Source organism: Carassius carassius, chromosome 19 (assembly GCF_963082965.1).
Source record: "Carassius carassius chromosome 19, fCarCar2.1, whole genome shotgun sequence".
NCBI lineage: Eukaryota > Metazoa > Chordata > Actinopteri > Cypriniformes > Cyprinidae > Carassius > Carassius carassius.
This window is the reverse complement of record NC_081773.1, coordinates 30,522,105-30,594,193: the sequence shown is the minus strand read 5'-3', so window position 1 is coordinate 30,594,193 and position 72,089 is coordinate 30,522,105. Positions and strand designations below refer to the sequence as shown.

Genomic DNA, 72,089 nt, shown 5'->3' with positions numbered 1-72,089 from the left:
GCGGTTTTGAACGAAAGAAGCTTCATACCGACAGACTGAAGCGGTTCAAAAGGGGGGCCCTTTAAGGCCTCTAGGACCGTAGACAGGTCCCAGGAAGGGATTGAAGGGGGTCGGGGAGGGTTCATCCGACGAGCTCCCTTAAGGAAACGAATGACCAGTTCGTTTTTTCCCAGTGATAGGCCGGCCACCGGAGCATGAGAAGCTGCAATGGCTGCCACATACACTTTGAGCGTAGACGGGGATCTGCCCGCATCTAAACGCTCCTGTAGGAAGGAGAGTATCTCCGACACGTCACATAAGTGAGGGTCTAGGTTCCGTGTCACGCACCAGGTGGAGAACACTGACCATTTCTGCGCGTATAGGCGCCTGGTTGAGGGCGCTCTGGCTTCCGTAATGGTCTTTAACACTCCCTCAGGGAGGTTCCCGGGTACCCGTTGAGGGGCCATACATGAAGGGCCCAAAGTTCGGGGTGGGGATGCCAGAGCGCGCCCTTCAGCTGCGTGAGGAGATCTTTCCGCAGCGGTATTGGCCATGGGGCTGTACTGGACAGCTGCATCAGCTCGGAGAACCAAGGTTGGGTCGTCCAGAGTGGGGCTACTAGCAACATAGCACATCTGCTCTTCCTGACCCGATCGATGACCTGCGGTAGCATCGCGACCGGTGGGAAGGCATAAAGCGGGCGTCTGGGCCAATCGAGGGCCAGCGCGTCCCTGCTCTTTGAAAAATATATTGGGCAATGAGCGTTGTCTTCTGAGGCGAAGAGGTCGACCTCTGCCCTGCCGAAGATGCTCCACATCAACTGAACCGTCTGTGGGTGAAGAGACCAATCCCCAGGGGGAACATTCGCCCTGGAAAGCATGTCCGGGCCCCGGTTCAGGATGCCAGGTACATGCGCTGCCTTTAGCGAGCGCAGATTGTAATGTGCCATGTCAGAAGACGCTCGGTCAGGGTGTGCAAGGTTTCTGACCTGACACCACCCTGGCGATTTATGTAGGCCACCACTGACATGCTGTCTGATCTGACCAGAACGTGGTGGCCCTTTAAAAATGGGAGGAAAGCTTTCAGGGATAGTTCGACCGCTATCATCTCCAGACAGTTTATGTGTAACAGTCGCTCCGGGCTCGACCAGAGGCCGGAGGCAGACCTGCCCTCGTACAGGGTGCCCCAACCGAGGTTGGATGCATCTGTCGAGACTACTTTCCATTTCGAGACAGCGCCCGTGCTTACGCCTAACTGATACCAGTTGGCTATTTTCCAAGGGGCCAGAGCTCCGATGCAGCCGTGGGTCACCCTGATGCGCGCGCGGCCGGAAATCCAGGCGCGCGCAGGAACACGGTCTCTCAGCCAGCGCTGTAGTGGGCGCATGCGCAGCAGGCCCAGTTTGAGAACCGCAGAGGCTGATGCCATCAGACCTAGCATTTCCTGAAATCGTTTGAGCGGGTAAAGAGACCCGGTAAACGTACGGGGCACTACGGAGAGGCCGAATGGAAGAACCATGTACTGATAAGTCTGCCCCTCGAAGGCGAATCTCAAGAATGGCCTGTGATGGGGTGCTATTTGAATGTGAAAGTAAGCGTCTTTCAGATCCACTGAGAAAAACCAATCCCTTGGGCGAATTTGCGCGAGTATTTGTTTGGTAGTTAACATTTTGAACGATCGCGTCATAAGCGCTTTGTTCAAACATCTGAGATCTAGGATGGGTCTGAGACCGCCATCCTTTTTTGGTACGAGGAAGTAGCGGCTGTAAAAGCCTGACTCGCGCTGCGCAGGGGGGACAGTTTCTATCGCCCTTTTGCAAGAAGGTTTATCAGTTCGGCGCGAAGGACGTGTGTCATTTCGCTTTTCACTTTCGTTTCGACCACGGCGCGAAAGCGCGGCGGTCTGCGAGCTAACTGGAGCGAGTAACCTCGTTTTATTATATTCAAAACCCAATCTGATATGCCGGGGATGGCCTGCCATGCAGCGGCTCGTGCGGCTATGGGTTGAATGTGTTTCGGGCACTGGCCGCCTGTTATGAGGGGACCAGTAGCTCGAGTATGCTGTGCTTGTGACACTGTGGTGACAGCGCTTATTTGTAGGGTTGCGCACTGAGAAGTGGGCACGCGCGCTACATTTAGAGCACCTCCGGCGCCAGCGGGAAGGTGGGCATGAAAGGAGACCCGAGTGAGTCTTTGTGACACTTGGGGGAGTGTGTATACATGTAGGGGTGCGTACTGTGTAGTGGGCACACTGCCTACATAGAAAAAGCTCTTTTTGTGCTTTATTGAGGTCGCCGTGGAAACGGCGTTTGTGTGCAGGCGTGCGTGCATTGTAACAGGCTCGTTTACTGCAGTATAGACATCTCCAACCGCCTTTAGTGAGGGGATTGGAGGAAGCATGTGAGGTTTCTTGTGTGGTGGTCCGGCCGCAGTGGGACTTAACCACGGTCTTTTCAGCCCGAAGGTCAGGAGGGCTTCGGAGGCTCGGGGTTCAGCACAATCCTGGGCCGAGGTCCCCGTCTCTCTGGCGGTTTGCGGCTCGTAGAGCGAGAGCGGTGCTGGGTTTTGGTCGCTGGGCGAGACTGTAAGTCTGGCTGCAATGGCTTCGAGGTCTGAGGGGGCGGCGCGTTTCTACGGCGTCCCGCAGCAGAGCTAGAGCGTTTCGGCAGGAAGTGTCTCATTGCCTGCGACGTTTTCTGAGCCTCAGTGAAGCGTTCAGCGAAACCCTTAACCGACTGGCCAAAGAGGCCGGAAGGCGAGATAGGAGAGTCGAGAAAGGCGGATTTGTCGGCGTCTTTCATCTCCGTGAGCGTGAGCCAGAGGTGTCGCTCTAAAACAGCGAGGCTTGCCATGCTTCGGCTGATCGCTTGTGCTGTGGTCTTTGTCGCACGCAGGGCTAGATCAGTAGCGCTGCGGAGATCTTTAAAGTCATAGGTATCTGGGGCAGACTTGTCCAGGTTATGGAGAAGTCTGGCCTGAAAAACCTGCAGCACGGCCATGGTGTGTAGAGCCGAAGCGGCTTGACCAGTGGAGGTGTAAGCTCGGCCAGCGAGAGCTGAGGTGGTGCGGCACGGCTTGGATGGATGCACAGGCTTCGACCGCCATCCAGCGGCTGAGGGCGGGCAGAGGTGTGCAGCAATAGCCTCCTCGAGAGGGGGAAGGCTCTCGTAACCGTGGTCTCGGGCGCCGTCGACAGAGGAGAGCGCTGACGAGACAGAAGTCTTCAAGCGTGCGGAGAATGGGGCTTTCCACGACTTCGTGAGTTCATTGTGAACTTCCGGGAAGAAGGGGGCGTTTCTTTGCGGAGGGGCCGAAGGGCGCCCCTGCAGGAACCATTCATCCAGCCTGCTTTTAGCGGGCTCGTCTGGAGGAGACCAGTCGAGCTGAAGGTCGCTGACAGCCCTTGTAAGCACGCGAGTAAGCTCCGCGTCGATATCGGCGCGTTGTCCGGTGCAGCTGGGTGCTGTAGAGGGGGGGGGGTCCGCAATGGAGCCCGACCATTCCTCACTACTGGACGCGGCGAGAGAAAGGCTGTCGTGTCTGTCCTCTTCCGCCTCAGGCGCTCCGAAGGAAAAGGGGGCGCTGGTGAGCAGGGACTGGCGCTGCTCGTCCACGAAGAGGACAGGCGAAGGAGCGAGAGCGGGCGAGGCACGCTCCGGGGAGTGTTCCGGCGTGAGCTCGCGTGTAACAGTATGCTCAGGCATTCTCTGATCGCGGCGTTTCTTACGCGGCACTTGAGAGAGAAGAGGCGGAGCGGGTGGAGCATCGTGGCTGGTTTGAGCTAATCGAGCCCGCAGGGTCGATATAGCCATGTCGTCGCACTCAGGGCAGCCGCCCTTGAAGAGTGCGCTCTCAGCATGCTCGCGGCCCAGGCAGGAGACACAGATGATGTGGCGGTCCTCGCTGGGCAGAGGGCCTCGGCAGGAAGCGCAGGCCCGAGGCATTTGAAACAACGCCTCGAATTCTGGAGGAAAAAAGTGTGATGCAGCGGCAAACACACTAGCTTTGAAAAGGATATAGTCACGCCGGATGGCGCAGCAGGAAGCGAGTGCTGAAGGCGGCGTCGAGATGAAGCACGAGCCGGCGTCCTCAGATCTGCGTTGCAGTGCTATCCCGCTGAGAGGCTTTTCGACGGCGTGTAGAGGCTTCTCCGGAGAAGACAGCGAAGTGCAGGTGAGATCGCTGAAGGAGATGAAATCTGATCCCTATGGTGAAGCGGTGGCTTATATAGTTCCAGCCACGCCTATTTTGGCGCGCTCTGACGTCCAATGGGCGCGAAGCGCCCCCATTGGTTCGTTACTCTCCGCCGCCTCACCATAGGTTGCTGCAGTTGCCGCAGCACAGCCAATAAGCGCGCGAGCCGCTTCGCTTGGGTCTGCTGTGCTGCAGCACTGCGTTTTACATTATTTAAAAATTAAGGATAATTTTTGGCTTCATATTCTCGAGAAAAGGGGACCTTTTCCCATAGCGTAAGCTAGCTTACGTAGTACAAGAGTACTCTCGAAAGGGAACCTGCTGCCCTTCTGAGGCACATCCAACCAAAAGGAGATGAATCTAGATGTTGTTGTTTATGTGAATATCTCTGTTCAGACTCTCAGCTGTCAGCCGTGGATGCACTGATTGACTCCATGATGCTGGTGGAAAAGGATGAGGATGGAGAGAGCGTGGACCTCTTTAAAGTCAACCGCATTCCCAACCCACAGTTCCAGAGACTCTTCCAGGCATGACAATATTTGATACGCTCATAATAGTCTAATGCTTTTGCATTTATGCATTAAACAGATGCTTGCATCCAAACTGACTTGCAAAAGAGAGCCATGCATAGATTAAAAAAAATCAAGGTTTTGCATTAAATAAATTCTGATTATAATATTTAAGCATTTTCATTCATGTGCATAAATTTAGCTGTACATAGTCCAAAATAAAAATATTTACCTATATCATTTGTTTTAACAATTTTAGAATGAGTATATCATTCAATAGCTAATATAAACCAAAAATTAAGAATACTTTTATATAATCTAAATAAATTTAAACAAATGCTATTAGTCTTAAAATGCTTAAACACTTACTAATAAGCAAATAATAAAAAGTTGTATAAATTGATAAACCATAGTTTACGTATTAACTTTAACCTAGAATAATAAATGCTGTTCATTGTAAAATCAAAAGTTTTGGGTCAGTACAAGTTTTTTAATGTCTGCTCTCCAAAGGCTGCATTTATTTGATCGAAAATACAGTAAAATTTGTGAAATATTATTACAATTTCAAATAACCGTTGTCTGTCGTGATGTATTGTGAAATGCAATTTATTTCTGTGATGCGCAGCTGAATTTTCAGCATTATTCCTCCAGTCTTCAGTGTCACATGATTTTCAGAAATCATTCTAATATACTGTTTGCTGCTCGAGAAACATTTCTGATTATTAACAGTGTTGAAAACAGTCGTGCTGCACAATACTTTTGTGGGAACTTGATTTTTGAATAGAAAGAGTTTTCAGTAGGAATCTTTTGTGATTAAATTAATGCATCCTTGTTGACCCCAAACTTTGCATGCACTGATCCCTAGTGTTTATTCCCGCTCACACTCCTCTCTTCATCCTGCAGTAGTACAGTGATTGAGGTGTGTGACACTGGGTCGGTGTCTCTGCAGTGGCTCTCATTGATCTTTCTTTGTCTTGTGTCCTCAGTGCTTGCATCACCGCGGTGTGAACCCAGATGATCCCCTGCCGCCTGTAGAGCCGTGGCTGAAGAGGGTCCTAGAGCGACCCCAGGCTGTGTCCGCCCGCTGCCAGGCCCCTCTGCAGGACGTCAAGACCAAGTTCCCACTGAAAGTGGTGGTGAAGAAGAAAGAGCAGAAGACGAGCGCAGATGTGTTCGGCAGCAGGTGAGAATGGATCAAATCAACACTGAAGCTGTGGTTGAAATCGATGAGACGTGCTTCAAGACTTCCAGCATGTACGTGCCAGCTGGTACAGACTGTGCTAGACAGGGTTTTTCTGATTTTCATTAAGGTTTCCGCAGGTGTTAAAAAGGTCCTGATTTGCTCTTCCACTAATTAAGGCCTTAAAAAGGTCAGAACAGAAAGACTTAAAAATGATAAAGTCATGCAATTAAATGGTGCATGAATTGCAAAAAAAAATAGTATCTAAGCTCTGTATTTTTGTTGTTTTGCAGTAAAAATATCTAAAATCCTTAAAACAAAATACACTTAATAGAAATGCAAGATGAATATGAATTCTTGTTTTCTGAGAAATCTAGCAAAATTAAGTGAATTTGTGCTTAGAATGGACAAAATTCTGCAGCTTTTTTAATTTAAATTATTATTATTTTTAAGTGTATTTGTGCTTAAAATTGTCAAAATTCAGCATTTTTTTTACATTAAAATTTGTTTTTTTTGTGTGTGTATTTGTGCTTGAAATGGACAAAATTCTGCAGCTTTTTTCCACTTAAATTAGTTTATTTGAGTGTATTTGCTTAGATTGGACAAATTTCTGCGGGGTGTTTTTCATTTAAATTTTTTTTACGGATATTTGTGCTTAAAATTGACAATTCTGCATTTTTTTGCATTAAAATTATTTTTATTTTTTTTGAGCCTATTGGCAAAAACTTGTTTTAAAAATAAACTCACTTAATGTTTTTATTGCTTTGGTCTTTCTTTTTAGTTTTAAAAAAAAAAGGTCTTAAAGGCCCAGTTTCACAGACAGCGCTTAGACTAAGCCTTGATTAGGCCATGGTTCAATGAGGACATTTAAGTGATTTTTTAACATGCCTTAGAAAAAACATTAGATTTGTGCACCTTGAGACGAAACAAAAGCACTGATATATTTCAAGATCAGTTTCTTTCAGTTAAAACAGCTCAGATTTACACTTTAGTCTGGGACTAGACTAAAGCCTTGTCTGTAATGCAAACCCATGTGGGAGGGGTTTATTTTGTGATTGACCAATCCAAATCAAGTATTCCAGAGAGGGAGTGTAATAAAATATGTAAGCTCCGCCCACATTGTGTGTGTGTGTGTGTGTGTGTGTGTGTGTGTGTGTGTGTGTGTGTGTGTGTGTGTGTGTGTTCAGTGTCATGGATGTCGTTAATCTGAAAGTAGTTAGTAGTAATTGAGGTTGTCGATCTGTTTGTCGTCTTCAGTGCTGATGAACCAGATGTGAAGAAAGTCAAAGTGGATGAAGAGACTGAGTTTAACCTGGCCGAGATTGCAGAAGGAAACATCACATCGGTGAGACTCTCATGTGTGAAATCTGTTCAGTAATCAGATTAAAATGAATAAATATTAGAGGTTTATATTTATATACACTGTTGTTCAAAGGTTTGGGGTCATTTTGAATGAAATTAATACAATTATTCAGCAAGACTACATTAAATTGATCAAAAGTGACAGTAAAAATTTTGATTATTAGAAATGATTTCTATTTCAAATTAATGCTGTTCTTTTGAACTTTATATTCATCAAAGGATCCTTAAGAAAATGAAATGAATCTCGGTTTCCCCAAAAATATGAAGCGGCACGACTGTTTTCAACATTGATAATAATCAGAAATGTTTCTTGAGCAGTTAATCAGTGTATCAGAATGATTTCTGAAGATCATGTGACACTGAAGTAATGTTTATGAAAATACAGCTTTGATCACAGGAACAAATTACAGTTTAACACATATTCACATTGAAAACTGTTTATTTGAATTGTAATAATATTTCACTATTTTTACTGTATTTTTAATCAAATAAATGCAGTAGTGGAAAGCATAAAATATTTGTAAACTTTTGAATGGTAGTGCACTATATGCATTTATTATACTAAAATAATGTATTTAAATAATTTTTATAATTATTAGATTTTTTCATGCTTTCCCTTCAAATGTACAGAACAATCAAGTCTTAAAGTCGATGTAAAATGCCTTTCAGCGTGAAAAGTATATACCAAATGGAAAAAGATGTAGGGCAGAGCTTGCTTTTTCCATCAAGCATTAGCAGAAAAAGTTGTTATTTACAGTGGCATGAGCACAATGAGATGAGGAACATGCATTCACGCTGATTTACAATACAGACGCTCTCTGTTTCAGGTAGGCAGCGTCAATCCAGTCCGAGATTTCTGCACGCTGGTTCGACAGAAGACCGTTTCTTTCGATCAGGGTGAGATTTGATTGTTCAGTCTGATAGTCTCGCTCTTCAGCCTTCACAAAAGTGTCAGCTATTAAACATGCTATACTCTAAATGTGCTATTACTGCTCCTGGCTTGTCTGCAAAGCCTTGCTGTGGATTGAAAGCAGTCTCTGAGACACTGAGGAGCCGCTCGTGTTGTTTCTGAATGCGAGCTGCAGGTTTTGTTGGTAGCGCAGTGGCTTTGATGATCATTGTTTTCTAACCATGACAGCGTGCCAGCAGCTGACCCACAGGATCGAGCAGTTACTCAGCAACAGAAGCCCTGAGTACTACATGAAGAGCATCGCCTGTATCCAGGCCTTCAGGGATCAGTCCATATTGGTGAGCTCTCAATTAAACCTCCGCGTCCAATCAGGCATCACTTAAGGATCAGTCGTTTTCTGCGGGTCGCTAGGAATAAACACACTGCTGGAGGATGTTGGGACTCAGACGATGTGAGCTCAGCTGGAGTCTGAGGCTCTGGTCCAAAGCACAGTGAGCTGCCTGTCTAGACAGGATTTTAGTGCTCTCCTGATTCTGGACCAGTTTTTAAGGATCAATCATACTTGCAAAGGCAAATAATAGAACTACGTTTGTGTTCAAGTCAGAAGAAATGCTGAGAATATGTATTTTAAATTCTTATTAAACTGTCATTAGCATAGCAACGTGTCGACATTAGACTCTTTTCAAATCAGTTGTGTTGAAAGGAACATCCAAGTGTTCTGTGATGGTGCTCCCTCAGAAGACAGCTACCTATGCAGGCAACTCCCTAGGTTTTGGACAGAGTCCTTCATCAATCAAAAGTCTGGATTTAACAATGTGTTTCTGATTTGTATATTTTAATTAAAACATTTGTTTTGTTATTATTATATCAACGTAGAAATTTTTATTTTATATTTATATATTAATATTAATACTTCAGATTATTTTAGTTTAGCATTAAGTTTTAAATTAACGTTATTATATATTATATAATGATATATTAAATATAAATATTATATTCTATTATTTATTAAATATAAATATTAAATTGGTTTAAATATTAATGTATATAATATACATATACATTATTTATTTTAAAATTATATATTTATTTAAATTTTAGGACTTCATTTTTAGTTTAACATTTTTTATTTTCATTACTTTTTTTAAGTTTTACATTTACATTATAAATTATAGAAAGGTTCATTTTATTCATCGACTTCAGTGGTTACTAATGATCATGAAAATATTTCACTATTCTGTTTCTGCTTAAATGCTTGAAATCTGTATTATAGTAAAATATAGTGCATGTATGACATTTTTGGACCGCATTTACACCTTACTTCTTATAATCTGATCACCTTAGACCGGTGTAAATGGGTCCAGCATGTGACACCATTTTTGCAACATATGTTGCATGTTTACTGCGTGATATCAGTTTTTTTTAGTGTTGATTTTTAATGACTGTGAATATGAGCTCAGAGAATTGATCGCACTGCACCTGCCCACAATTTACTCCATCAGAGCATAAACGCAGAGCTGTTCAACAGCTACATGCAGTCCCTGAAGAGGAGCGTTCCTGACAGGAATCTTCAGGAGTTCTGGGATCTGCTTGTCCAAGGTAAAGAACAGGCCTTCTGCTCATGTTGAGCTGAAGACTTCGTGCCTTCAACATGCACTTTTGTTTTCAGATGCTCTGACGCTCATTAGCAAAGATGAAGTGGACGGAAGCACCATTTCCAAACAAGATGCAAACCAGGTACTTACAGCCTACTATAGTCTACAGCTTCAAGGTTTTCACAAGTCCATTTGAAATATTTTTTATTTTAACTAAACTAATTAAAGGAATAGATCACTGAAAAATTTAAATTAGCTGAGAATGTCCTCACCCTCAGGCCATCCCAGATGTAGATGAGTTTGTTTCTTCATCAGATTTGTAGAAATGTATCATTGCATCAGTGTCTCATCAATGGATGCTCTGCAGTGAATGGGTGCCGTCAGAATGAGAGTCTGATAAAAACATCACAATAATCCACACCACTCCAGTCCATCAGTTAACATCTGGAGAAGACAAAAGCTGTGTGTTTGTAAGAAACAAATCCATCAAGCCATTTGTAACGTCAATCTTCTGAACAAAATGAGAGTCCATAATCTATAAATGAGAAAGTTGTCTAGTCTGATTTAGGAGAGAAATATGCACAGTTCATAACAGCTCTAAACAAATATGTGGCTTGATTTGATGTGAGAGAACAACAGGAGAAGGACTTTTTCACTGGAGGAAGCATTATTATGGATTATGGACTTTCTTACAAACACAGCTTTTGTCTTCTCCAGACATTAACTGGATTAAATGGATTACTTGTGGATTATTGTGATGTTTTTATCAGACTCTCATTCTGACGGCACCCATTCGCTGCAGAGCATCCATTGATGAGACACTGATGCAATGCTACATTTCTACAAATCTGATGAAGAAACAAACTCCTAATCTTGGATGACGTGAGAGTCAGGACATTGCCAGTCTCAGTTGATATATTTTAGTGTTTGCTTTGACCTCTGTTGTATATGTTGAGGTTGTTGGTGAAGTCTGTGTGTTATTATGGACGTTTAACCCTGTGTTTGCTGGTTTAGTTCTTGGCGTTTGTTCAGAAAGAGGAAGTGCAGGCGGCTGCAGTGCAGGAGGACGCTGGAGATGTGGATGATCTGGTGAGCGTTTCATGCTAGTTTGGTTGTTTTAATAACAAGCACATAATTTATATTTGTGAGTGTAATTATGATCTGTAAGTAAATTAATTTCTTTATATTTTTGAAGAGATTTCAGACCTGTACTTTTGGCTGCATGTTAAGTTGTTGTCTGTTGTTTTTTGATGCAGCTGGACATGATGTAAAGAGGTTGTCTTCAACACCGGCGTCCATCCAGCTCAAGCAGCTCTGCATTAGATGCCATTTCTTGTGTTTATTAATGAAACACAAATCTCCAAAACGTTCTAGTGCTTCTCTAAATCAGGTTCTTTGTGCTTGGCATGATTATGTTGCTCTAGTTTGATTATTGAATGTGGTACAGTCTGTATTTGATGGATTTTCTAAAGGCAAATAAATGGCCATGTTCTTTATACAGGAACTCAAATAAAAGATCAAACAAAATAAAACTCAATTCTTGATTCCTGTTCTATTTAGTCCTGGGCATCAAGGATTTATTTATTTATTTAGTCTTATTTTTTTTTTCTTTGTATTTATTTATTTTTTTCAAATGGTGATTTTCATTACTGTAAAACATCTATATTACATTTATTACACATTTATGTATTTTTTTCAGTGCCTATATATATATATATATATATATATATATTTATTATTATTTTTTTTTTTTTGGCATTGCTATCAAGCTTTTTTTTTGTTCAATGGTGTTTTTTTGTGTTTTTTTTTCATTAATGCAGTGCATTTACATTACATTTATATATCTGTCTATTAGATATTTATTTTTTATAACCTTTATTTTTAGAACCATTTTGAATTGATTTAATGATTCTCATAAAAATATATATATATATTTTGGTTATTTCCAGTGGTGATTTTTATTATTGTAATACAGTTACAATACATTTATCTTTATTTTATTTGTTTTTCATATACATTTTTTTAGAGCCATTGAGATTTAATTTTTATTTTTTCATTACTGTCACATTGTCACATCTTTACTGTCACTTTTTTTAAACTCCTATTATTCCCAGTTGTAATTTTTTTATTACTGTGATCCAGGATCCCTGGATGTGAAGTAGATGCCATTCCCATTCCCATGACTTTCATTGAAACCAACAGTTTGAAAGCACTGATTTGCAGAAATGAGTCGCACATGTCATCATTAATCAGCTGCCAGGGATCGTTGGGGATGTTTGATTGCTCCTGTTTATAATCCATGCTCAGAAACCCTGGTTTTTCATGCCAGCCAGTCGTTGAGGGTTTGATCAGTTGTGGCTGATGAACTGAGAGCATGTGAGCACTGGATCTCTGCAGTTTCCCACCGCTGTCTGCTGGGTCAAACCTGCTTCAGTCAACTGTGATGAAGATACGAGACGTGTAGAGTCCCAATAAATGAGACCGAATGATGATACTGATGATTGAGAACAGTGATGAGGTGAATCACAGGGTCGCTTTTCACAACAACAAAAAAAAGAATAATAATAAAGAAGTAATATTTTTTTTATTTACTATATAGTGATGGTATTGTAATAATGTTAAAATGCCATGCATATTTTTACTTGTTTTATTATTTAAAGTAGAAACCAAACAAATTTATATTTGACGTGAGGCTTAAGGCCTTAGAAAAAGCAATAAAAGTTTTTTAAAAGCTAAAAGATAATTAACAATCACAATTACAAGTTCAAATTTTGAAGGGAATAATTGATTTATTTTTGTCATAATTGTGAAGCCCTTATATATGCAGTATGTTTGTGTATTGCAATCAAGACGAGACTTCTTAACATTGCTGCAAGTTCAAATTGGTGTCTAAGTAAACAACTACTTATGCCACTTATTACATTTAAGAGCAAATGATTTTGTGAAAGTGTGAAGTTAAATACAGTAAGCATGACAGAACAGTCTCTAATACAGTTTAGTGTCACTACACAATAATATATAATGATGATACAAGAAGGCAATCTGTGATGTTTTCAGACGGTCCGTGTGAATCTGCTTTTCCCTTTCCACCTCGACAGTGAGAGACAAGATGAGAGGAATGAATTTCATGCTTTTCTGATCACAGTGTGTTTCAGATGAGTGTGTGTCAGTATCCTTGTTTTCCGGAGAGACTTTGATTATTAAAAGTAATGTATGAAGCTTTCAAGAACGATGTACCATGAGTTTCTTCAGTGATGATATCTGCTTCTGTAGATGCCACAAAATTACCCATAATCCTCAAGAGAGATCCACCAATCAGAAAAGTTGTTTTGCCAAAAAAGAGTTTGGCAGTTGCATTCACTCTAAGCATATATATGCTAAATATATATATATATATATATATATATATATATATATATATATACATACATACATACAAGATGTGCAGACCTACTGATCATAATGCACCTTAAGTGCACGTTAAGTTATTTTACATCAAGTTAAACTAAATGAAATTAATTAGTTAATGTTTTTTATTTCAAGTTTTCATGTTTTTTTTAAGTTTTAATATAATAATCTTTACAATTACCAGTGTCTGTATGCTAATAATATATATATATATATGTATATATATATATATATATATATATATATATATATATATATATACACTCTAAAAAAAAATGCTGTGTTGTTTCAACCCAACTTTGGGTCAAATATGGACTAACCCATATCTGGGTTAAAAAATTAATGTCTTGGTTATTCCATATTTCAGCCAAAGTTGGATTTTAAGAGTGTATATATGTATTGTAGAGAGAATGAGAGAGAAAGAGAGAGTTACTTTTTCCCAGTAAAAACATGAATATTTGTTGTATAAAACGCTATAGAAAGTTTAATTTGCAGTGCATCATGGGATTTGTAGTTTAATCTTTTATTTATTTTTTTAAAGTTGTAAAATTTTTCCATGCATTTTTTTTTTTTTTACTTTTAAATCAGGTTTTTAATGTGATTGATTTGTTGGTTTGGTTCATGACTTTGAACTCCTTATTAAAAAATAGAAATCAAAAATAGAAAAATCCCTGGAGAAAATGAATGTGAAAGATACTTCTGGAGGAAACAGGCCTCTGTTGACACTGCTCTTACAGTCGGCTCTTTCAAACTTCTCCTCAGGTCTGAAATGGAGCAGTTTCTGATACAGCACATGATGATTTTACCAGACGACAAGGTCAGCTTTGACTTATGAGATGCCAAATCTATTTTTTAAATCATTCCACAACAATAATGATGCATTTTGAACTCAAACTCTTCTGTTTAAACTCTGTGTGACCCAGAGAAACTCTAAGACTCAGAAAATCACAGAGAATACGTGATGCAATATATATAAGTTGAATGTGGATTTCTGTGAGGGGAATGTTTGTTTGTGTATGTTTGTTGCTGTGTATGTTTATTTGTTTGTTTGTTAGCTATTAAAACTGGGCCTTTAAAAAAAAATTAATAATAATTGAAAATCTCTTCCATGCTGCTTTCATTTCTACTTATGCAGAGGAAGGGACTATTTCATTCCAGAGAGCATTTGATTGGTTGAATATTTGAGCATTTCATGTTGAGTTTGTCAGTCGGGTATCATCTTTAATACATTATCCAGAAAGAAAAATAATAATTTTATAAGTGAACCCTGTTCTGTGAGGTCCACTTACAATGTTAAGACTTTTACAATTCAAGAAGTGATGAGCTGTTTTCTGTCCTGTTTCTGACCCTCATCTGAACGCTCTGTTTGAATGGGCGTGGCTTATTGTAGACTCTGAAGTAAACGCCCACTGCTATGATTGGCTAACAGTGTGTGTTTCTATGTTTGTAAACAAGTCTGCGGTAAAATGAAGTGAACAAAGGACCTAGTTCTTACTGACGTGGTGTGGATCTTCGTTAAAAATAAAGTTTATCGTTTGGTTTCTGCATAGACCTGAGTTTGCTGCTCTTGCGTAAATCGAAGCAGGCGTAGATCATCTTCTGCGGAGGCGGAGCTTATCCACACTATGACATCATAGAGTAGAACATTCCACAAGCTGTCGATTTGGCAGACTGCCTTCAATATAAGCTGTTTTTAGACTAACAACACAGTTTTGAGTTCTTAATATCTTAAATATCAAAGGATCAAGAGAATTTTAATATCTCAGGTCATGACCCCTTTAACATTTTTTAATAGACTAAATTGTCATGTTTAAACTATTATGCTCTTTGTACATTGACCAGTGTTATTTTAGCATAATTGAGATACTGTTGTAGTTTTTAGTAACCTTTACAGTTCTTATTTTAATTTTAGTGTTTATTTGAGTTATTTTAGTACTTTAAATGAAAAGTATTCATCTTGAATTATTATTTTTATTTTATTTTGTTTTAATTTTATAAATGTTATTGTTTTTTCATTTTATTGATTTAATATGTCTATATTTTCATAACTGTTTTGGAGTAATTTTTATATAGATTATCTTCATTTTAGATGAGGTTTTGTTCATTTGTAATATTTTGTAGTTTTTATTTTATTAATTTATAACTCAGTTTTTATTAAATTTTTACTTAAACTAAAAAAAAACATTCATTTTGAAGAATTTATAAAATATATTTTTTACAAAGTTTTATTAATTTTATTGTGTGTTTCTCATTTTATTAATTTTATATATATTTATATTATATTTTATAGTTTTTATTAATATTTTGGATTCATTTTTATTTCTTCCATTTTTTTATAAAATTTTTATTTCAGTTTTAATTTTAGTTATTTATTTTACTTGGACTTTCTCTCTCTCTCACTTTATTCCAGTTAATGTTTGTTTTACTTCAAGTAACAATTATTTACATTTTTTTTATGGTTTAAGTTTCGTTTTAGTTTAGTAACCTTGACACTGGCCCATGTCTGTTTGAGTTTTAAAGGTGCTGGGAATTGGAAAGAAATGGAGGAGAAGTGTAGTAGATCTGATGAACTCTGTTCGACTGTTATTTTAACTCCTCTGATAGCAGCTCTTCATGGACTGAATTATTCAGCGCTCAGCGTTATCTAAGTAAAACGGGTCAAACCCTCCTCTGTCCTCCATCATATCTGACTTCAGACACTTCTGAGTAATATTTTAGTAAAAGCTTCATGCTGATGTTTGTCATTTCATATATTCATTTTATTTCCGTAGATATGAAATGGCAACATGACAAAAATATGGATCTAAGCTCACCATGTTCAAGTCGATATATTTGATAGAAATATATAATGGCAATACAAACTGCAGAAGTAAGACATAAAATAAGAATTCACCCCAAAATAACAACTCTGTCATGATTTACTCATTTGTGAACAGTTTCTGTGGACTTTCCTAATACTTCAATGTCTTTTTCTGTCTTTTGTGCTATAAATCATCTTTTTGTGAACCTTCAAAATCAGCTTCCACATTTTGTTTAACTTTTTTTTTTTTTTGAAAAAGTAAGAAAATAACAGGAGGGTGAGTAAATGATGACACATTTTGAGTGAACTAGTCCTTTAATAATCAAACCCACGATGCTCGGCCTTCAGGTTCAGATCAGCTGTTTATCTGTGGGTTGAAATACAATGTTTTTAACAGAATTGTATTTTTTATTTTCCTTATATTAATTGAAGGGACAGTCCTCCATGTGTTAAAGTCAACATGAATCTCTGTTTGCTACGGTGGTGCATTGCTGTCACTTAAATACTATTTTATCAATTGTAAATGTTGCAATAACGAGCATGTTATGTCATGTTATGTCATTGAAAATATATATTTTATTTTATTAAAAATCATTTCTCTTGTTAAAATTACATATTTTCTTGTAATAACAAGATGCTGTCAGTAAAAATAACGTTTTTCTCATTAGAACATTTTTTCATCATAATGTCATTACAACACAAAAACAATGTTTTACCATCAGCATCACGTTATTACTAGAAAATATATAGTTTAAACATAATCTCGTTGTTATGAGAAAATGGAGCTTTAACAAGAAAATCATTGTCATTTTAATGACATAAATAACATAGAAAAATGCTATTTTAAAGACACATCTCATTATTACAAGAAAATGTAATTGTAAAGTATATCAGTCTTGTTATGACTAGAAAATATGTTTTATATCGACATGTTATTTCAATAAAATCTGTCACTTTAACTAGAAAAATATCTTAATGGCATAACATCTGGTTATTACAAGAAAATGTTTTAACAGCAGCATCTCGATATTACTAGAAAATATATTGTTTAAATAACATAACATCTCATGAGAATGTTTTAACAAGAAAAACGTGTTACTAGAAAATATATAGTTATAACAACATAACATCTCAAATAACGTAAAGGAAATTTGAGCAGGTTATTATATTTTGATGAAACATTAACAAGACAAACATGTTTAATTTTGAATAAATTGCACTAATTATTTGTGCACAGTAGAAGTATTTGTATTATGAAAATGAATAGAATTAATTGTGATTTCATGTTGACTTTAAGTGCTCAAGGGGGCAATGATTGCAGGACGATCTTCAAAAAGGTTGTGAATATGAAAACATGCATTACCAGCAAGCATGAGAGGAACAGAGAAAAAGCGCGAGAGTTTGTGCTTTTCATCTGCATTGAGCTGCTGTCCATCCGTCTGCGTGATGACTGACAGCTGTCACTCATTATTTATGGACAGTGAAAGGGTCATGTGCTCCGTTTGATGTTTCTGTGGCAGCGTCAGTAACGTTACTGTAAACATATTCATAGTTTCATTTAAATTTAAATTAAATACCATCAGTCTTTTCAATGGTTTGTGCATATGTTCTCTTTTCAGATATATATTTTTTATATTAAATATTTAAATATTTAAGTAAATATTGTGTAAAAAAAGTGTTTCTTAAAAGAAATAGTTCACCCAAAAACAAGGTGTTATTTTAGTATAATTAAGATACTATTATAGTTTCTTAAAGTATTTTTAAAAATGTTTTTCTTTTGTATTATTTCCTTTTTCCGTTTAATTGTAGTTTAATTTTGTTGTGTTTTGTCATTATTAGTAGTTGTCTATATAGGTTTCATTCATTATTATTTAAGGTTCAGTTTTGGTTATTTTAGTACTTCAAGCTAATTTAAGGTGAGAAATGTTCACTTGGCAACGCTGAAATATATATATATATTTTATCTCAGTTAGCATTTATTATATTTCATGTTACGAAAATGTTTTAATTTTATTTTTAGTTAACTATAATAGCCCTCCCCTCAGGTTATTATGTGTATTTAAAACTTACGAACAAAAACATTTTAGTTACTTATAAACTTATACTTGTAAATATATAAAATAATAATAAACATGGAATAAACTAGAATAAAATGTTTAAAATATATTTTATTTCAGTTAGTTGCCAAGGCAACATTTTAAAGTTTTATTTAGTTCAACTTTAAGTGCTGAAATATTAAAACATTTATATATTATTTAAAATAATAAAAATGACAAAACAAAAATACAGAATATCTTATCTCACTTTGTGAATTTTTTTTTTTTTTTGTATATTGAAGTACTAAAATAACTACAATTTTTTTTTTTTATTAAACAAACTACTAAAAACACACAAAAACTGATAATGTTACAACAAAACTCTTAACTAAAATGTAAATAGAAAATAGAAAATAAAGTATAATGGCATATCAGTGAAACCAAAATGTGTCCTCAATGATCCTAAAAATGTTATTTTCACAGTAGAACACAAATTCAATTCATTTTCATGATGCTTTTTGGAGCTTGACCTTGATCACAATCAGTTGTTGTTGTACGCTTTAAGATTCTTCATAAATTCTCCTTTTGTGTTCCACAGGAAGTCAAATGACATCATACATGTTCGGAACATCAAAGAATGACAGAATGTCCATTTTTGGGTGAACTGTCCCTTTAAATTCATGAGCTGTCCAACCTGCTCTTTAGATCTCAGAATATGCAATTAAAACCCCATATTGTTTGTTATTAGTATCAGTGAAAGTCATAAATAATCCAACAGTTCCAACGCTGTGCTCATTGTTTCTCTGTGCTGAAAAGAGTCCCATTGTAAGGCTCCAGTCAGACGGTGGTGACTCTCATAACCACTTCTCTAGGTTTAGTGGTGTTTGTGCTGATGTTGCTGGCTGGGTTTCGTGGTTCGTGCGGCCGTAGATGACTCAGTAAATGCAGGAGATTATAGGGACAGTGCTGGTCCAGTAAAGCTGGTCCGTCTGTGAGCGCATCAGTCTGGTTGGAGTCCTGCGCTGTAGCTGTGGTGTTTGTGTTTGTCGTGCCGTCGGTCATGTCAATAGCCGGCGTCCCAGCAGCAGCCATGAGTGAAGACGGTGAAGGAGAGACATCCGCTCCTGACGGATCCCTCTGGTGGATCAGCGAATGAGTCCATTCCTCATTATTCTTCTGCTCCTCGCTGTCTCGCTTCTTGTCGTAGTTTAAAACTTTCCACTGCTGATTGACGGCCTGCCAGCGGTGGAATATACGGAAAACAGACGGGCCCTCGTGGACAATCAGAGCTGCGGAGAAAAAAAGATGAATCTGGGTTATTGTAAGTTTCTGCAATAATTCCGATAATACTTAAGTTATATGGAAGCTTGTTTCTGCCACAAAACACAAATGCTGTTTGTGACTTTTTAAATCTTATCTTACAGTATATCTTGCATTAAAGCAATAAGCCCAAGAAGCTGTGGTTTACAGTGAATTTATAACAGCTAAGGGGCGCTTTTACGGTGTGAAGCATAGTGCCTAAAACCCCCTTAGCTGTTATAAATCCACTGTAAACCACGGCTTCACGGGGGTTATTGCTTTCATGAAACGATTATTCCATACGTACATTAATTAACAAAATAAAATAGAGCAAATAAAGTAAAAACAGTATTCTTCCACCAAACAATGTAGTTCCTTGGAAATAGTTGTGTTTGAAACAAAGTGTTTGACCGAGCAACACACAAATGTTTTTAGAGTAATTTACAACACCTTCGAACATGGCTCAGTCAGTCAGAACAATTCTACGCAATGCAATTCTACATTTATACCTCGCAATTCTATTTTATATCTAGCAGTTCTGAGTTTATCTTACAATTATATCTTATATCTCCAAGATTTTTATTTGAAACATTTATCTGGAACAACATACAAAGCTACCAAATTTTGCTTTAAGTTAACTCGCAACATATAATCATTGCAGTTAATGGGGTACACCGTCTGTTGGATCAAATGCAATTTGTAACTAACTGCATGATTTTTACTGTACATTTCTGTCATAGTCACCACTAATAACGAACTCCTAAATATAATGTAGAAACTTAAAATTTTCTGTAAAGCTGCTTTGAAATGATTTGTATTGTCAAAAGCGCTATAAGCTACGAATAAACTTGAATTGAATATTGTGCAATTCTGAGTTATTTCACAATTCTAGTTTATATCTCGAAATTCTTAACTATTTCGCCATTCTGAGTTTTTGTCGCAATTCTGAGTTTATATCTCGCAATTCTGAGTTTTTGTCGCAATTCTGAGTTTATATCTCGCAATTCTGAATTATTTCGCAATTCTGAGTTTTTATGTTGCAATTCTGAGTTTTTGTTACAATTCTGAAATTATATCTCGCAATTCTGAGTTTTCATATTTCAATTCTGAGTTTGTATCTCACATTTCTGGGTTATTTTGCAATTCTGAGTTTTTGTCGCAATTCTGAGTTTATATCTCGGAATTCTGAGTTTTATATTGCAGTTCTGAGTTTATATCTCGCAATTCTGAATTATTTCGCAATTCTGAGTTTTTATGTTGCAATTCTGAGTTTTTGTTACAATTCTGAAATTATATCTCGCAATTCTGAGTTTTCATATTTCAATTCTGAGTTTGTATCTCACATTTCTGGGTTATTTTGCAATTCTGAGTTTTTGTCGCAATTCTGAGTTTATATCTCGGAATTCTGAGTTTTATATTGCAGTTCTGAGTTTATATCTCGCAATTCTGAATTATTTCGCAATTCTGAGTTTTTATGTTGCAATTCTGAGTTTTTGTTACAATTCTGAAATTATATCTCGCAATTCTGAGTTTTCATATTTCAATTCTGAGTTTGTATCTCACATTTCTGGGTTATTTTGCAATTCTGAGTTTTTGTCGCAATTCTGCGTTTATATCTCGGAATTCTGAGTTTTATATTGCAGTTCTGAGTTTATTTCTCGCTATTCTAAATTGTTTTGCAATTCTGAGTTTGTCGCAATTCTGAGATTTTATGTCGCAATTCTGAGTTCATATCTCACATTTCTAGTTTATATATCAAAATTCTGAGTTATTTTTCAATTTTGAGTTTTTATGTCACAATACTGAGTTTATTTCTCGCTATTCTAAATTGTTTTGCAATTCTGAGTTTGTCGCAATTCTGAGATTTTATGTCGCAATTCTGAGTTCATATCTCGCATTTCTAGTTTATATCTCAAAATTCTGAGTTATTTTTCAATTTTGAGTTTTTATGTCACAATACTGAGTTTATTTCTCGCTATTCTAAATTGTTTTGCAATTCTGAGTTTGTCGCAATTCTGAGATTTTATGTCGCAATTCTGAGTTCATATCTCACATTTCTAGTTTATATCTCAAAATTCTGAGTTATTTTTCAATTTTGAGTTTTTATGTCACAATACTGAGTTTATTTCTCGCTATTCTAAATTGTTTTGCAATTCTGAGTTTGTCGCAATTCTGAGATTTTATGTCGCAATTCTGAGTTCATATCTCACATTTCTAGTTTATATATCAAAATTCTGAGTTATTTTTCAATTTTGAGTTTTTATGTCACAATACTGAGTTTATTTCTCGCTATTCTAAATTGTTTTGCAATTCTGAGTTTGTCGCAATTCTGAGATTTTATGTCGCAATTCTGAGTTCATATCTCGCATTTCTAGTTTATATCTCAAAATTCTGAGTTATTTTTCAATTTTGAGTTTTTATGTCACAATACTGAGTTTATTTCTCGCTATTCTAAATTGTTTTGCAATTCTGAGTTTGTCGCAATTCTGAGATTTTATGTCGCAATTCTGAGTTCATATCTCACATTTCTAGTTTATATCTCAAAATTCTGAGTTATTTTTCAATTTTGAGTTTTTATGTCACAATACTGAGTTTATTTCCCGCTATTCTAAATTGTTTTGCAATTCTGAGTTTGTCGCAATTCTGAGATTTTATGTCGCAATTCTGAGTTCATATCTCACATTTCTAGTTTATATCTCAAAATTCTGAGTTATTTTACAATTTTGAGTTTTTATGTCACAATACTGAGTTTATTTCTCGCTATTCTAAATTGTTTTGCAATTCTGAGTTTGTCGCAATTCTGAGATTTTATGTCGCAATTCTGAGTTCATATCTCACATTTCTAGTTTATATCTCAAAATTCTGAGTTATTTTACAATTTTGAGTTTTTATGTCACAATACTGAGTTTATTTCTAGCTATTCTAAATTGTTTTGCAATTCTGAGTTTTTGTCGCTATTCTGAGTTTATATCTCGCAATTCTGAGTTTTTATATCTCAATTCTGAGTTTGCATCAGGCATTTCTGGTTTATTTCGCAATTCTGAGTTTTTGTCGCAATTCTGAATTATATCTCACAATTCTATTTTATATCTCAAAATTCTGAGTTATTTTGCAATTCTGAGTTTTTATGTCACAATTCTGAGTTATTTTGCAATTCTATGTTTTTATGTCGCAATTGTGATTTATTTTGCAATTCTTAGTTTATGTTGCAATTCTAAGATTAATCACCTTTACTAACATTATAATTGAACCTCAGGAAGCTAAAAATAAAAAATGAAATCAGGTGAAGTGACTACTTTAAGAAAGTCAGACTTTAGATGGCTGAAAACGCACATCATTGCATCATTGTCTGTTCTCAGTGTTAATTAACTGGAAAAACCCACCATAGCACTTTGCAAACTCAGAGTGCTGTAAAAACCAATCCAAATACAGTCCTATATACTAGTTCTGTTAGTGATGCATAAGGCCAAAGATTTGTATCTACTAAGTCTACAGTAATTTTCCAAGTCTGTTGCATTCTTTTAGTTTATGCTCAGTGATTCAGAAAGCTGAATGATTCTTGAAGGTTGTGTTTAGAATTAAATATTAGCATATTTCCATATATTTATATAATGGTATGCGATATGGACAAATACATTTCATGTAGCAGTTTGCTACAACTTTGTTACATGACCACACACACACTTATTTCAAGAAAGAGGTGTTAAAATAACAGCTGATGTAGTATGTGATGTGAGTACTGTGTGCATACTGTGCTCCGTATATAATGCAGTGTTAATAAGTGTAGGATGGCAGAATGAACACAGCGCATTTATTATTTCATACTAACGACTCATAAATCTCTGGATCCATGCCTATGTGTTGATGAGCTCTGGGTATCTCATCTGTGGTTCTGTTTGAAGAAACACTAATCAAAACTCCTGGAGTTTTCTATGATTTATGCCTGTTTCCATCTAAGTTTAATCTGGAGGTAATATTAATGGAAGTAGATAGCTGTGTCTGCCTGGTTTCTCATTACCTGAAGCTCTTTCTCTCTGTGTGTTTGTCCAGCGTTAGCTGACTGCGCTCTGAGATGTTTGTGTCCTCACGTGTTCAGTGCAGAAGGTTGATGACTCCTCCTGGCCTCTTTACTAACTTTCTCCTCCAGTTTCTGCCTTTGTTCTCTCTTTTCTTTGCCTTTCTGGGACGTATGTCATTGTGATTCAGGCTCAGCTTTGGTTTCTCAACTCCAACTCTAACTATAATATTTTGCATTGTACTTGGATATGTAAAGGAGTTAGTCACTGGAAAATGACAATTTGCTGAAAGTTTATGTTGCCTGCTCATCAATGGATGCTCTGCAGTGAATGGGTGCCGTCAGCACCCATCACAATAATCACAATAATCCACAGTATTCCAGTCCATCGTCTTGAGAAGACAAAAGCTGTGTGTTTGTAAGAAACAAGTCCATAGTTAAGACGTTTTAAATTTAAACCATCACTTCTGGCTAAAATATGAGTCCATAATAATGCTTCCTTTAGTGAAAAAATACATCTCCTGTTGTCTCTCACATTGAAAATCCAGCCACGTATTTGTTAAGAGATGTTGTGGACTGTTCTTGCTTGTAAACAGTGCTGGATCTGTGCAGATTTCTCTCCTGATTCAGACCAGACCACTTTTTCACTGGAGGAAGTGTTATTATGGACTCACATTTTGGCTAGATGGTTTAATAGTTTAAAGTAACAAATAAATAAAAGATCTGAATGTTGGATTTGTTTCGTACAAAAAACGCTTTTGGCTTCACAAGATGTTAATTGATGGACTGGAGTATTTTCTTGTAAAACATTCCAGTAATCTTTTTTTTTTAAGTGTACAGTCCATTAGTTTTTCTAAGTGAACTACTGCTTTAGATCCCGTATTCTGCTTTATTGACTGAGACTGAATGCGACACGTCTTGCTGTGTCACATGTTTTATTTGCCGTTGGCACAAAGACAAACAAACTGAATCATTTATCAAGAGATTCTTTAGTTTTGTCCCTCTCTTCCTGTTTACACTCGTGTGTGTTTGTGTGACTACATGAGTGAGTCAGCATTTCACAAAATCTGTGAGGAGAGCTATTTCTATTTTTCAGTAATGTTTTATAGTCATTTATTGAGAGTCAGTGTTATTTTAGTATCATTGATAAATTACAGTTTTTGCTAATATGTTGAATAAAATTGTATTATTTACTTTTACAATTAGCAATTTTCTTTTCTTTTTTTAATATGTCTATATATGCTTTGTTCATTTTTATTTATTAATCTCAGTTTAGTTTAGTTTCTTAGTTTGTTAGTTCTTTTTTCAATTTTAATTTATTTTCATCTGGTTTTAAGTACCAAAATTAAATTTAATGGTTTTAGTTTTAGTGAATAATAATATCCCTGACGTGAGTCAATCATTGCAATGGAAGTTGGTATTAAATATTCATGCATAATATGATTTTTAAATGTGTTGCTTTAAGTGTTTTTTTTTTTCTTTTCTTTAGATTTGAACTCTGCTGTGTTGGACTCATGGTCACTGGTGTGCATTGTGAATAACAGAAGATCATGAGAGGTATGTTGGGTTTTTGCGATTAAATGCAATTCATTACAGACACAGTATGTCAAGGATTTCATACTTTCTGTGGACTTCTCTGAAGACATTTTCTGTAGAGACTTGCATGTATTAATTGTACTTAGAAAACATTCTGTGACTTTCAGAACATGAGATTTCTTTTCCAGTAAAACAAGTCCTAATCAAAAACTGCATAAAAGACTCATTCTGACTGAACGTATGATGAACCTAACTTGACCTTTGACCCCAAGCAAACTGTACATACCGATACAGACGACATCCATGAAGCCGTACATCCCATAACAGATCTGGAAGAGCAGGTCTTGGCGTTGCCACTTGGCCGAAGGGCTGAGAGACGACCACACCAGCCACGAGATGCTGGCGATGAGGAAGAGCGAACCCAAGATCGCCGCCGCGATCTGAACCTTCTCTATGACGGTGAGCGAGATCGCTTGCCACTTCATTAAAACACAAAAGAGACGGAGAGAGCAGGGGATTTCAGTGCTACTGAACTACATTTCTCTGTTCTACTATTTAAGATTAAAAGTCAAGACATACACTTCCGTTTTTAAAAGCTACATTTAAATGATTCAAAAATTCTTTTTTTAAATGCTACATTTAAATTATTCAAATGTTGTATGATTTGAAAACAGAAGATGGCTATGAACGATTTTTTTTTTCTTCTTTTTTTGATTATCTAAAAGAATCAGCTGCACAGTTAGTTAGGTTTGTATTGGTCAACAACATGATTCCTGAATCCCTAAACCCCAGTGATGGTGTAGATACAGATACACATTTGGAGTTTTATTGCTTGTAATATTCCTTATAAATGGCACTTCAGTTAAAAAATATAATACAACCACTATCACATACACTATTGATCTCGACTATTGCACTTTTTTTTAACATTGATAATAATCAGACATGTTTGTTGAGCAGCAAATCATCATACTAGAATGATTTCTGAAGATCATGTGACACTGAAGACTGGAGGAATGATGCTGAATATACAGCTGTGCATCACAGAAATAACTGCATTCAAATATAAAATAACTTTTTCCGAACTGTAATAATATTCCACATTATAACTGTTTTTATTGTATTTTGATCAAATAAATGTAGGCCTGGTGACCATAAGAGATTTTTTCAAGCACATTAAGAGTTCTGAATGATAGTTTGTGCTTAGCACACATTAAAGCGATCTTCCTCAAAAGTAAAATAATTCTTAATAGAATAATGAAGAATCCCAATCCATAATTAAATTCCTAATGTAGCCTGCTGGCATGGTTTCGAGGGGTTGTACCTGCAGCGGGTTCTTGGTGCTGATGGCGATCACCTGGTACTTGTAGTAACAGAGTTCACAGGTCCACGAGCCTCTTTCACTGATCCACTTGATGAGACACGGTTGATGAGTGCTGCGGACAGAGCCATTGCAGCGACACGGGCTCAGCAGCTCACCCTAAACACACACACACACACACACACACACACATATATTTGAAGAGTAGAAATTTGGTGCAGATGCTGATACTTATATGACCAAAAAGTGATGAAATCCTTATGTTTGTAGTGAAAAACATAAGAGCTTTACAACAGACTACTTAAAATGCATGTAAATATTTGTTGTCACTCTATATCTCCAATAACATGTCTTATTAAGATGATATTTAAATGCTTGATGATAAAAACAATGCAATGCAATACAATGATGAACAAATAAACGTTCTTTAAAAGCAAGATTGTATTTGATACTCATATATGAACATGATTTTTCCAACAAATGTATCAAGTAAACTTATGTTGCTTCAGTCTAGTAAGCATTCATCTTTAACTATTACTATACATTACTAACAATATCAAAATTAGTTTTGAAAATCAGTAAAGATTTTACAAAAAGCATGTTAAGTATAAGCTGAAGATGATTTTCGATGATACTGAAAGGCCTTTTACTTGCTAAGAAGTAAAGCATGAAGGCATGGAGTAGATTTCTCAGCACAGTTTTGATCATGTTGATCATTTAGAGGCCTTCGAAATTCATGCATCAAATATGACACTGTAGACTTTACAGGGTTTTTTCTTTTGTTTGCTGTAAATGTATTTTTTAAAAGCTTTTATTCTCTACACTGTTCCAATACCAAGCACTTATTGAATGTTTATCTTGGTTTTTAGAAGCTCCAGTTGACAGCTCGGGCATAATGTGTGAATTGACAATTTCAGAACAAATAATTGATCTTCCTCATGGACAGTGTATGAATTTTAAAAAGAAAACAGAAGTAAAGTAAAACATTGATTCAGAGTGGCTTGTTTAAGTGCAGTATATACATTAAACTGGATCTTCAGGAGCTCTTTGTTTTTTCCCTTCTATTCAAAGCATCCTGAAAGAATGCAGTTTACACAAAAATATGAAAAAGCACAACTGTTTTTAATAACGAAGATGATAATAATAATAAAAAGTCAAATTTAAAAAAACTAAATCCTGGCATCAAATGCTGAAGCACTAAATTATTAGAAGTATATAATTTTTATAAATATTTCTATGTGCTTTTCTTTTTTTAATTCATTTTAATTATTATTAATTATTCTGGTTTTTTATTATTTTCTTTTGTCCTTACCCTGATTTAAATGTTAATGTTATTGCTATTCAAATACTTGTATATTTGTGTATTATCATTAAACATTTTATTAATTAATTTTATCTATCTGCTTCATTTTAGGATAATGGGAATTAATAGTTAAAAAAGGAAGTGTTTCTTGTCTATTATATTCATTTTGATTATTAATAATAATAATAATAATAATAATTTACTACCATTCAATCTCATTAGAAATGGAGCGTTCTGCTCAATATTTATGTATGCAGTCTGCATGTATGTATGCTTATAAGAGGCGTTAGTTAAGCAACACCATCCCTGCAAAACTGGTTAAATCTGTTTTATTGTCAGTAGGCAGCTCTCTGTGTTTTGGACCAGAGCCTCTAGTGTGTGTTACTCGTGACCTGTGTTGTGTGTGTAGATGACAGTGTTACTGTAATGTGGACGGATGTAGACGTGTCTGTGAGGCGTAGCTGAGGAGGAGCAGACACAGGACCAGGTGCAGCGCAGTGTGAGCGCTCACCTTTGAGCAAACACTCGAGCACTAACGCTAGCGTCATGCTGAGAGACATCAACACTCACACACACAACGTGCACTCTAATATCTCTCCAGTGTATAAACCCAGTGCGAGTGAAACGTTTCAAAACTGTTTCTCGTGTCAAAACCCGAACACACAGATCAGGTCAGCTGAGGTTAAACTGATGCATTAATGCTCTGTGTGTTAAAGCTCAGGATACATAATGGAGTGCTCGACTTTAAAACTTAATAAGGAGACACGCAAATCGACACAAGCTGACAAATATTTGTATTTCACTGAATTTTCAGAGAAACATCTGAGAAAAAGTTGCTACTTGAATAAAAAAACTCCATTGTGTCTCCTGAGCTGTAAAAGAGCAACTTTTTAACAAACAGCACCGCTTTAAATCTAATGAGAAAAGCTTGCACTTTCACTTCGATGAGAAATATTTGAAATCATATTGAGATCTCTGACTTCTGATTCCAGACAAATCTGAGCACTGTTTGAGACAGTACTGAGATAACTAGAGGCTCATTTTAGTCTCCATTAATCTCTTTGCATGTCAAGAAGAAACAAATGAGATCTCATTTGTGATTATTCTTTCCTCTGTGTCTCCTAGAGGAACATTTTTATTGCTCATTGGTTGTTCTTTTAGAGACTTAATGGAGTTCTCAGACTCAGTTAAAAAAAATATATTAACTTTATCTCAGAAACTTCTCATAAAATGAGTGAAAATACGAATAGACGAATGAGCAAGTAGCTGGATTTTTCAACAGGGATGACGTCTGTGTCATTAACATCATTACCCACAAAGTTGGGAAAAATAGCATGTAATGGATAGCAGCTCAGATTATTTGATCTTTACAGTATGAGAAATATTTGCGATCGCTGACTTTTGATGGCAGACTTTGGTGTCTTGCCAAATCTGAACACAGTTTGAGACATTGTCAAGATCTCTGGAGCAATGACGAGGAGAAACACCTGAGAAGACCTCAGATTCTCCATCAATCTTACTGCTGTCTGGGACAAACAATCAAAAGAGTCAAGAAATCTCATTCGTGCTTCTTGAGTGGAGCTCTCAGTAAAAGCCGCCTCGAGCTCAACTTAACGTGAGTATTACATAAGCACGACCCCGATGCTCCTTCAGCCAAGAGGAGCGCTACCTCCGTCACAGCGTCGAGAGGAAATAGAACGGGAGTGTTGGTACAGACACAGGCCTGTCTGCAGATGGACTTAGTGGGAGCGAGTTGGCCGGACAATATGAGGAGAGCAGGACCAGCCAATGGGAGGAGAGCGGCACAGGAGGAGACGGGGAGCACGTCCAAACCTGCAGCCTAATCCACCTCCGTGTTCTCAGGGCATGAACCAGACGGCCATTACAACTGTGACAATCTGTTTCACTTACTCCACCGAGAGCCACGCTGCGGATAAAGAGTTCAATGCCGTTCATTTCACTCCTGTTCAAGGTAGTGACAAGCAAACGTTCAGTAAATGCATGTAATGTGAACAGAAGCGATCTGAATTCGTTGTTAATGAAGTGGCGTCACTCTCTTTTGGACAGTGATGGCTATTCTGTCCCTCGTGTTGTACTCCAGACATTTCCTTTTTTCCGAAAATTCTAGATATTCTTATCACATTGAACTAAGACTATGTCAAGCCAACTACAAATTGCTTATTCATTTCTAATTATGATATATCAAATGAATTCAGCTCAGTTTCAGAGTGAAAAGGGCCAAAATGATCCACAAATAAGCTTATCAGTTAAAAAAAATATATACAAATTGAAAGAACACAAGTTGACAAAAAGATTGAATCCAAGATTTGGTGATAACACAGCATAATGAGAGAAAATGTGATGTACTGTATATCCAACTTTATAGAGCTGTGCAATTCAATAGTTTACATTTTGTCAAAATATAAGCAATCACGCAGCCAAAATTAATATATATATATATATATATATATATATATATATATATATATATATATACTGTATATATATGTATATGTATGTATGTGTGTGTGGGTGTGTGTATGATTAGTAATATAATCATTAGTTTAATTGGTAATATTTATTTCATTAAAGAATGGTTGAACATAAAGTTGTCGCAGAGCATTCAAAAATGGCCCCTTATGATGTTCAATGCATATATATGCAACTTATAAATTTATAATAAGTTCAACTCAACTTAAACTAAAGAAATAGAACTAATTAAAGTTGGTTATAAATTACATTCATATAGTACTCATGTATGCAATTTTATATATTGTATAGTATACTAGATTGCTTCCCATGAGTGTACTGTATGCGAGTACTTAATGTATGTGTGTGTGTATGTATATATATATATATATATATATATATACATACTGTACATACAATCCAACTTAGATTGGTAATATTTCTTTTATTAAAGAAGGTTTGTATTTACTAGAGAGCTGCAAAGGAGCTTTAAAATTGTCATTTTTTATGTTTCATTTGAGTTATGCAGCTTTTGACTTTATATAAATCTACAAAATGTATGTAAACACAGTCAGATGTGTTAAACAGATCCGGGAGCAGCTGAAAGCATGATCAAATAAGAATAAAAATGGCACGTCATGTCAGAACGGTTGGCGGCTGCAATGCATTCCTGTGAGAAACAGCCATTTAGCTTGAAGGGTGTGAAAAAGCGTGTCACGGTTAATGTGCGGCGCGGGTCTGCAAAACCCAAAGTACCTTAGTCAGATTGTAACTCCCCTGTAAATCTGTGCCAGTCATGTGCCACTCTGAATTATGAATAAGTATGACTCCGAAATAAATAAACATCTGAGACGGAGTCAGGTGGAGGGAGACTCGAGGCGGACTCTCAGCTAGACTTCAAGGAAAGAGAGAAACTGTGTCACTGACTGACACTCTTTCAATGAAATAGCTGGTGTGGTTAAAAACAGCGCTCCTGTCAGAAATGTGACACGGTTTAGTGTGTTTGAGAACTGCATTTCTATGTCTATTTAAAGGCAAGTTAAGAATTATCATTAAAACAACTGTTAAATCAACAAAAAACATTTAAATGTAAGCAGGAAAGTTGCATTTGAACTGCTCTAGATTTTCCACAGTCTGGTGTCCTATTATGTTTTATGAAACAGAAAGGCAAAAAATATAAGTTATTTTATCATTTTAGATTTTTTAGAGAACTATTAGATACGTTTAATATATATATATATATATAAACAGTATTTACTGCGGTTTGACCTCTTGATGTTGATGATGAACATTTGAAGGTTAAGCTCATTCTTGCACTGATCATTAGTACTCTGTTCACAGAAAGTGCCGAGTGCAGTAATCCATACGGAGATATCCATATCAGACCTACTTTCCAGATTAATGGTAAGTAGGTCATTTTACTAAATGTGTCAGAATGATTCCTTATTTGGTTCCATGTGAATTAAAACCTCAGGATTAGATGAGATTTCATGTCCTGCTTGATTTTAGCTAAACAAACTGATAAACAACTAATTTTCCACATGCAAAAACAAAATTGTACAAATCTAGTTTGTCATCTAGGTTGTCGTCTAGATTCAATCCTGGTTTACAAGAAATAATAAGAAAACTCTAAGTAACAACAACAAAGGAACCTGAACTAATAATACTGTGTTTAAATATGTGTGTGTCCTACACATTTATACTTATTACATGCCATCTAAGGCCTTTTGAAAGCCCTGCTTTCTGGTTTACAAACCACTTCCACTTTTCAGCAACATTCCCGCTGCTCTAAAGAGGCAAAATTAATTGAATCTGTCGTAAATAACAAAATATATGCCAGGGAAGGGGCTGCCTTTGACTCTTAATGATGCACGAATGTACCGAACAACAAAAGGCGGCACATAAGCGCAGCCTTAAGCCGTTCTGAAATAGCATTTTCCATCATTGGCTCGCTGGAGGGACATTGAGTATTTGGGCCTCCATTCAGTGTGATGTGAATGTAATGTGGCAGAGAAGTGGAGTGTAGACCTGTGTTATTGTGAATGCACAGAGCCAGGCCTCCACAGGATTACAGCATGCAAAATAATGCATCCTTATCCGGTGCAGCCATAAAGGCATCGAGAAGAGCTGTGCTGGCCGTTTGTCTTCATGTTGCTTCTGAAGCTCTTTATTTCATCAACCGACTGAACAGTGGACTAAAATAAAATATTTATTTTATTATCAGATTTGGAGAAATGTAGCATTGCATCAATGGATGCTCTGCAGTGAATGGGTGCCATCAGAATGAGAGTCCAAGCCGCTGATGAAAACATCACAATAATCCACAGCACTCCAGTCCATCAGTTATCATCTGGAGAAGACAAAAGATGCATGTTTGTATTTAAGAAACAAATCCATTATTAAGACAGTTTAACTTTAAACCATTGCTTCCAGAATAGCTAAGAGTTCATAATCCATAACAACGCTTTTTTACCAGTAAAAAAGTAAATCTCTTGTTGTCTCTCACATCAAAATCCACCCACATATTTGTTAAGAGCTGTTTTGGACTGTTTTGAGTTTGTAAATGGTGCTTTACTTGTGCAGATTTCTCTCCTGATTCAAACCAGATGACCTTTTCACTGGAGGAAGCGTTATGGATAATGGACTCAAGATATAGTCGGAAACACTGGTTTTAATGTTTAATGTTTTAATGATGGATTTGTTTCTTTTGTCTTCTCCAGATGTTAACTGATAGACTGGAGCGGTGTGGATTATTGTGATGTTTTTATCAGTTGTTTGGACTCTCATTCTGACGGCACCCATTAGAGCATCCGTTGCTGAGACACTGATGCAATGCTACATTTCTCCAATTCTGATGAAGAAACAAATTCATTCACATTGTGATCATGACATTGAGGTTTAAGGTAAAGGTTTACACAGACATGATACTAATCTTAAATGACCAGGGGTTAGTTTACTACACTTACAGCAGACTTAAATTTTTAGATGAACTTTTCCTTTAATTGTGGACTATGACTGTATCTAACTGTTTCTACAATTTGACATGTACCATAACACTTGTTTGTTGTTGTAAATGACGGAAGAACACTCTAACATGTTTCTCTGCTTCTCAAACACAGCTAAACTCTTCCCTGGCTTCCTCATAAATCTCTTCGTCTGCTAAAATGGCAGTACAGCTGCTCAAGCTGAAGTTCTCTGGGGTAAAAGTGTGTGTGAGGCACATAATACTACAGGGATCTCAACAGCAGATGGATTCTCTCTCGTCTGCATCTGTGTCTCTGCAGCTCTACAAAGCTGAGAAGCTTCACTACTTGATCACTTCACTAGATGAAAGTTCTTTTCTGGGTTAAACACAAGTTCTCATATAAAAAATTTAAAAAAAAACTCACCGTTACAGTAATGCACAAAGACAGTTTTCCAGAGGGTTTTAAAAAGCAGAAATGAAAAGCTTGTGATTTATAATTTTGTACATTAATTATTTAGTAAAAACCTGTATTTATTTTGACATACTGTGTCTGCATTGTTTTTTCCAAACTAAAGTGAGGCTACTTTCTAGATGCATGAACTTCTGGTGAGGTGCTGAAAGATGATGAAACTACATTAAAAAAGGCATCAGCAGTTTGCACACTTCTGAGGGATCATATGCCAGCCAAAAAAACTACAAAATAAGAATGCTAGGGGATCGCTCTCCACAGGTTTTATAGACCTCACTGGTTTGCTGAATGTAAACAGTCTCGATCCTCATGCATATTGTACACATTACTGGCTTTACACTGCAAAAAATGTTTTTTTCTTCAGTGTTTTTGTCTTGTTTTCAAGTACAAATATCTGCACATTCTTAAATCAAGATTCTTTTACTTAAAAACAAATTGAGTCCATCAGTTAACTCCAGTCCATCAGTTAACATCTGGAGAAGTGAAAACCTGTGTATCTGTAAGACACAAATCCATCATTAAGACGATTTAAATGTAAATCATTGCTTCTAGCTAAAATAAGAGTCTATAATCTGTAATAACGCATCCTCCAGTGAAAAAGTCATCTCCTGTTGACTCTCACATCAAAATCCATCCACATGTTTTTTGATCTGTGCAGATTTCTCTCCTGATTCAAAAGTTAAAAACGTATTAATGATCGATTTGCTTCTTGGCTTTTGGCTTCACAAGACATTAACTTATGGACTGGAGTGGTGTGGATAATTGTGATGTTTTTTATCAGCTGTTTGGACTCTCATTCTGACGGCACTCATTCACTGCAGAGCATCCATTGATGAGACACTGATGCAATGCTACATTTCTCCAAATCTGATGAAGAAACAAACTCATTCACATTGTGATCGTGACATTGAGGTTTAAGGTAAAGGTTTACACAGACAAGGTACTAATTCTAGTCTATTTCAAATTGAACACCCACAGTATGTTGTTTAAAGCTTTTGAAGCAAACTGTCAATGCTTTAGAGCTGAACTTGCATTGAACCCAAAGTCATTTCTTGTGCTTTCCAGATCTAGTCGAGATGCATTTGGGAAGACAAAGATTGTCTGGTTAATGCAATATGACCTGATACTTCAAGAGTGCTATTACTCAGTCTTACACATTTAAACAGGATGTTTTTATAGCACCATTGAACTACAGCCTGCTGAATCAGCAGATTAATCAGTCAGACAGCAACAAAAGACAGAAAATCAAAGCTCTGCCCTTCATCTAGACATGTCTTTCCATCATGTAGTATCTGTAAGACATCAGTTCTGCTTGTTTCTGCGCACAGAAAGAACAAGAGAGAAGATCTGATCACTGTCTAACTGAAACAATCATCTGAAATCATTCCCTCGGGTTCGTCTGCTCTCTTTACACATACAGCAGAGCTTCTCAAAGACATCACGCTGCTCGCTTTGGGGCAGCAATCTTATAATTGCATGAGCACAATGGGTTTGTTTAAATCTGAATTAAAAATGTTGTCATTATGGAGCGGTTAATAAAAACACTAAGCACCTCGGAGGAGCTTTCTCTGATTCTTAAATGCAATAAACACATATGCTGAGCATTTCTGCTGTTATTGTCAAGGAAGAAGAGATGCAGTTCATTTAACACGCTTTAACCTTTTGTGAAATACTTAAAATAAACTTTTCTGTGACAACGTGCCCCATTACAGTGGAAATAAGACATTAGAAAGCTTATTTTGAGCTTTAGTAAGCAATTCAGTTATTTAATTGCTTTTTAAAGCAACACAATTAATTAATTTTAAGCAATTAAAAAACACAAAGGTACACTTTAAAAAATGATTTTTTTTTGAAGTTGTAAATAAAATTTACTGGAGTACGTTTTGCAAGAAAATACAATGCTTTAAAATGTATTTAATTTATTGTGTTACATGTATTTCTTTGTCAATATTTGTGACAATTATTAGCAATTTCTGAGTGAAAACTTTCTGCATTAAGTCTTTTTTTCAGTGTACACTATGAAATTATTTTTCAAATTGTAAATAAAAGAAATAATTGTTTGTTTACCAAGAAAGTACTATTTCTTAAAAGAAAATGTATTTAATTATTTTTTTACATTTAAAAGCAATGTGTGAGTGAAAATTGTTTTATGTCAAAAATATTATGAAATATAAAATCTATCCTCTTCATTAATAAAAGTGGTGGATTTACTTTGAAACTCTACACTCAAATTGCTAGTACATTTCACAATTAAGCGCAAATAAATACCAAGTTAAAAAAATTTTTTGAAAAAACTTTTTTTTACAGTGTATCTTATAGTAGCATGACAACTATCAGCGGTGTCCTCTGTAACTAGTGTTTAAAGGTGTTTGCTCTTCACCCTCTGAGGAGGAAAGTCAATCCCTCTCTGTCGACTCGCCTCAGGTTTCCTTCTTTCAGTGCAGGTGAGGATCATCTCAGGTAACATGGGAGTTATTTAGCAAGGTTTGTGTGCTATAACACTCAACACACGCCGGTATTTCATTTACTTTGACTTGGCACGAGCTCAAATGTATCAGTGAATTAAATGTCGTTCTGTTGTAAGTTCTGGTGAATCTCCTTCCCTTTGGGTGAAGACGTGCAGAGGTCTTTGAAGTGGAAGCAATTTGCATATCATCATGAATAATTTATGAGGCCTGCTCTGAGCTACAGTTTTCCTACTAAAACAAGGCGCATTAAGAAAAGTAAATACTCCATACCCATTTGCAGGGCCGTGACCTTAAAATCATAAGGTTAATTCAAACAGGACTCATGGAAATGAATAAAATCTTTAAAAGTCATAAACATTTCTGGAGACCAGTTATGCATGGATAAAATGTTATCTTTGGAAGTGCAGTCTCTATAAAATGACAACCGGGCAAGTAATAGCAATTAAACTGGAAAAAATAAATTATTTAATGCAAAATTAACATAAGAAATCATTAAGACATGCTATTGAAATTCATTGGTCAAAAGTATGAGAATCCTTTCACTGGCATTAAAGTTTGATCATTTTACTTGCTGAGAGCATCCTTGTCTTGAACGTTTTAAATCTTGAAAAACAAATTATGTAAATTGCACTCTTACTTTTTTACCTTATGTGATACAACTAGACTACACCATAAAAACTGACAAGTTTCATCTGAAGCGCTGTCTGCACATCTGTGCATTGTGCTTGGGGGAGTGGTCATTGGCTCTATCTCATGAATATTTAATTAACTGGGCCCAGGCAAAGAATGCAGGTGTAAATGGACTTTAATTAGTAGTTGTTGGTAATTAATATAGATGTGTGTGTGTGTGTGTGTGTGTGTGTGTTTACAGTTCTAATAACTGTTGGGCTGTTTTGTATTGTTCTCTAGTGCCCGCTATAACTGAGCTGACACCTTTTTTTTTCAAGTTTATGTTTTGGTCTGTTATGAATTAAGACAGTAAGGCCTTTCTTTTCTTTTCTTTTCTTTTCTTTTTGTTTGTCTGTGTAATTTAAGTTGTACCTAAATAAAAACATTAAAGTTTCTTTAGGTTATGCTGACCACACACACACTACATACTGAGAAGAAGAAAAAACTGGTGTAGGATTTACTTTAGGATTCATTTAAAAATGTTCACTCTGAAATTGTTAGTACATTTGTCAAATATTTACAAAGAAAGTATCATATTAAACTGAACAAGAAAAAAAATCATATCATAAATAAATTGATGCAGAAATACTTTAATAGGAGACTATTTGTGTAAAAGCAACACAAACCTTATAAAAAGAAAACATGTTTTTTCGAAGTTCACATTTTTTGTAAAAATGGAAACTTGTAACAAAAACCCAAAAGTATTGCTTATTTATTTTATATTCATGGTTATATCCACTTAATTTTGCAACACAGAAGTGAACTATTTCTCTGTGAATGTGCGAGACTTCCGGTTCATTAGTCCTATAAAGAATACCAAAGAATCGAAAAACAGTATATTACATTACATTATATATTACATTATTCTGCAACATTTTGTATTTGTAATTAAATTATTGTTTGTAGTAACTTAATATCACATTTTAATCATGCTGATTTTTGGAGAAAAACTGAAATGGCACTCTTCGTGTGATATTGATTAACTACATAAAATGATATAAATATATACATTTTCTAACCTCCATATCTTGAATTTTGTGATCATTTACATGCATTCATAAATAATGCAGTGAACGAACGCACTCATAATCCACACGCGCCACGCGCACCAGTATGACTTCATCATGTAACTTTACATTAGACTAGATGCGTGCACTTTTTAGGCACGATTTGTTTAGTTTTTTTTTATACTTGATACTGTTAAAAGGCACATCATTAAAACAAAAGAGTTCACATATCACACCTAAACACGCGTGGAAAACGTAATTAGAACTAGCTACTAAATTAGTTAAAAATGCCTATCCATATACAGCTATGATTATATCCGCGAACCAGCTCCGAACTCCCGAACTGACTCAAATGATTTACGATCCCCCAACCAGTGGCGGAGCCAGAGGGCTAGTTGGGGTGGCAATTGCCACCCCAGACGAAGTCCTTGCCACCCCTGTTGCCACCCCGCTGAAAACATTACACTGTTCATTTTTACGAACATTTCTCAAATCTCCGAGCGGACGTGAATGCATCCTTACCCACAAGCGTGCAGCTGCTGCTACACTCATTCATTCATTGGTTAAGCTGACACGCAGCTTTGTGCGCTCGACATTTCTTAATTTTGTGCCGTGAACTTCTAAATGCGCACTTATGCAGCGCAGCACACTGTGACCCCATTTTGCTTTGAGCACATCATTCTGCACCCGCGATGCGCATACGCGCTTTATGCGCTCTGTTTTGAAGCGTTTCATATTATCATGGTTTTGCGCACTGAAAGATTATTAAAAGCCTATATTTTTTATACCTAGCCTACACAATACATTTAAAATAAGCATAATTTAATTGTATATTATTTATGTGTAGTGTAGGGTATATAAATATACTATATACTAATAGTAATTTGTTTTTATTAACATGTTTAGATTTTATAAAGTTACTGTGCAGATTTTTTCAAGAATTCTTTTTTGCTGCTCATTTATACACTCACTCACTAAGTTTAATAAAAATACATAATACATTTATGTAATATTTAAAGGTGTTAACTGTTCTCTTACAATGCAAAATGATAACTTACAAAGGATTAAATTCATCAAAATTATGTAAGTATCTGGATATTTGCCACGGGGCGAGGGCTTCAATAACCTCTCTCTTTTTTGACCATACATGTGTTTGCATCCCTGATAGTAGATGTGACTGTAGAGATGTACTGAAGTACTGAAGTAACTTTGTGTAGACATACACTTTATTAGCGCTTAACATAACATGTCTAGACGTCTTTAAGCAATTTTCCTTGTGTTGTCAAATAGGCTAGACCTCAATATACTCAGATTTTGTCGTAATGTATTAATTTAGTATTTGTATTATTAGTAACGGTGTACTCATGGTAAATAATAACAAGCAAATTGTTCTATTTTTGCTGTATACTTAATACATATATAATTGTTTACATTTTGGAAAATAAACAACTTTAATTTAATCTGTATACATTTTGTGGAAAATAATTTATTTTTAGTGTAATTGAACACTTTGTATATTGACCCCCCAAAATAATACCTTGCCACCCCTTTGCCACCCCTGTTTTAAAAGTCTAGCTCCGCCACTGCCCCCAACTGACTCAAATGATTCGCGATCCCACTACGAACTCCCGAAATGATTCCCAAACCCACTTTGAACTCCCGAACTGACTCAAATGATTCGCTATCCCGCTACGAACTCCCGAACAGACTCAAATGATTCGCGATCCCCGAACTGACTCAAATGATTCGCGAACCCGCCACGAACTCCCGAACTGACTCAAATGATTCGCCATCCCGCTCCGAACTCCCAAACTGACTCAAGTGATTCTCGATCCCGCTCCGAACTCCCGAACTGACTCAAATGATTCGCGAACCCACTTTGAACTCCCGAACTGATTCAAATGATTCGCGATCCCCCAACTGACTCAAATGATTCGCGATCCCGCTACGAACTCCCCAACTGACTCAAATGATTCGCGATCCCGCTACGAACTCCCCAACTGACTGAAATGATTCGCGATCCTGCTACGAACTCCCAAACTGACTCAAATGATTCGCGATCCCGCTACGAACTCCCAAACTGACTCAAATGATTCGCGATCCCACTACGAACTTCCGAACCGATTCAAATGATTCACAATCTGAAGTTCCCATCCAAATCAACTGACACCGCCAGCGCTTCTATTGGCTTAGTTCTCTAATTTCATAACATTTACTGATTTTAAGGTACGAAAAGTATGTTGTTAACAAATAAAATATCAATATTTCCATTCCTAACTGCTTTCCATGTCGAAACATCCACGAACATAACCAGGTGAGCAGATCACTCTCTCACTATTTGATTGCTCTAGTCTTTATCCACTCATCATCATCATCCACCAATCAGAACACACGAGAACTCTTTGACCACAGCTGCTGTGCTTCTAAAGCTCTTGCAGCAGCTCAACACTGGTTTTCTCTGAGGTGGTCGGATCACATCAGATTGTGGTTAATCTTGCAGATCATGACTTATATCTACTCTTCCTCTCCCTGCAGTTTGGTAATATAAAGATTCCTCCTTTGAACTCCCACCTCTTCTGTGGGTTTTATTGTTCTGGGTCTGAATTTGGGCTCCTGGGTCTCAAAAAAGAAACATTTTCAATCTCCAAGGTGAACGTTATGACAACATATATTACATACAAAATATGGTTTATGACATCATTTGTGACTCTGGACCACAAAACCAAAACCAGTCATAAGGGTCAGTTTTTTGTTTGTTTGTTAGTTTTTTATTAAGATTTATGCATCATCTGAAAGTTGAATAAATAAGCTTTCCATTGACAACTATTTTAAAATCAGGAATCCGAGGGTGCAAAAAAATCGCCTTTAAAGTTGTTCAAATGAAGTTCTTAGCGATGCACATTACAAATCAAAAATCAAGTTTTTTATACATTTATAGTAGAGCATTTATAATATTATATTATTAAAGGAACACGATCTTTACTTAATATCATAATAATTTTTGGCATAAAAGAAAAAACTATCATTTTGACCCATACAATGTAGGCTATTGTTGGCTATTTCTACAAATATACCCCAGAGACTTAAGACTGGACTGCATTTCTTTACTTTATTGAACTGTAAGGATGGTTTCTACCTGTTCCGGTCCCTGGAAGCATATCCTGCACACCGGGGTTCCTTCTGCATAGCTGATGAAGGAGAATCTGTCATCCCTGCGGTCCTTGGGGAGCTCTTCCGCCGCGGCACCCGTCCACGCGCACCCGTCCGCAGCCGTCTCAGCGTCCTCCGTGGACGGGATACTCCAGTGCCGGAGCCGGTGGGCTCGTAACGCGGTGTTGTTATCCGAGGCAAACGGGCTGATTCTGGCCGTTTGTCCGCTCATGGGGTTTGTAGGAGCCTGTGGCCCAAGCAGAAACACCTTGAGGTCACCAAAGAGAACGCAACAGCGGCTCTTCAGCATGCTTCATCCGAGAACAGGGAGAATCGACACTGTCCTGGATCAGTTAGCGCACGTTGATGGACTTCCTGCTAGTTTTTAGGCTGTGAAGAGCGAATGCGTGAAAGCCATTGCAACCCTCTACAATTGCAACTTAAGTGATGAATTAAAGTCGCGATCTGCTTTAAGTTCATTGCACTTTTGGAATTTAGCTTGAATTTAGCTTTGACTGATTTGCACAGACACTATTGGAAGAGAGCTGAACTGAACGGTGACATCACGAAATCATCAATGAATTGACTTTATCTGGAAACATGGCTGTCCTCTTCTTGCATTACTGACAAACTATTTTCCTGTCCACACTGTAAAGCTGCTTTGACACAATCAGTTTTATACAAAGCGCTATAAAAAGAACGGTTACTTAAAATCTTTTGCAATTTAAATGGAGAAACAAAGATGCTTTTATGAAATATTTAAATGCACGTCTATATTGCATTCAGAATTAAGTTTTTAAAAAAAAGTAAGCAAGTAAGCAGGTGTCAGAAGCCATAAGATCGATTAATTCCATTAGGTTTGGGATCTAGTTGTCCTCCTGCGAAGTAAGTCGCATGCCACATGTGTTAACGCATCCCTCAGTGGCGTGAATTCATTCAGGTCCGCGTTCAGGTGTTAAAGGTTAAAGCGATGCCTTCCGCGTCTCTTCTTCGCGCGGACGCCGCATGTCTTCGCTCGCGCCGTGAGCAAATGTTACTATTCTGCGCGCGATTCCTCGGGACAGTTCATCGGGGACGTGTAATCCGAGTTCAGGTTCCGCTGGACCGTGGCTCGGAGCGGCTGATGCGACAGGTTCAGCACCGTGATTCCCGGGACAGCGAACGAGCGACGTTACACAAGCGCGCGCCCGCGAGAGAGGGAGAGAGACAGAGAGACAGAGAGACAGAGAGAGAGTGAGTGCTAAAGTGGCATGAAATTATTTCACGTTCATCATAGTTGGGTCCTTGTGTTTTAAAACCTCCAAAACACAATGCAATTTGATAATAGCAATTATGTGCACAAACTTTGAATTAACACTTTTTTTAAATTAAATATTTACTTAAAACTACACAACTGTAATATTTGAAAATAGATATAGTGCAATTTAATGCATTTTTCATACTAATAATGCATGTTTGATTGTAGTCAATTAATTGGTGACTGACATAAATCAGCCATGTAGTATATTTTAATTTATTTATTGATACCTATATTCACATTTTTCCACCTGTAACTGATTTACTACAGGCCTAAACTTTACTAGCATACAGTATGACATCCTTGAGCGAGTCTCTTATAATAAAAATCAATTACAGGTAGAAATATCGGTAAATATCGGTATCAGTAAATGAACAAATAAAAATATACTGCATGGCTGATTTATGTCAGTATTTCCCTTCTCGGTTTTTATTTTGTGTGCTTGTGTTTCTCAGGCCTATGGTGCAGGAGAAAATGAATCAAACTTTCACAGCAAGGTTACTATGCAGTCTTTAGATTTTTTATCAGTATTTTTTGAGTTTTTAAAAATGAATAATATTAAACCATTATATATTTGTTTAATTTAAAGTACACTTTAGAATAAATTTAGCTTTTAGAATGAAAACAATTAATCAAATGTAGCTTTTAGAATTACACAAAAATACATTTAAACTCAAAGCGGGTAAATATCTACATAAATATTGAATAGTTATTATTATTATTATTTCAAAATAGCTAATAATGTGAAATGACAGTTATTAAACATCTGTAATTGCTGGAGAAATGTGTGAAAAGCGCTTATCCAGACTGAAAACACTCTTGTCGTTTTTTACTTATTTAATATTTAGTGAAAGGCTGATCAGTTTGGTTGAAACTGACAATGGCACCAATAATCTTTAGGCTTTATTCAGTTTTTTTTTTTGTCACAAAAAAAAAGTCCAGTGATTGGTTTTTAAAGCAGCTGAAACACCTGATGTTATTTTATGCAATACTTTGCCTTCTTACTGATCTCGATCAACTAAGCATCTCCTCTGGAACATCTCAGTGATGGTCAGCTGATGAGGGTCCGGACAAACAGGGGAAAACTAAGAAGGCAAATTATTGCATTAAAATAAGTGTTCCGGTGCTTTAAAAACCAATCACTGGACTGAATAAAAAGCCTAAAAATGATTGATGCCATTGTCAGTTTCAACCAAACTGATCAGCCTTTCACAAAGTATTAAAAAAAAGAAAAAAATACTACTAGTATTTCAGGTGAATTAAATTCACAAGAAGATGTAAATGATCCATACAAGACATTTGACTAAAGAAATCACTGGCTGATTTACAGATGGACGCTTTTAGATCCAAACTGATGGAGACACTTTTTGTATCTATTCGCCAATTTAGTGTTTATCATTTTCATTTAGTCTTTAAGATGAAGTTCTAAAATGACTAAAACTAAATAAACTACAACCTAATGAAACTATATAGACATTAAAAGAAAAATCTAAACTAATAAAAATAAACAACACACAGACAAAAAAAACACTAGCCCTTAAACTAAAACTAAGATTAAAACAGAAAGAAAAAGAAAATTAGTATAGCAATTGCATCTAAGTTTAAGACTGATTGTTTAAATGAATCTGTCAGAGTCATTTGTTTGTGAATCAGATAACAGTGTTTTTAAATTACAGTAATGATGCTTCTCATGAAGGTTTTTGATATAAGCGTGTAACCTGACCTTGACCAGTCTTCCTCTTTGACAGATGATTGTACAGATTTCATACATTTTCCCAATCCCCTGAAATACAGAAGACAAACTTTAACGTTTATTTATTATTCCAGTTTAACGCCACTGATTTTGTGTGATTAATGTAATGTTTTTTGTTGTGGTTAATTCTTCTGTTATGGTTGTCTAACAGATCACTTAATCTTAAAACATGAGACAAAAAGCTATCCATCCATCCATCCATACACACACAGACAATTTAACACACACATATCCACATAAAGACTTAAAAAGTTAATTTTCCCTTCTACAAATTGGAATTCATAACGTCATGGCATTAAATGTTAAATCTACTTCAGTGTTTTTGCTTTATTTCCCAATTCAAATATTTAAAGATCCTTAAAGACCCATTTACTCGAGATGCTAAATTACTTTTTGTTAATTAAATGAGTTTATCTTTAAAACAAGAACAGATATCTGCCCATGGGATATAAAAACTGAGTTAAGTGAATTTTTGTGCCTTTTTTTAAACCTAAACTCAGTTCATTTTGATGCATTTCTCAGAAAACAAGACATCCAAGTCATTCTTGGATGTTAAATTGTTTTAGACATCTGAACTGTAAAACAAGACAAAAATACTGAGGAAGAACATTACCCTATGATCACACTCCAAAAAAGTTAAGTCATTTCCATATTCCAGCTATGTAAAAAGTGAGTTTGTAGTTGGATTTAAAAATGTTCAAGTGCTGGTAATGCAGTGTATTGTGTTCTCAATAGACATTTTGGGTTCCCTTCAGTTTATTCCTTCAATTTTCTTTAATTGGTCTTAAAAAGTCCTAAATTTACCTTCATAAAACTTGCAGAAACCCTGTTGTATTATGTAAATATAAAGTGCATCTAATTCCCATTTGAAAACATTTGTTCTAGACGGCGGAGGCACCTGACGCAGATGGGAAATGGTGAATCCTCTGCCTCGAATCTCCTCCAGGATCTCCTCTGATATGAGCAGAAACAAGCCAAATAAACAATGAGTTTCTTATTAATATTCGTACATTTTAATTTCATATACACTACATTTGTAAGTCAAATGTAGGTAAAACAGTAAGCCGTTCTGTTTGTCAGTAAGAATATCTAGCATTAAATTGACCATTTTTCCCTAAACAATTGATGAATTATTCTTTTAAAAATGGAAAATATATATATTTTTATCTCCTATTGGCATTGATTCATCTCTCAAATTGTAACCGGCATCATATTTGCATACTAAATTTGCCTGGTTCCTTACATGTTCATACGTAATACGAGGCACAAAATCACTTTCACAGACTTTTATATTAACCGTTCTCTCCTGGAGGAATGACTTGCTCAACTCAATCCGAGCAGCTGAGTCCTTAGCCATCTTCAACTATCGGATCAAACACATCCTTGGCAACTAACTAAAAAAATAAATAAGTTGAAGTGCTAAAACCGAAATAAAAATTAAGCTAAATAGAAATATATATATTAAAAAAACGATTAAAAATAACACTGAAAAAAAAAGTAAAGCCAAAGAAATATATATATATATATATTAAAAAAAATAATACAAATGGCTAAATCACTTAAAATTGCTAGAACTTAAAATGAAAACTAAAAATATACTAAAATAAACTTATAACATTGATATTTATATAAAATATAATATCATTAAAATATGAATAAATATTTTATTAATACAAATTAAAATAGCATATAACTAATGCTAGAATAAATGAAATATAAATAAAGCTAAATATAAATATATAAAAAAATTATATAATAAAAATGGAAAAACTAAACAAAAATGTGTAAACTGAAAAAAAAAATGCTTAAATTATTATATTTATATAAAATATTATATTTAATAACAAATTAACACTGAAATGGATGGTTGGGAATGATGTAGTGATTAATAAATCAGTCAGTCATATGTGGGTTGACTTAAAGTGTTACATTGTGGCTTTAGATCAATAGTTCATGAGTCAAGTTTGTCCAAACTCTGAACTGGCAGTCTGTGAGTTAGTTTAGTTTAAAGCACTCATTGAAAGCAGGAGTATCTGCCTGCGTGTGTAAACCTAATGTTGGCACATGCCTCTGTTTTCCCTGGCAGCGTCTGGACGGATGAGCGCCAGCGTCCTCTCCACATGCCCCTGTTCCGGCCCGGCCCGCTCCGAGCCCGAGTCCACCATCACCATCCTGAAGCTGGGGAAGAGAAACGCCAGCTCCCTGCTGACCTGCTCGCTGTCACTGCTGCCGTGTGGAGCGTTCAGAAGAGTCTCTGTCCCGTACTGAGCCCACAAGATGAAGAACGGAGAGGAGAGCAGGGAAGGATGGATGGAAGGGTGGAGAAGCAGAGAAAGAGTAGAGCAGATGGTCTCGCTGCTGGTTCTGGGCCGGGGCAGAGGGAGGGAGGGAGGGAGGGAGGGAGGGAGGCAGGAGTCCACACAGGATGTGTTTGTGCTATAACTGCTAGAGCTCAAATCTGTGAGTGCAACATGAAACGACAACACAACGCCCTCGTAACACTTTTAGATTATATTTAATTACAAAATTACATTACACACACCTCAGGGAATCACTGAGACTCTACGTTAGACCTACACAAAGAGGCCATGATGACACAACTACATTTTGAGAGTTTTTAGGAAGCTTTATTATAATATAATAATTTAATATATATTTTTTTATAATCATATCTTATTTAATAAACATTCAACTCTTTTCATATTATATATATTTTTTTATAAATTACATGTATTATTATGTATTTGTGTGTAAAACTAAAATGTAATTATAAAAAATCTAATTATTTTAGTAATAATTCTATACTGTAATAGTATATATATATATATATATATATATATATATATATATATATATATATATATATACAGTATATACACATTATTTATTAATATTTTAAATTAAATTCTATGTGTAAGTCTTTTAATAAAATGAAACATACTATTAAGTATACACTATTTATTAATATTTTATTTTATATTAGCTTTTGTTTTTATATTTGATAGTTTTTTATGTTTCTATTTAACTTTATTTTTATCTCGGTTTTAGTAATTTAAGTACTTTAGCTTAAATTTACTCTAGTTATTTTCAGATAGTTTTTATTTTATGTGATTTTGATTTGTGATTTGGATTTTTGAACGAAATCTTTCTTTATGCAAATGTCAGAGGTACTGCTTATGTTCATGTGTCTCTCCTACAGAAAGTCTCTATGCCTCTTTTCCTGGGAATGGTGTACCTCCTGGCCTCTTCCACATCCAGTGAAGCGATGAATTCCTGCCAGGTTGGGATGACGTCCTCACAGCCCCCGTCTTAGAAATGACCAGGACATGCGACGGGCCGCTCGATATACATTTAATGTGCTTCTGAAAGTAACGCTGAAGAACACACACAAGCACACACACACACACACACTTCACATGACACTACACACCATCAGCAGAAACATTCAAAAACGTGGTATTTTTAGACTTTTTCTTCATTTGACCTCTGCGGATTTGTGTTGATAGAAGTCTTGAGCTTCTGCTTCACTCAGCGTTCTCTTCTCATGGGCCAAAATCAAAAAACCTGCATCCTGAATCTAGAAACTAAATATGAAGAATTATAATATAAATATTCAGGAATAAAGGGTGTTCAGCTGTTTATCCATATGGCAAATATCATATGAATATAAGCAGCTTTAAGATGTAACAATGTAAGTTCTTCATCATTTTTTTTTACTTTCATATCGTTCCAAACGTGTAAATATTAACAGCATTAAGGTTTCAAATGACTGACTGTGAGAAATAATGAATAACCTTCATCTGTCACCTGGAGTGACATGAAAATCTAATCTAAAAATTCTAATCTTACTTCTTTTAAAATTCCATAACGATAAAGGATCATTATTTCTGATATTTATTTTAAACTTAATTTATTTTAAGAAATAAAGTCAGAAATATAAACTCCCCATTCTGACTTTTTCTCACAATTGCGAGTTAAGTCAGAATTGTGAGATATAAGATCGCAATTATGAGAACATATCATTCTTTTTTTATTCTCCTTAGAACTGGACTTTATAACTCGCCATTCTGACAAAAAAGGTCAGAATTGCACGTTTATATGATGCATTCCTGAGATGTAAACTCTCAATTGTGAGAAGAAAAAGTCAAAACCGCGAGTTATAAAGTCCAGTTCTAAGGAGAGAAAAAAAGACTGACATGTTCTCAGAATTGTTAGTTTACATCTCACAATTCTGACTTAACTTGCAATTGTTTATATCCTGCTTTTCTAACTTTATAACTCGCAAATGAGAGTTTATATAATGCAATTGTAGGAAAAAAGCCAGAATTGCGAGTCTGTTATCAGGCAATAATGAGATGTAAACTCATTTTTTGTATTCAGTAGCAGAATCGGGCTACCATACATCACTTCAGCTGGTTATTAGCATATTTTGGCTGCTACTTTAAGAGCTGCCGCTGCTGAACTTGATGCAAATCTCATACTGCTTTAAATGTGACTCATAAATAATAAATATTTGCACAGGTTTAAGGCAGCTGTTAATTGCTTTTTTTTATTTTTTTTATTAAGCCGTTTTCCATTGAAGCTTATTTCCACCACTGAATAAAAGTATAAATGAGGTAATTGCTATTTTTATCTAAGAAGTCTGACTTTTTTCTTACAATAGTGAGTTTACATCTCACAACTTTTTCTCTAAATTATGAATTCACATCTTGCAATTCTGTTTTTTTTCTCACCATGGAATAAAAAAAAATGAAACTTGATGACTTTTTTAATCTTACTACCATTAAATTTATTTACAATTATTTTAATTCTTATTAAACTCTGTTTCTTTAAAACAGTAATATAATTATATCGGCACACATTAATAGCTGTGCAACTGATACCTTAAGGATATATACATCTTTTACAATTTAAATGATATATATTCATAGTTTTATCACAGTAATGAGATTTAGGTAAAATTGTGTATTATGCTGAATAATGCAAACTATTTGAATGCAGTCATCTTTCTCTATGTGCAAAATATATTTTCTTCATTTGTTCATATTTTGGAGTGAAATTTTTCTTTGTTTCCTTAACAGGTTTTGCATCATGTACCCATAGTTATTTGCCTATTTTAACCTATTTTAACCACTTGCTCATCTTTTCTCTTCACAGTCCTCGTCGCCCAGCACCCGTTTGTCCAGCGTTTCACCTCCATCTGCTGGATGGTGCATGTATTGCAGGTTGTATTATTATTCTCAGTTTCAAATAATAACACCAACAAACACGTTGGTGTCACTTATAAATATGCACTATGATGATACTGAAAGCTAAATCCATGGCACTGATGTTTTTTGTTATGTAGCTATGTTATGTTGTGTAGAAACTGATATTGCTAAAGTTTGTGATGTTGGTGCTGGACTGGTTATGTTATGAAGAAGGCCTGCATTCATTCCTCCATCATAAAGCTGCTCCAGGGAACACATTCAGCTTCAACAACAGCAAACACTGCAGATTCCAGACATATTAAACAACAGATTCAAGATCTGTGACTCATATCCATCACATCTGGCAGGAAATAGTTCATCTGGTTAGAATATATAAAGAAAATAAGAGACATATTAAACACAGTATCAGGTTACATTTCACCCAAAAATCAAATAAAAACATTAGGCTATATTTTGCAGGAAGAAAATTGATTTGCAATTTGTTTATTTTAAAGCATGTTTAAGAACCTCTACATTATTTTCATGTCATTTAAGTACATTTCACCCTTTAGATCTACGTATTGTTGTCTCCTCACTGGTTTCCAGCCTAAATTCTGCCATTATGTATTTCAATTGCTTATAAAGTGTCCGTCCATTTGGATTACACAATTCAAACGTAAACTAATAAAGTTGTCAGTAATGAAACCAGTCAGATTTCTGCACTCAAAAATTAGTTTATACTTAAATATTGACATAGTTTATGATTATTAATTATTATTAAATCTATTTAATTTGATCATATTTTCAAAATGCATTTATCCAAATGGCTTAGAATCAGCATAAATCTGTTCATTGTGAAAACAATAAGGCTACAATTCACTTCTAAAGTATGAACGTGGTCGAAATATGACCAAATATATAAATCTGGTTGTTGTATATTTAAAACACAATCGGTTTATTAGTTCTAATACAGACATCTGATCTGTTTAATTTATGTGTGACTGACAAATATGCATCATATCCAATAACCTAGTATATTAAAGGTCTTTAATGCAAATGGACAGATGAGGTTCAAATTCAAAACTTAAAAAAACTGACATAAAACTCATAGTTAAAAAACAACAATAGCCTAATAAAACGCAATAATGAAAATGACAAAATTAATAGCACAACTAAATTCAAACACAAAAGAAAAACTAAAACAAAACTATAATTGTATCTCAGTCATACTAGAATAACAGCAATATCCAATGTGCTCATAAGCAGCAGATAGTGATTAGAAGTATTATTCCACAAGAGGCTGTGTGGTACAGTTATTTTACCACTCTGTTCCTCTGAAAACGTCATGAACGGTTGTAAATAAATCTGTTTTATAAAGCAAGATATGCTGCACCTCCTCTGACTGACACTGCTCATAATAAAGCTGATGGTGCTTGTTTGTGGAGTTTATCTCTGAGCACTTCATGCTCAAACTTGCCTCTGCCCTCAGGAGATAACACTTCTTCCCATCCTTACAGTTTCTTCAATAGGCACAGATTTGACCACTAAAAGTGCTGTGTCATGTGTTAAAAAATGCATGACATGGAATAAAAATCTGACTGCTTGGCCTTGATGTTTGGGGGAAAAAAGTTGGATACAACTCTGATTACACAAAGAATTATTTTCATGCACTGGTCAATTTTGAGATTTGGATATATTTCGCTTCCATAATGTCTTCTTTCAGACTAGTGTAAAGAAATCAGAAATACTCATTTAGGTGCTTATTTGTGTTGCACTTCATCCATTTGTGTAGATTTCAATTAATGCATATCTTAAAGGCTGTTTTTCCACCCCTCATCTTTAGCAGCACTTACATACGCCAAATTTTCCTTAGTTTCCTTAGGGATTTTCCTTAGTTGTCAGTTATAATCATCAAAATGAAAAGAAATAAACATTTGAAATATATCAGTCTGTGTGTAATGAATTCATATAATATGCAAGTTTCACTTTTTTAATGGAATTAGTGAAATAAATCAACTTTTTGATGATATTATAATTATATGACCAGCACCTGTGTTCTGAAAGTTTTTGTGTGAGAGAACATAGAGAGCTTCTCCTCCTGTCCATACGGTAATTTCTCTACTGTGCGACAGAGAGTCGCTGGTAATGACGCAATCGTTAGCCTATTTTTTTTTTTTACAAAAACTGCTTCTACGGGACCATAAGTAAGATACAAGGTAATGGAGTCTTTTATACATTTTCGTTTTCTTTATAAATAATTAATGGACAAATGGAGTCTTTAAACGCCTCAGATGTAAAGTTATTCACTGTCAAAGTGACGCCAAAATGAATGGGAGTCAATGGAATGCTAACAGCAGGTGGGGGTCCGCTAGCCAATGGCGGCGCCCAGGGGTGCTTCAAAAAAGTATGAAACCCTGCCCCCCTGATTGACATGAGAAAGATTCTCACAGCGACTGCCTCGCGCTGTTCCACGCCATCGCGTTCTAAGTGACGTCAGTGAGGTTGGGGCGTATAAAAGCGCAGGAGTGGGCGGGCTGAGTGACAGAGTGTTTTTGTGAGAGAAGTTAAAGATGGTGCAACTTTCTAAAACTGGAGCGAGAGACATGCTCAAAGCTGGTCATCCGCCCGCAGGTTTGGACTCTTAGTTACTTATCGAACTATTAAAGTCGTTTAATAATCTTGTTTTGTTTGCGCTGGTTTAATAGGTAGCCTTTTTATTTTATAGGTAACTTTTTTTATTTATTTATTTATTTGCTGCAGCGGTTCAGTTGTATTTATCGTAATGTATGTTATGTTTTATTAATTGATCATTAAGTGTTGATCGTTGCACTATGGTCGTTACTGTGCGTGTGCATGTGTAGTTCAGCCAGTGTTTTTGCAGTGAGAGGAGAATAAACATCAGCCCTTGTTTTCTTACTAAAGTTAGGTGCCACAGGATGTGAGTTCAGAAAACTTTACTTTCAGTTTCTGCTTCTGTAGGGGCTTAACTTGGTTTACCTTCAGCAAACTTTCCTGAGTGTCCCATCAAAACACACAACTACTTTCAAGCTCCGTCAGTCAGTTGCCTGTTTAGAAAGCGTTCAAATTATCAGGATTTTTGATCATTTAAAAACTTAATGCAGTTGTTTAGAGTCATAAAAAAATACACCTGTTCAAAGCGTTTTAAGAGATTTTTTTTTTGGTTAATATTTTAGTGGATCTTGTGCATAAACACGTTTTAATTTAAAGGTATAGTTCAACCAAAGATAAAAAAATCATGTATTCACCCTTGAGTTGTTCGACACTTTAATTATTTTTTTGGGCATAAAAGATGTTTTTAAGAATGTGGTTAACTAAACAGTGGCTGGCAGACTTCCATAGCATGGAAAAAAAATCCAATGACAGTGGAGACCAGAAACCGTTCTACAAAATAGCATTTTTTTGTTCCGAACAAAGCTCATACAGGTTTGAAGCAACTCAAGTAAACAGTGACTTTTGTACAGACTCCCCATTAAAGCCAGAATAAACATCGTGATGTTTGAGTATGACGTTATATCTTTAAAGGTCAAAGGTGATCACCTGTGCTCTGTTTAACACAAACAACCTCTGTTATGAAAAACGATGCGGTTTAGTCACATGACCGTTTCACACAATGTTCTGGGCTCTTTAAATCTTTACAAGCGCAAACACTGAACACTCCCCTTATTCTGCTGCACTGCCTTCACGATCTTCATCAGACTGATGTGACCGCTTTATTGCATGGAAGCATATGGGTAGCAATATTCAATTTGGAATGTAATATGCAATGTGTAAAATGACAATGCATTTCTGTATTTACATTAACATTTTCCAATACATTTGTGCAACATTTGGTGCAAAATGAAAATTAAATTACATAATTTTCATTTGCCATTTCAAACACTAGTTTTAATATGTAAAATGAATACTAACTTTAACGCTTTATAAGTTGCAAAATTAAAATGAAAGTATATTACAGAAATGATTAGATATGTGTAACATGTTCAAGCAAAAACTGTGGCAAAATTATCATTTAAATGCTATTTTTCTTAACTGCATTAACACTCACAGTCAAGACCCTTACGATTGCATTTTCATTCAGTGTCCCGCAATGAATGTAGCAAAATTCAATGTGCACAATGAAAATGCATTCCGAGCCGATCAAGTCTCCGCCCCCTCCCGCCATGTCAATCACTGCGTGAACAAGGCGGGGCTTGCAGAAGGTCAAGAGAATCAATACTTAAGAAGAGGATTCAAGTGAGAGAACATAGACAAGATAGTTGTTCAGTGTACTTTTTGATCATTTCGGTTTATGGCTTCAATATTTCATTCGCACCTTTGGGCGGAGCTGAAACGCTGCTTTCATCTGATTGGTCGAATCGCTCCACCTTCAGCTCGGTCTTTTTAGTCAGTGCGAGTGAAGCACTGTAATGTCTGAAACCACATTCAGACATTAGTGTCTGGCAAATGAAAATTAAGTAATTTAATTTTCATTTTGCACCAAACGTAGCACAAATGTATTGGTAAATGTAAATTCAGAAATGCATTGCCATTTTACATATTGCATTGTCCTTTTGCATATTACATTCCAAATTGAATATTGCTACCCATATGCTTCCATATTATTGAGCATGCTTTTACACGCTCCTCACCCCTCAGGCCTCAACAGACCTGCCAAATATTCAGAACAACAGGCCCAGTGAACCAAGATGATGATAGTGGACATCTACAGGGCTCCAGTTATAACGCTCACAAACTGGATTAGGTTTGTGTGAATGGACTCGTGAAGATAAAAAACAATCGACCCTTTGCTACTCGGAATATCCTATATAGGAGTGAATTGGTTAAAATTAGTGCAGAGTTGTAGGAAAAAGTGCATACATTGGCTAGAATGAAGTGTTTCACTGCAAAGCATTATGAAGAATGGAACTAATATGAATACGTTTTCTAATACGTTCACATTTCTGTAACATTTTCCAAAGGTTTTATACTGAAAATATGTGAACTTGTGCTTTAGTGAAAGCTGGAGGGAAGAGAGTGGTGAAGAAGAGTGCTGATGATAATGCCAATGTGGAGAAGGAGCCCAAGAAGGTGGATAAAGCCAGGTAGCGTATCTTCTGACCCATCACATGACACGCATGGTGTAGATGCTAAACTCGGTCTTTCATATCCTGCAGGTTACTTTGAATTGAATTCAGATGGTTTTTAAATGCCTCTTTCCTTCTCGTTCAAGCTCTCTGCCAGCTTGCTCAATCTTGAAAGAATATTTTTCATAGAAGGTCTGCTGCCTTGAGATGGAATGCAGTGGTTTACTTAAACTGCTGACGCTAACATTCAGATCACGGAGTTGTGATGGCCTTTTCTTTTAAATATTGTGTTCTAGTCTGCAAAATATCAAAAGTGATTTAAGTGCAAAGTTTTTAATTTTGTAAGAGATGTTAGTATTACTGCATATCTTTAATTTAATATCTAAAAAGTAATGATGCAGAAACATGTTGCTAAAAATGCTTCATTGCTTTGCATGAACTCAGTGAATCGTGCCGTTGCATACTGGAAATGATGCGTGTGTGTAATATATATACATGCATACATACACACACACACACACACACACACACGTGTGTGTATATAAATAATCCCTTTTCATTCTAGATTTCACCAAACCAAGTGTTACAGGCAAAAGTTGATTTTTTTTTTGTCTGTGCTTTTTATTTATTTACATTTTTTTTTTTTTTTTTTTTTTTTTTTTTTAAACCATGGTTGTTTTAGAGTTACAGCAGAAATCTAGTGATGAAAGCGAAGTGTTGCTGAAGATGCTTTGGATCTTGAAATCCACCATGAAATAAATGAACCATTCAGTTGCCTGTTTTTTTTTTTTTTTTTTTTTTTTTTAATTTAGCATTTTAGTCCACAACAAAATAAATATATTTTAAATTAAATGATGCATTTGTTCATTTCTCAAAGTGGGTTTAGTCTTACTGCAGGTATCTAAACAAGTGATGAAAGTGTCATCACTTGTTTAGAAAGTGTCATCACTTCAAAGTGATGAAGCGGAAACATGTTCTTCAGCACTTTGCAAGAAATCAGTGAATCATGCAGCGTTTCATATTTATCTTTGTTGTGCAGGTCCCTGCCGACTCCTTCCAGAATGCAGCACCTGAGTCTGCTGCTGGCTGGTCCACTTGAGAAGGTTTGTTGCATCAAAAGAAGAAATTAATTGCTATGAATCTTCCTTCGCAAATAATGCAGTGCATTGCCATTTGGATTCTGCTTCAGAAGGCAGGGAGTGTTTAATGTAAAGTGATTTTATGGCAGCAGGTGTAATATCCAGACAAATGCAGCAGCTTCTGTAGTTTGTAGCTGCTTCACAGCTGCTGTGCTTGTGTTGCAGTTCTTCTCTCCTCTGCTATTTTTAATTGGAGTGAGAGTGGAAAATGGGACCTGGATCATTAATTCGGTTGAGTTTAGTCCAACTAGGATTATTTTCAGAGCTCATCAACCCACTGCAGTGATCTGTGTGTGTCTGGATTTCACCTGCAAGTGTCAGACTCTAAACCAGCGCCAATCAACTAGTGCTACAAAAGTGACCGCTACGGAGTTTTTTTTGTGTTTTTTTTTTTTTTTAACCGTTTTACATTTTTATTTTATTTAAAATCTGTTTATAATTGAATATTTTTAATTGTATATGTATTTCATTTTACTTTATTCAAATTTATTTAACTGCAGACTTGTTTGACTTATTTCCATTTTATTATTTGAATTGTATTTATTTAAATGGCTTGTTGTTTGTTTTTGTTAATTTTTATTTAAAAGCTTGTGTTTTATCACAAAATTAGTCACTAAAGCTTGCATGGTGTTATCAAACATTTGGAGATTGATTCGAATCATTTGATGGTAAATGGTAAAATGGACTGCATTTATATAGCGCTTTCAACAGACCACATGGCCATCCAAAGCGCTTTACAATTTTGCCTCACATTCACCCATTCACACTCACATTCACACACCGACTGCGGTGTCTGCCATTCAAGGCGCCATCCAGCTCGTCGGGAGCAGCTGGGGTTAGGTGTCTTGCTCAAGGACACCTCGACACTTGGTCAGGTGGAGCCGGGGATTGAACCACCAACCTTCCGGTTTGTAGACAACCTACATGAACCACTGAGCCACTGCCGCCTGATTTGATTACCGGTAGTCCCATATTAAAGATGTATGTCTTGTATATTTATTAATTTTAATTGCGTGTTGTATTTATCTCTTGCAGCTGAGTCATGATTTCCCAGAGACTCCAGTTTCTGTGCGCCACAGCAGAGTCCGACCGAGCGTGGAGAAACCTCACGTCCCTCGCCTCTCCATCTGCATTCAACAGCCACGCAAATTTTGAGCCAAAATGGCTTTCACTGCTGAGCTTCTGACAACATGACATGCGAAAGACAACCAGGATGTTTTTGTAGGTGAATCATGGATGTAACAAAGTTACTGTAATGTGACCTGATCATCTTGTTTGTATCTTTTAGAGCTTCAAAGGTTTTTCTTCATGAATGGTTGTGTGGAAGATTCATTAACCCAGTGTGAATTAAAGCTGACTGACCTGAACAAATGTTGATATTCTAGGCACTTAATTGTAGCATAAATATACATGGGGTTTCTGAACTTCGTTTTTGACAATCAATGAAACAAACTGTAGTTTCTTCTCACAATAGGCTTTCATACCAGTAAAATTCACTTTTCCTGCAAATGAAATGTTGGTTGTAGTTTCATTTCATGACCGTTAGGTGGCGTAGAATCCATTCAGCAGAACCAAAACCGAAATTTGGGTCTGCTTTTGTGTGAAAGGTGTATGTTTTATAAACCCTTCCTAAACGATACATGCACAAGTAAAATCGCAATAAATTTAAAACCAATGCTACTGTAAATCAAACTTTAGATACTATTTAAAATCCGTATGCTTGTGTGTGCGTGTACTATATAAAGCAATTTATCAGATTTAACCAAAGGAAAAAAGCTCTGGTCAGGCTCAGATACTTTTAGAATTTGTTTATTTTTGGGAATTTACACTAAAGAATGCATACTCTTAAAGAACTAAATTTACTATCATTGACGGTAAACTTACACAAAGATGTTAAAGAATAGTTTTCCCAAAAATCAAAATGTGCTGACACTCGAGTCATCCGTTAGCTTTTTCATCATATTTGGAGAAATGTAGCATTGCATCACTTGCTCCCCAATGCAGTGAATGGGTGCTATCAGTTCAAACAGCTGATAAAAACATCACCAGTAATCCACACCGCTCCAGCCCATCAGTTAACATCTGGAGAAGACAAAAGATGTGTTTGTAAGAAATCCATCAACACGTTTTAAACCGTTCTTTTTGACTAAAATATCCAATAAGGGTCCATAATAACGCTTTCTTCAGTGAAAAGTAAAGCAGGAGAGAAATCTGCACAAATCAAGCACTGTTTACAAATGGTCTAAACAAATGTTTGTGGATTGTGATGTGAGACAATGGGAGATGGACTGTTTCACTGGAGGAAACAATATGGAAATGTATTTTGGTTGTAAGCAGTGGTTTTAAGTTTAAATGCTGCTTGATCGATTAATTTTCTTACAAACAAACCGCTTTCGTCTTCTCCAGATGTTAACTGATGGACTGGAGTGTTGTGGTTTACTTGTGGATTATTGTGATGTTTTTATCAGCTGTTTGGACTCTCATTCTGACGGCTCTCATTCACTGCAGAGCATCCATTGATGAGCAAGTGATGCAATGCTACATTTCTCCAAATCTGATGAAGAAACAAACCCATCTACATCTTGGATGACCTGAGAGTGAGGACATTTTCAGCACATTTTCAGTTTTGTCTGAACTATTCCTTTAATATATATTTGATATGAAATGTTACAGTACTGTAATGACAGTTTTACCATTGATGTGCTTTAATCTTCATTGGTGTTTCTCATAAAGCGTGAGATTATGGCTTTGTCTAATGTGACATTTCTCAAGGAAGGCAGGCCAAAGTCTCTGGTTGAGACATGAAGCGCTTCGTTAAGAAACTCTGTGTGGTGGCTTTGAGCTGTCAGTGTGATGAGGGCTGGAGGAAGTGTGTTTAGGCGTCTAATGCAGACAGCACAAAAGAGTCCCTATTGAGTGTGTGAACGGGCCAAATGCCAATAATGAGAGTCTCAAACGTACTGGAAGGATAAAGACAGGAAGGGAGGATCATAAACACTATCCATTCAAGTTTGGACATGCTTGACTGAATTTGTTGCTCGTAATCACAAAAAACATTTAATCTGAAGGTTTCTGGTAAGATGCTTAAAGTTAGTTTGTTGAGAAATATAAATGTTGTCTAGAAATGCATTGCACAATTATTGTCATGACACTTAAGCATGTTTCACATAAAACCAAAAATGTATATACTTATGTAAAAACTTGCTGTAGTACTATAATAGGAACTTGCTGGGAATAAAGGAAATTACATTAAGTAATCTAAATATGGTCGTAAAAAATAGACTATAAAAGGCAATTAAGAGTTAGGATTTGAAATAAGGTTGATTTTAGATAATTTAATTTAACTAAAAAATGTATACACAATTAGGCATTGTTTTCTTTATGCAACACATAAAATATAATAATAACAATAATTTCACATTTTCTTTTGATTTTGTAATTAAATATCCAGATGCTTTAGAAATGTCTATTTTCTACTTTTCTTTATTTCTTGTTCGTTGCAAAAAATTATTAAAAAAACAAAACAAATTCCTCTACACTCTTTAAAATAAAATAAAAATAAAGGTTCTTTATTGGCATCAATGGTTCTAAGAAGAACCTTGAACATCTATTGAACATTCCAAATGCAGAGGAGGTTCTTCACAGTCAAAAAAAGTTCTTAAGATTTTTAAAATGATCTTCAAAATGGTCCTTTTAGGAACTGTTCACTGAAATGCTCTTTTGAGAACCAAAAATGATTCTTTTATGGCATCACTGAACAAAACACGTTTTTGGAAGCTTTATTTTTAAGAGTGTATGCCTTGTTCCGTTCTTGATTTGATCTAATATGTATTCAGGCTGGTTATATTGGCATCAGATGTAATGCAAATGATCCACGTTTACCTGTATGTGGATTAGACACACACACGCACAATCCCAGCATGCACAGAGATTAAAGACAATGCCTAGTGTGAGGCTTAGAAATATCCCACAGATGAATCCAGAGACTGATTCTAATGCTCATATATTTCACATCACAGCTTGTTTTGCATTCATGTATTTTTATGAAGCATATTCCAATGTCATTGTCCCTGTTGAGCTGCTTTCTAACAAAAGTGCATTTGTTACAACTTTATATATATATATATATATATATATATATATATATATATATATAATCAAGTAAGTACCTGGGTTACCCTATGCTTAGTTTCCAATATTCAAAAAATCCAGCTACAGCATGAAACGTGTACTTATGAAGCATCTTCATCTTTTCCGAGTGATTGTCTATGTCCAGAATGGAATTAAGCCTTAACATGCCAGTCTAATGAAATGAGCCCTTTAATGTGATCTAACCATGTGTTTAACATCTTTCAGAAGTCTTAGATGTGTGCCTCTTTAACATTACGTATTACACATGCAGCGTTTATTAGGAGAAGCTTTCATGTGGGAACTCCACCACATCACAAATCATCTCAGTCAGCAGCTGTTGTACAGAACAACACAGCAACTAATTCATATCCACAGACACAGACACGACCATCAGACCTGGACCAGAGCCACTGGATGTCCACAACAGGTGTGTGTGTGTGTGTGTGTTGGTTATAGATTACAGCATGATTATCACATACACACTGAATGTTGTTAGAATTACTCAGACACTATAAATATCTGCTTGACAATAGGTTGATGTAAAGAGTCAGATCTGGTACAAAAAGTATTTTCAGTAATGTAAATAAAGATTATTGGAGAACATTTAACAAGAAAGTAGTATTGCAGCCAGGGGCGTAGCACCAAATTTTGGGCCCTGGGTACAAACCATCTTGCTGGGCCCCCAATACCATAGTGATACCAATGGGTAAGGTATTGCATTTTTATCATAAAAACACTTAAAATGTAAACAAAATAGGCCACACTCTGATTAATATATTTTTGTTTTATTGTCGAAAGTACTACTTACTGAGATGACAAAAGGTCTAGCAGGTCCAAACCTGGACTAAATCAAATATACTGTAAAGCAGTTCTGAAAATGACCATACCAAATGAGAAAAACTTTGGTCTGAAACACAAACTAAATAATGTCAGTTTTTACTAAATGCCCATTGACGGGTCTTTGCATGCGCAAATTTGCTGATCAGGTCTTTAAAGTCCAGTTTTTTGCTAGCATTTGAACAATAGTTTTCCTGTGCTTATCAGTAAGAGTTGTTGGCCATAATCCTGGGTCCTCTGCCAATCCCTCTCCAGTATCCCCTAAGTCTCTCATTCTCTTCTCTTTCCTCTTCAGCTCTGTCCTCCTGCTCCTGACTACCTTCATCACATTCTTCACTTTCCCTCTGATCACTTATATGAATATCAACCTCATCTTCTATTTCTGCCTCTGCTACAAGAGGAAATAAGCAAAATGGGTACATTGTTATTGTACACATTTAAACTTTAAACTGTAAACTTTAAACTGTAATTAGTAATTACACTTTAAAGTTTAAATGTGTACAATAACAATGTACTAATTTTGCTTATTTCCTCTTAACACTTAATTACTAATTACTAAGTGTTAAAAAGCTCACCTTGTCTCACTGTCACACTCACATCCACCTCACTGTCACTGCTTTCACCTAGCCATGATGAGGGGCCTGCTGCTGCAGGGTCTGACTCTGAAACTGAAATATATGGCTTCAAATGGTTGCTAAAATATCCTTTATTGTCACAATACCTTTTTTTTTTAAAGTGTAGGCTAAGTACAAGATAATTGATGATTATTTGTCTGTTTAAAATAAATGCAGACTAGACTATAGAATCACAGGGTAAACTAACCGCCAAACTAGAGATTCAGTCTTTGAATTATGTTTTAAAATAAGTCATTTTTCAATCATTAAGATGTGCATTATTATACTGAGAACAATCCTGTACTTAATGTAAGAGCGTGTGCGAGCTAATTTGCATAACAATGCGGTAAAATAGGCGCTAACGATCGGTGTTTTCGCGGGTGTTAGATTTTGACAATGGAGGGAAATATACAGTGTTTTCATGTAAACTTCTGACTCTGAGAGTGGGGAGAACTGCAGCAGAAGAGGAGACAAGCGTTTAGGCAGCTGCCTGGAGTGGCAGTGTGTTGAGCTCCGCCTGCTTCTCACTCCCTGTTATTTACGTAAGGGATAATGTATAATGTTAGATTACATTATCCTCCGCTTCGTGTCGGGGTCCTGTTCAGCCTGTCGGGGTTGTTATTCGCTATAACGACCGCCTCTCTATACATTATCCCGCTTATTACATGGCTACCCACAAAATAAATAAATAATTTGCCACGAATTATTGATTTAAAAAGGAGTTTATTGATTTAAAAATGATTGTATTGCTTCCGCCAAAGAAAATAGTCCGTTCCGCGTCCATAGCAACGCGCTGTTTTTCATGGCAACGGTCTGTTATACTTCGCAGCGGTCTGTTATCAAGAAATAACAGACCGCATTCTACATTGGAATTCAGCCAAGCCATGTAATAATCAGAAACATTGTTTGCTCGCTATGAAGGGTGTGATACTATAAAGTATTGGTATATTATTCATAAATGCAAACATAAATGTATGCTATTCTACCCGGAGTAGATATTTATGTTAAAACAATGTCAATGCTTGATGATGCATTTGGAGCTCACCTCTCTTTTCAAAAAAAATTGTGAGCAACTGCTTGCCCTCATTTGCCCTTCTCTCTTTATTCTGCTTCTCTTTTCGTTTTTGAGCAGCCCCTGATATTCCTTTCTTAAGGAGAGACATGACTCTTCACGGCTCACTCCAGCTCCTGTCTCATCAACTGATTCAATCACCGCGGGTCCGCAGCAGAAGCACCTGACCTGCGGGTCGTACCATTTGCATTGATTCGAGAGGGGTGTGGGGCCCTGCACAGCATGAAAATGACTTTTTTATACCAAACCAGCGCCTAACTACAAGTTTAGTTTTGCACAGGAACTTTTTAGTTGTACATAAATGCTATACAAATGTTAGTGCATGTATATGTATGTATAGAAAACTGACTTCTAAGGGCCCCCCCCCTGCCTCGGGCCCTGGGTACTCGGTACCCTTTACCCCCCCAGTCCGACGCCCCTGATTGCAGCACTTTGTTTTCATCTACTTCAACTTAAAAACTGAAGTTCAGTCAGTGCATGACATTTTTAAGTATAACTTATTTCAACAAATCGTATTAAAGTTACTTAAATATGTAGTTAGATCTTGTATAACTTAAATTTATTTAAAAAGTTTAATTTAATTTAATTATTAATGGAAAAACATGTTTTATATATATATACATATACATACATTATATATGTATATGTATATGTATATGTATATGTATATATATATATATATATATATATGTATATAATTTTTTTACAGTGTAATGTCATTAATTATTTTTGAAATTCGCTAGCAATTTCTGAGTATATCCTGCATACATGATTTTTTCATATTCATTTAATATTACATAATATTAATGATCAAAGGTTTTATTTTAATTTTTTTTTGCACAAAAGAATGTTGAAAAGAAAAGAATTTTTCTGAAATAAAAAAGCTGTTGTTGTATCACCACCATTCAAACGAATTTTAGAATTTTATTATTAAATATATTTTTTTTATTTTGGAAAGAAATTAAAGAAACTGATGTTTATAAATCAGCAAGGATGCATTGAATTGATCAAAAGTGAAATTAAATACATTTAATAATGTTACTAATGCATTGTATTTCAGATGAATGCTGTTCTCTTGAAAAAATTGTATACACATTATATTTCAACATTGATAATAATTAATATTTCTTGCAGGTAAACAATTCATAGGTTTGCGAATGCTCTCTCTTCCAGATGGTGTCAGCATTGAGTTAATTCCTAAAAAACACATTCATGTTAACGCACACTCGGGCTAAGAGCATATCCCAGTTCACTTTGAATTGTAATTACCACTCTCATTATTACAAACATCTGCAGGACAGCTGCTGTGGAGATCTGGCTCTATTTTAGACTCACCACATGAGTGAATTCCCACAGGATCCTGCTAAAGTGCATGCATTCACCCTGTGCACTGGAACAGCAAAGGTCAAACTGCATTAAAGACTTCATCACATCCACCGCCAGAACCTCAGGAACAGAACATTTGCCATAGGATTCTCTACACAAGCATCTTTCCTGCGGTAAATCTAGGCCTTTTATATGGTTCTGCTTCCAGGGTTCATTTCAGGCTGACTAAACATTTTCCAAAACACAAGGATAAAAGTAGTTCTTTTTTAAAGAAAATAAATTCTCAACTTTGCACCATAACCAGTGTAAAAATTAGTGATGCACCACCTCTTTTGGTGCTTTAGGGTTTAATCTGCCCCTGAATATCCTTATAAGTTCAGTAAAGTTGGCTTTACTGAACTGTTAATCATTTTTAAACATTTAAAGCAGGGTTAACCTTACAGTAGTACTCTTCATCACTTGAATTAAGACTGTATTTTAAAGCACAGCCACCACAAAATTAGACTTTAGCGCCTCTTTTTACTTTGAGATTAAATACAGATTTAAAATCAAAACAAAATACAGTAGTTTAATATCTATGACACTGTTTTTGAAATCAGATCTTTGATAGCTATGCCAGGAAACACATGCTAACAATGCTTTAGGGAAAAAAATAGTTCATCAAAAAATAAAAATTAAGTAGCCTATATAGCCTATATAAACCCAAATAGGAAATAAAAGTGATCGAATAAGCATGTGTCCTGTGTCCAAAACTCCTCAAAAACATAGGTTGGTGTCTCACATACTATGAGCAGTCAATACTATTTGGAAAAAGAAACAATTAAATTTGTGTGATAATATTCAGATGTGACCATTTTTGTAATCGTTAACATTTTCATAAGTAACTGTATTTTAATTAGGCTACACATTTTTTAAAATCCATAACTGTCACAGATTACAGTTAAATTTATTTTGTAATTAATTAAATTTCGCAATTTCAATATATGTAACTTGTTACTCCCTAACAACTGGAAGAATAAACTAAAGATTTTTGCAAACTTGTTTTTGTTGTTAGAATAAGACCCTCATCCTTCTTTTTCCATTCCTGTTTTATTTTGTTTAATCTTATGGTGTGATTATTGTTTGTTGTTGTTGTTTTCTCTCTCTCTCTCTCTCTCTCTCTCTCTCTCTCATCTGTTTTCTTTCTATTTGGCTGTATCAACACGAATAATATGTGTTCAGTTGTTGAAATATGCTGTAAAGGTTTGTAATTGAATTTGATACCTTAATAAAAAAATATATTAAGTATAAGTTACTCTCTAACACTGGTGCTAGACACGTCACTAGCTGAACGAAGTCCTCTTGATAGTAAACATACTTCGGCGCAGACGACGTCGTGATGGCTCGTGCACGCGCGCGGAGGAGGGAGGAGTCACTTTCTGAGACTCAGAGAGAGAGAAGCGGCGTCCTCAAAACTTTTCCCAGACGGATAATTCATGACATAAATCAGGTAATGTAGCATTTACATCTTCCTTTGCCGCCGGTGGATGTTAATGAAGTGTTAAAATCGTTCCCACATCCTTTTCAAAGGCGCGTGAGTTCCGTTGGAGTTTGAAAATTAGTTTGGCGCTGTTTGTCTCGCTGGCGATTCCTGATCCCTGAGTGAACGGGAATATGCCGAGGCTTGTTCGCTTCTCTGTCGTGGGATACCGGCGGTGTTTTGTGTGTGTGGATGTGGTTTATCAACTGCTTAATGTAGGGTGAAAACTCTTTGACATATGTAGTTGGATTATTGGTGTGTCCTGCCGGGATCATCTCCTCTTGAAGTGGGAATTCTGGCAGTTAAATATGAATCCGTGGGTTATCTGTGGGATTTATGGATTGTAGTGGGAAGCATCATTAACGTACATTTATTATGATGTTGAATCTCTCTGTGGGTTTATAATGTGCTTTTTCCACATAGTTTATATAAACTTCTCTCAGTCTGACTCATTTCCCAGCACTTGACTCAATCTGACAGATGAATCGACTCTTGAATGTATTAATTGGTGTCGATTATCGTAAAAAACATCAAGTAATCGCGATTAATCTCATCCAAAATAAAAAGTTTTTGTTTACATAATATATGTTTGTGTAATTTTAAGGGTAAATAAAAGGTTAACTTTAAAATTACTTGGAATAAATCACTGGGGTGTCTAAGAGCCGAAACAAATGCATATATGTTGGTGTTTCATATTGTTTTTCTGTTTAATATGTGGTGAAACGTTTTTAGGTTTGTAACGGTTTCAGATCTGATAATATGATAATTTATTTATTACACAATAACTCTTATAAGTAACAATGTCTCTTAAAGAATAAGTTATTTGAGTGAAGTTAAGTGAGTTGTTTGAGTTACAACAAACTTGAATCCATGTTAATGAAAGTATTGAAGTCTCTCTTCTGAAAATAATCATGTTTCATTTCATTTAAAAAATAAAGCTATACACCTTATGTATATCTATATCACACTTTATATAGCATTTTAATTAATGGTATAAAGTGTTATCAAATGAAAATGTAACAACTTTTATTTTTGGCAAAGTTCTGCGAAACCGAGGCATACAAAGTTAAAACATGGGCAAACATGATATTCCTTAAAAAATAATGTTTAAATAATATATTCATTACTATAAAGAATATTATTATAGTTGTTATTATAACTTTGAAGTACATTGCAGTGCTAATATATTTATAATTAATTTAAAGTTAAATCAGATTTTTATTTTGACTGGTTGTTGCGGACCTTTGAGTTTCAGAGTTTATATGACAATGGTTTTTCTCAAATAAAACTAGGATTTTTTTTCTTCTGAAAGTTTTCTTTCAGAGCAGCTCTGGGTCTCATTTATAAAACTTTTCGTAGACTTCATCCTTAAAAAGTGTACATAGGCACAAAAGCTAGATTTTGCGCAGATTTAAAAGTTTTCAGATTTATAAAACGATGCGTACGCCAGAACCTGCACACAAAAAAAATCCCTCTATAAATCCCAGTCAGGGGAAGATTGTGCATACTATTTTATATATATATATATTAGGGGTGTAACGGTACGTGTATTCGTACCGGACTGTTTCGGTACAGGGCTTTCGGTACGGTGCACGTGTGTACCGACTGCAATATTTTGTACGCGGAACGTAGGTACATTTTCGTGTTTCCAAACGAACATATTGAGTGGTGGAAGTCTCCGCATTCAGCGCAAATCCCGCCCTGCAGCTGATTCTAAGGCCGGTGACGCACTGGCTGCGTAGCGTGAGCGTGGCGTTTCTGCTGCGTGTCAGTTGCGTGACGGCTGCTTCGAGTTTTCTGTGTCTTTACACACCAGAATCGTTCCTGACGCGGCGCTGGCGCGCTGCTGCTACTGTAGGTGACATAGAGGGAGACCGCCGACAGACCAGGATCTTGTCTTCACGACAACAATATCTATACTTCATGTTGAGCATAAATATAAAGCCTAGGCAAAATAGACTATGTTTGACAGGTGCAATATGCCAGTGTGTCACCGGCCTAAGGTTTTCAAAAGGCTACAACTAGGAAAAAAATGATTGTAATTCAAACGCAGCTCCCGTCGGCATTTAAACAGACCTTTGCTCTTAATACCGATCGGGCCAACGCAATAACGAAATCTGAGCAGGTCTAAAAACTGAAACTGTTGATGCTGGAAAAGTGATATATATTTTTTAAATATGAGCAGGCATACAAGCTGGGATTGGTAATGCTGCACTGTAATCATATTTATTTATATTTTTCATTATATTTTATTATATGATATTGGTTTGAGACTGAGAGTATTTTATTTAGTGGAGAACTTTGCAGCAGTATTTTATTTCTTATTCTTTTTTTATTTGATATATATTTTATTAAAAAGTATTTTTAAAAATCTGTAAACAAATTGTAAAAAAAAGTTTATAGTAATAAACAACCTGCAGTTTAATGTTTGCATTTCTTTCCCTTACTGTACCGAAAATGAACCGAACCGTGACTTTAAAACCGAGGTACGTACCAAACCGGGATTTTTGCGTACCGTTACACCCCTAATATATATATATATATATAATTCATATGACAGCTATTTGTGCAATTTGTGTAAGTCTGTTACAGTTGCATTGTGCCATTTATATTTGCACAATTAGTCAGATTTTTAAAAGTTCCAAAACTCATGCCGTTTAAACTAGGATCATAGAGAGGCAGAAATCCCTCATCATCAGTGTTGTGATGGAGTTTTGATGCCCTCTTCTCCTCTATGGAGCTTAGTCATGTGGGTTGGTTGTGTGCTGTTGACAGAAGACACTCCTTTTCCTACCCTTAGGAAAGCTTACCATGGATCGACTGTACAGACTTCCCACGGTCATGGAAAACCAGGAAGTTTAAAAACTGTGATTTGAAACTTACAAAAAATGTAAAAAGTAATGGGAATTTTAAATCTTTAATGAGTCTAACCATACTCAGCTCTTGTCTCTTTTTGAATGCGATTATTTTGATAATCGATTGGTTGATAATCGATTGGTCGGTGATGCGGAGAGACACAGGGGAGACGAATTGTTGAATAAAGTCGTTATTTTTGTTTTCTACACACATAAAAAGTATAATTGTCGCTTCATAACGTTACGGTTGAACCACTGGCAGATGGACTATTATGGCGATGCTTTCAATACTTTTCTGGTCTTTGACAGTGTATTTTACTTGGCAGTTAATGGGACAGTCACAAGCCTCTAGGGCTGTCAACGAATATTCTAAATTCGAATATGTATTCGAATAGTTTAAAAAAAACGAATTTCGAAGGTGAAAATTAATATTCGAATAAAAAAAAAAAGTGGAAAAAAAGGCCCGCGGTAGTAGAGGCGTGGTTGTCTGCTTTGCGAGTGGGCGCGCTAGCGCGCCTGAGGGTTCAGGGACAGGTCACAGCCTCACAGGAGTCGCACTGTCTGGCACAGCATCACTGCTGAAAGTTGACCTGATGTCTTCATGGAAGATGCCAGCAAGTGCACAGCCCAACTCGACCGCAGCAGAGAAAATGAGGTAAAATTGTTGACCCGCGAGATAAAGTTGTATGCAAGCTATTTAAGATACAGTTAGCATACCATTCGACCACTAGCAACATGAGGTCACATCTCAAAAATGTGCACCCAAATGAGCATGGCATAATGTGTGGAACTCCAGCTAAACAGTCACGTCTTGACACTTAACGTTACTTTGCATCGCCCGCCGCAAGCACTTTGTCTGCAACACGACAAGAGGCCATAACGGATAAAATAATTTCGTTCATTTTTAAGGACATGAGGCCGATCAGTATCGCGGATGGGGCACGCTTCGGGGAGTTCTGTCAAGCAATGGATCCGAGGTTTGATTATTTATCGTTTCATGTCAAGGAAAAGTTCCATGTTTACCACAGCACAGCTCGCTCGGAGCATTCAATGTCAGTTCTATATGCTGTAAAACTTCAATTAAAATTAATATTTGTTTCAATCACTGAATGAAGCCTGCTATATGTGGAACAACAGTCGCGACCTTAAATTGCTTGCACAAAAATTTGTTTGTTCATTTAAACCATTATGCGCAGAGAACGTGAGGGTGAGAGAGCGTGAGGTCTGCAGTCTTGGCCATTAGTTGATTTCCTTGTTTTTGTGTAGGTAATACGTTGTCATATATGTTTAAACGTAAATAGACTATCTATACAAGTAGTTATGTCTCTTTGTATTATTTTTGCCTTTTATTGACGTAATGCGCGTCATTGACAACATGCGCAACCAGATGTTCGAATAGTTTGAATATTCGTGTATTTTTTAGAGGGAATATTCGAATGTCAATTTTGAGCAATTTTGACAGCCCTACAAGCCTCCCGGTTTTCATCCAAAAAATCTTAAATTGTGTTCTGAAGACGAACAAAGCTTTTACGGGTTTGGAATGACATGGGGGTAAGTGATTAATGACATTAATTCATTTTGGGGTGCATTATCCCTTTAACGCAGATTGTCAGTGATGGCCTTTATGCAAAAATGGAAAGGCTTGTGTGAATTTGTGACATTTAGAGATAAGGATAACTTTATCCTTATCTCTAAATAATATCATTAACATGAAATAATTGATATTATATAAAACTTTGAGTTAATGATGATATTTTTTGCGCCGAGGGAACGCACACACGTATCTGTCAAAGCATCTGACAGGGCAAGCCATTATACTAATACATCAGCGTGAAGCTTAAAATAAAGATTTCTCATGTTTTGGGCAGCTTGGATCATGTACTTTTCCTGCAGGAGCTCATTCGGTTTCCCCCACTATTTTTAGATGCATTTTGTCCATAGAAATGCGTTTTTAGTGCTGTAATTTGATTTGACTGGCTGAAGTTGGACGATTCTCATCTGATTATCATAAATGACTGTAAAAGTCATTGAAAGCCATCAGTCAAAAAAGTGTGGGAACTCTGTCTCATGGTTCCTAGCCAGCTGGCAAATAACAGGTGCTGCTATCATATGTAAACACACATGTAGTAGATACAGAGAGGGGCATTAAAAGTCCTCTAGTCCTGAGTGTCTTGGACCCATGTCCATTATGAATATGTCCATTATGTTTCACACCTGCTTTGCTGAAATAGCCATGTGCTCACTAGAGGATCTTCTGGAGTGATTTGGAAATACATAAATATGAGTTTGTGTGACTCACATTATGACACACCTGTAGGGATTTAGGTTCAAAAGTCATCCTTCTATCTCTAATTGACTTTAAGGAAAGTAAATAAAGTGTTAAGTAAAGCTGCAAGGAACAAATGCACTTTGAAGCTTAAAACAAATGTTGGAAAATAAAGTTTTCTAGGGCTAATGGTGCTGCGGTGCCAACTGGAATGAAAGCGAGATTTCTTAATTGCCCTCACTGGCTCCCTCCAAATCAGCGACTGGTTGTCAGGGCCATAGATCATGATGGGATGTTTTTATGGTGCTGGGGTGACTCTGGTGGCCTGCAGAGAAATGCTCATTTAATAACATTGTGCTAGTGGCCAGGGAGAGGGTTGTGTTACGTCCAAAACAAAAGCTGTGTTGTTTGTCTTTTTCAGTGGGGCTCTCCGATGCTGTCAGTCTGGAAATAATAAACTAATTCTAGTGCTTTGTGGGAGGTCGACATGCTTTAATGCTGTGTATTTCCGAGCACAGTTTGTTTATCTTGATTGTGGATCTGAACAATGCTAATGACAATATCTTTCTGATTAGGAGTTATTGGTAAGGTTAAAGCAAGTAAACTTAACATCCACAAGCAGAACTATATAATTCTGAACTATATAATATTATTTTTTTATGTCTGGTTAGAAATTATGATCAACAATAATATTTTTGAAAATTTTCTGGTGTGTTTTGAACTTTCTTTTAAAATCATGCTGTTCTATTATTGTTAGGAGAGTGTAACTCAGACATTTCATCATATGATCTAACATTGATTCTCTTGTACACTGGTATAGTATTTGTTGATACTTTAAAACATGCCATGATTTAATAAAAATGTTTTTTTGATTTAAGGTCCTGTGATTGATATATCAGTATTACAATGTTGTGTGCCTGTTTTACACATCTCGTAAAATTTTTATTAAACCACAAATGCAATCAAAATATTATGCAAACATCTGGAAATTTTGCATCCTCTTATCCATTTGGGCCATCAAAAAAATAAAAAAATAAATAATAATAATAAATTAATAAAAATGTATTTATAAAATAGATTATAAGGTAATATAGAAAAATATTTAACGATTTATCATTGGCTTGTGCAATGATATGATAGCAATGACAACAGTCAAGAAAGTATTTTAGATATATGCTTTCTAAAATGTGCAAACCTAGGGCATGCACAACAAAATTAAGGATTCTAGTTGTTGAAATACATTTATACAGAACAATAAATAAGAAATGTTTTTAAATAATAAAAAAAAAATGGTTGCAATTTATTTGATGGCAGTTCAGTAACAGTTTGACATCTTTTTATCTTTTTAACAGTCAAACAAGTCTTTCTGTAAAAATATAAATAGTTTTTAGTAATTTGATGCAACTATCCATATTGATATATCATTTTACCTCTAGTTATTATGGTGTTAATTTCAGCTAAACCCGTCACATACGGAAAAAAAGGATCCCTTATCGGTCATTTCATGTCAGTTAGACAGTTTCATCCTGTTTAACTGGGCAGTTCTTGACTCGCACCTACATTGTAGACCAGACTTTCCAAAAGTGTGGTCAAAGGTCTATTACTCTTAGAATTAACTCCCTTGAACCAGTTAGGTCTCAAACAAGGTCTCAGATTCTTATATTGAATTGCAGCGCTGTGTGTGTTTTGGTTGGGCTGTCGTTTTTGGACGTGCGGTGAGCTCGCTGTGTGGGAATGTGCAGAATAAACTGTACCAGGCTGTGAAATGTAGAGCACTGCCATGATGGCTCAGGGGCGGAGACTTTTTCCCTTGTTGCCACTGTGTTGATATCCTCCCCATTTCCGCCACTATAGTTTACTGTTCCATCTTAATTAAGGGCCAGACGTGGTGTCTAACCGCTATTGTTTTTGTATGCATTGTATTATTCTGTTTCCTCTGCCATTGATGTCTATGGCATCCTGTAGAACATTTACAGGAAAGTTATGACGTTTTGGCACATTGATGATGGTCTGGATAGTCCTCCGTCCAATTTGGGGATCTCTCAGCCAAACTCCCTTTAGAGCCACCAATCTCTTTTGGCTCGGAAACACAATGACAGAGATTGTTTTTATCAGTTTCCAATTTTTCACCATCATGATAATCCAACGGAACTCTTAGAAGTCAAGTGTTGTGAGTTTTACTTGTTTTAGATTTCGGTCATGTTTATTCTTCATTCATAACAGAGCTCATTGGTTTTTCAACATTTGCCAAAGTACTTTTGCTTGGGTCTATTATGATTTACTCCAGTGGTTCTCAAACTGGGGCACGTGAGATGACAGAGGGTGGTACACGACCAAAATTGAGTTTTGGCATTCATTTAATTC

The 72,089-nt window shown here is 36.0% G+C and overlaps 4 protein-coding genes across 6 annotated transcripts in view; 3 read left to right on the top strand and 1 right to left on the bottom strand.

The window, feature by feature from the left end:
* xrcc5 (X-ray repair complementing defective repair in Chinese hamster cells 5) overlaps positions 1–11,265 on the top strand; it is a 24,225-nt gene extending 12,960 nt beyond the window's left edge. Inside the window, exons 13-21 of the mRNA XM_059500655.1 lie at positions 4,569–4,699; positions 5,668–5,864; positions 7,119–7,206; positions 8,051–8,120; positions 8,362–8,471; positions 9,636–9,732; positions 9,803–9,870; positions 10,743–10,817; positions 10,985–11,265. Of these exons, the coding sequence (XP_059356638.1) occupies positions 4,569–4,699; positions 5,668–5,864; positions 7,119–7,206; positions 8,051–8,120; positions 8,362–8,471; positions 9,636–9,732; positions 9,803–9,870; positions 10,743–10,817; positions 10,985–10,999 (851 nt within the window). The 3' untranslated portion in view covers positions 11,000–11,265. The remainder of the gene's footprint in view (positions 1–4,568; positions 4,700–5,667; positions 5,865–7,118; positions 7,207–8,050; positions 8,121–8,361; positions 8,472–9,635; positions 9,733–9,802; positions 9,871–10,742; positions 10,818–10,984) is intronic.
* A 7,077-nt stretch (positions 11,266–18,342) lies between these two features.
* LOC132095541 (E3 ubiquitin-protein ligase MARCHF4-like) lies at positions 18,343–41,646 on the bottom strand. Its single transcript, XM_059500642.1, has 4 exons — positions 40,630–41,646; positions 26,147–26,302; positions 25,109–25,301; positions 18,343–19,261 (listed from the first exon to the last, which is right to left on the bottom strand). Exons 1-4 carry the CDS (start codon positions 40,951–40,953, stop codon positions 18,810–18,812), a joined length of 1,125 nt encoding a protein of 374 aa, XP_059356625.1. The 5' UTR covers positions 40,954–41,646; the 3' UTR covers positions 18,343–18,809.
* Positions 41,647–51,367: 9,721 nt separating this feature from the next.
* LOC132095540 (death-associated protein-like 1 homolog) lies at positions 51,368–56,452 on the top strand. The gene is made up of 4 exons (XM_059500641.1): positions 51,368–51,513; positions 53,897–53,984; positions 55,006–55,069; positions 56,141–56,452. Exons 1-4 carry the CDS (start codon positions 51,453–51,455, stop codon positions 56,258–56,260), a joined length of 333 nt encoding a protein of 110 aa, XP_059356624.1. The 5' UTR covers positions 51,368–51,452; the 3' UTR covers positions 56,261–56,452.
* An 8,018-nt stretch (positions 56,453–64,470) lies between these two features.
* The window catches only part of tanc1b (tetratricopeptide repeat, ankyrin repeat and coiled-coil containing 1b), a 201,634-nt gene continuing 194,015 nt past the window's right edge, over positions 64,471–72,089 (top strand). For all 3 annotated transcript variants that reach the window (XR_009422458.1, XM_059500646.1, XM_059500645.1), the window contains exon 1: positions 64,471–64,574. The gene's annotated coding sequence lies outside the window, so the exon portion shown is untranslated. The remainder of the gene's footprint in view (positions 64,575–72,089) is intronic.

Coding starts and splice junctions, on each gene's coding strand:
- LOC132095541 (XM_059500642.1), bottom strand. CDS start 40,953: ATGCTGAAGAGCCGCTGTTGCGTTCTCTTTGGTGACCTCAAGGTGTTT. Junction 26,303..40,629: donor GCTTCCAGGGACCGGAACAG/GTAGAAACCATC, acceptor GTGTGTGTTTAG/GGTGAGCTGCTGAGCCCGTG. Junction 19,262..25,108: donor CATGGATGTCGTCTGTATCG/GTATGTACAGTT, acceptor TTTTCTCCGCAG/CTCTGATTGTCCACGAGGGC.
- LOC132095540 (XM_059500641.1), top strand. CDS start 51,453: ATGGTGCAACTTTCTAAAACTGGAGCGAGAGACATGCTCAAAGCTGGT. Junction 53,985..55,005: donor AAGAAGGTGGATAAAGCCAG/GTAGCGTATCTT, acceptor TTTGTTGTGCAG/GTCCCTGCCGACTCCTTCCA. Junction 55,070..56,140: donor TGGCTGGTCCACTTGAGAAG/GTTTGTTGCATC, acceptor TATCTCTTGCAG/CTGAGTCATGATTTCCCAGA.